The sequence below is a fragment of the Vidua macroura genome, assembly GCF_024509145.1.
Source record: "Vidua macroura isolate BioBank_ID:100142 chromosome W unlocalized genomic scaffold, ASM2450914v1 whyW_random_scaffold_30, whole genome shotgun sequence".
NCBI classification, from domain to species: Eukaryota; Metazoa; Chordata; class Aves; order Passeriformes; family Viduidae; genus Vidua; species Vidua macroura.
This window is the reverse complement of record NW_026530534.1, coordinates 2,495,135-2,567,223: the sequence shown is the minus strand read 5'-3', so window position 1 is coordinate 2,567,223 and position 72,089 is coordinate 2,495,135. Positions and strand designations below refer to the sequence as shown.

Genomic DNA, 72,089 nt, shown 5'->3' with positions numbered 1-72,089 from the left:
TCTAGAGGAACCCCTTTGGAGGTTTTCTCCTAAATTTGCCCTAAACCCAGACACCAGAGAAGCTGTGGCTACCCCATCCCTGGAAGTGTTCAAGGCCAGGTTGGATGGGGCCAGCTTGGAGCAACCTGGTCTAGTGGAAGGTGTCCCTGCCTGTGGCAGGGGGATTAGAACTAGATGATATTTAATGTGTTTTCCACTTCAAACCATTCTATGATTCTGTGATTCATGGGAGCAGAGTAGAGGGGAAGAATCCTCTCCCTCAACCTGCTGGCCACACCTCTTTTGATGAAGCCCAGGATGTGGTTGGCCTTCTGGGCTGTGGGCGCACACTGTTGGCTCATGTTCAGCTTTTCATCCACAAGAATCCCCAAGTCCTTTTCCACAAGGCTTTAGTTTCTGATTCCCAAACAGATCAACTGTCTAGAACTAAAATTTTAAAGTCCTTGCATCTATTTGTGGGATAAGATACTATTTAGAAAAGAAGCAACAGTTTAACTAAAGGCACTAGAAGATGGATGATAATACTTAAGTGGTCAGGAAAAATTAACTAAACAAAATTATTCCCTGTCATTTACACCAATGAGGTTGCTCAACCCCTGAAACTGCTTTAGATCTGAGAATATATTTTTTAAAAATTACTGCAAAAATAGTTTAAAAAATAATAAGAAGAAAAAAAGTAGGAAAAATGTTTCTCTGTGGTCATGTTAGTAAAAGAGATGAAATAGAGAATGAAGACATGGCTATATATATAGTTTAGGACTCTTTTTGATAGGACAATTCTTTTTAATTCTGGTTTGAAGCAAGGGACTTCATAAAATTGGGAAAGCTGGACAGGACCAATGCAGATCCAAACCAATGTGGTTAATCATACGTTCTCCCTTTATTGTTTATAAGATGGCAGTTTATATACACTTCAATATAGTTTACAATTGTGAGCACACTCTCATTGGCAAGCAAACATTTTTTGCCTTTGTCTTAAGGTGGTTAAAGTTTCACACTGCAGACCTATACTAATTCACACCCAGAAAGCTCATTACACTGTGGTTACACCTTAACACAATTTCTAACTGCGCCACAGACTAATTCTAACTGCGTCACAGGCTTCAAGGCCTCACTGAGGCTCGTATCTGAGGCCTAGGCTGGGGTAGCTCAACCTTCACTCTAAACGTACAAATCGTGTCCTCTCTCTCTCAGAAATTCTACTACACTGGTTGGTTTTACACACACATGCACAAACACCCTTCTCTCCCTGAAAATGAATACCTGTTGCGGTTTGGAAAAGGAGAGATGTGAAAAATGCATATTTTATGATTGGCTTTTTGCAATAGTTGCAATGAATATTATATGTGTAATGTTGGAAAGTTATGCTGTATTAATTCTCTCAAGTAGTGTGTTGAATGTATTTTTAGGTTATAACACAATGTTAAAATAGAAACTATACTATGTAAGATACTTTTTAACTAGCTCAAGAAAGAGATGAGATAATCAAGGAATTCTTCACACAAAGATAACAATTACAGAAACCCCTAAATTTTCCAGAGGAGAGGAATTTATGGCTTTCCTTATCAACAGAAACGAACTTCTTCAAGCCTGACTTAGACTCAAAGGCGCCTGGGAATTAACAGAAACTTTTTTACAAGTACCAGACAAAGTTCTTGTTTTAAATAAAATATATGCATAATCATGAAGTGTTTTGTATATGCAACAGGCCATTGCTTTTAAGGTGATTCCTTTGTTTACAAGGCATGCTTGTCGTGGCTTAAGTGCCCGAGAGCATCCGGACGTCCATAATTCTTTGCTTTTTATTGTCTTGTCATTGTCCTAACTCTAAATTTTTATTACTCTAATTGTATTACTATTTTTATAACCATTTTATTATTATTATTAAACTTTAAAACTTTTAAAAACCAAGTGATTGGCGTTTTTCACAAGAGACATTTAGGGAAGTTATGCAAAGTTTCCAGCCACTAGGAAGCTGGACACGGCTCTGTGAAAGACACATGTTAAAGGCGAAAGAAATCCGGGAACTTGCTTTTTTGCCTCCAGTCTGGGGACAGGTAACACGGCCCGCCGCCCCCCGGCTTGGCCAGGCTGGACTGGCCGGCCCTGTCAGGCTGGGCCCCCTTCCCTCGGGCCGCCTGCCGCCCCCCCCCCCCCATCCCCATTGGCTGCTGGGCAGGGAGAGGGGGTGCTCCGGGGCCGGATGGAGCCGGCCTTGCTAACATCTGGCTGCTTGTTACACCCCCTCCAGCCTGGGGCCCAGCCGAGACCGCCAGGCCCCGGGAGCTGCCCCGGGCCAGTGCTGGGATTTTACTCCCGTGGAAGTTGCCCGCAACAATCGGGCAGGGGGAAGGAGAAGCCACCCCCCACCTCCACCCCCGGCGTGCTGCTGCTGCTGAGTTCTGGCCTGGCTGACTCAGTCCGAGCTGTTTCCCCAGCCACAGCTCCCGACGCCGTCTGTAGCACCCAGTCCAACCAGGCTCCAGGCAGGATGTTAACCCTTTCAATGCTTCAATCCTCCCTCAAGTGAAAGGAACGAGATGCAAGCATGTAAAGGAACAACATGAAGACATCATTGTTATAAATAGAGCCTTTTGAGGGTCAGTAAGAAATTTATTGATTACAGCAAGCGATGGCCAGCAAACGGCGCTGGGTGCAGCCGGGGAGTCCCCGCTCCGCAAACGGCGCACCCCGTTTCCCCCTCCCCAGACTCTTTTTATACTCTCTTCCTTCCGTGTCCGCGGTATCTCTGGGTGTACTCTGCGCTTGCGCCCTCTGTTGCTAGGGGGTCATCTTCTGCTCTCTGGTGGTCGCTGGAAGAAGGCTCCTCTCTTCTTCCTCGATGAAAGTCCACGACCCTGTAATGGTCTTTTCCATATAAGGTTATATGTTATATGCATCTCAGCTCAAATCCTGTTACCTACACAAGGCTTCCCCTTTGGCTTCCTGTTATTTACACAAGGCTTTCCCCTTTTTGTCCTGATGAACAAAGAGTCTTTTCTAACTTATCACATCATGGTCAGTGAGGAAGTCCCAGATGGGAGGGATGAGAAGATGCCTTGATTTTGGAGCTGAAATCCTCTTGTAAGCTATGGAGAAAAGACTCTTTTTCCCTATAACACATGAAACTATGGGGAGATGAAGGGCTCAAAACTGATATCAAGCAAAGGTCTCCATGCTAAAGTAAGCAGATGTTAAAGTAGCTGTGATCCCATGAGAAGTTTGAACAAAGAAAGAGAGAAGAATTGTCCTGTGCCCCAGGAGAAGATCTCTGTTCCCAGGGATGGAGATGATTTTAGAAATAGATAATGAGAACTTTTGCCTTTGAACAGCTCATCTTTAAAACAATACCCAATAAGTTGACATGGCCCATCGACAAGCTGTGGGAAGGCTTGTGGAAAATGGGAGGGACTTCATGATGGCAGGGTTCCCCAGGCAGCTGTTATCAGTGAGGAAATTGAGAGCCACAAGAGAACTGTTTTTTTCCCTCTTGTGGAGAAGTCTCCATAGCATTAACAAGACGGACTTCTCTCCCTAGGTGAACTGAAGAAAGACTATTTTAGAGGTGATAAACTGACTGGAAATTTTAGGTTTGGTTTCTTTACATTGTCAGTGGAAAATAAAAGGTTGTGGGGTGAGGAGAAGTGTTCTGAAGGGTTTGTTTTGATTACTACTACTTTTTTTTTTCCTTTTAGCTACTGTTAATAAAATTTTCTTTATACCCTTTTAAGGTTTTGAGCCTGCTTTGCCTTTCTCCTAATCCTATCTCACAGCAGGAAGTGAGTGCACTGGTGATTGGCCGGCACCAAACCTGCCACACTCTTTAGTGCATTAGCCAGGAAATCTCAAAATTGGTGAAATCTCAGATTGGTGAACCAAAACCACTACACGAAATTGGTGTTTCTGCCCGGTTTCTAACTGAAACCACCACAGTACCAATTTTTAGTGTGGAAGGGGCTAACAGTGAGCCTGTTAGCTAAAGGAGTGAAAAGAAGCTGAGAAGCAAGAAGAAGCTGAAAAGGAGCTTTCTCCAAGGCTGTTACCAAGGAGACCAAGAGAAGAGAGGAATTGAAGAAAGATAAGGAGGGAACTTTGCAGCTGGACAAAGTATTTTTAGAAAGTTAGCTGAAGTCACTGTTACTTTTCACCAATGGTGTTATGTTGAATTATTGTGGCCAATAGTTAGGGTAGAAGAAGTAGAAACAATTAGAAAGTGTATAAAAGGTCAGCCATTTTCAATAATAAAGAGTTGCCATCGGAGACTGCTTGATGTCTCTGCTTTGTGTTGCGACTGCCTCAACAGCAACATCTGGTGATCAAGTGGAAAAAAAGCCTGAACAACATACTCAGTCTGGATCCACACGGGGTCCTAGCAACTGGCAACCGTGACCCACTGGGGAGTAGTGGGGGAGGCGGCGTTGGTGCAGCTGAGGAGTGGTGTGTGGAAGCCACAGGGAGGTCGAGACCTGAATTTCTCCTATCAAGACACCTGGAAGCAGGTGAGCCACCAACTAGTAACAATGGGAAATAACTTATCTAAAGAGGAAGAGACTGTTTTGGCTACATGGGAAGTTTTGTCAAGAAATAAAGGAATTAGTATTCAAGATTATGCCCTTCGTAGTATGTTGCTATGGGCTAAATCACAAGATTTTGGCACTGATCCTGACACGGCATTTAGCGTTAAAGCATGGAAAAAAGTCAGGGACAGACTGTGGGAAGTCATCCGAGTGGGAGATAAAACTGTTGTCGATTTAGCTGTTACTTGGGGATCGCTTTTTGAGGCATTAAAGGAATGGAAAACAGAGCGAGAACAAGCAGAGCGTGGCGCAGATGAAGAATCGGGCTTGATAACAGAGACTGACGGAGGGGATGAGTCAGATGGGGCCTCTGATGGGGAACTTGTTGAATCCATCTTTGAAGAAGGTGCAGGTGCCATGGAAGTTACCAGGCAGGCTACCAAAGCTTCTGGGAAGGCTGCCAGAGCTTCTGGGCTGTATGCCAAAGCTTCTGGGCAAGCTGCCAAGGCATCTGGGAAAGCTGCCAAGGCTTCCGGGCTGACTGCCAAAGTATCTCCTTGTCAGACTCCTAAACCTCTTTATCTCACACCTGCACAGCAGCTCGCTATGGTGCCTGTGTACACTACACCGCTGCGCCAGTTAGCTGAATTGTCTTTAGCAGAGAGAGAAACCCAGCTGTCTGCCCCCCCATTTCCATCTCCTCTAGCCCAGCCATCTGCCCCCCCCGCCTCTGAACTGCATGAACAACCTGCAAGGTCATATCCTCCGTTGCCTGACAGTGATAGTGAATCAAGTGAAGAGTCACCCGTGATAAAACCTGAGCTGGGGCAAAGAACTGTTGACAGTTCATCTTCTGATATATCTAGCTCTACTGCCCCATGGACTTTGCCTCTATGCCAAGTAACTGTGCTTCCTCGACAGCCTCAGCAGTTTTGGGAATTTGTTAGGAAAAAAGCGGCTGAAGAAAAGAATTGGGACATAATAGAAAGATTAGGTGCCCCGAAACTACCTCAGGAGCAGAGTGCTAATGCAAATGTTGCTTGTGATAACCCTATGGCTTCTTCAGTTTTTAAAGCAGTTCCTGGAACAGGGCAGAATGATAGTCATCACGTCTTTGCCTGGAAGGTTGTGCAAGATCTCCAGTCGAAAGTGGCTCAGTTTAGTATTAATTCCTCAGAGGTAATGCAATTGATACATGCAATTAATGCAGATATGCTTGTACCTTATGACATCATGCATCTTGCTACAATTTTATTCCAACCAGTACAGTATGGTGTGTTTCAAGAAACTTGGAGACGAGGGGCTGAACGTACAGGTTTAACAAATATGCAGCTGCCTCAACATGACCCTTGTCATGTTGTGGGTGTTGATGCCTTATTGGGCACTGGGCCTTTTGCCAACCCAGATTTACAGGCAAGGTGGGATCCTTCAATTTTGACACAAGCTCAGCAAATAGGCATGAGTGCTTTAATTAAAACAATGGAAATGGCAGCTCCAAAACAGAGATACGTTACTATACAACAAGGAATAAGAGAACCGTTCTTGCAATTTGTGGAAAAGCTTGCTGCAGCTATGGAAAAACAGGTAAATGATGAACCTTTGCGACATAGATTGTGTATACAATTGGCAAAAGAAAATGCAAACACAGACTGCAGAAAGATTATTGATACCTTACCTGGGGAACCCACATTGCCTGAGATGGTTACTGCTTGCTCAAAGCTTGGTTCAGTAGAGCATAAAATGGCAGCTCTTGCTGCAGTTCTAAGGCCTCCATCAAAATGTTATAATTGTGGACAGCAAGGGCACGTAAGGGCACAGTGCAATACCGAGAAAATAACATCTAAGTCAAATGCAAGCAGCAATGTTATGTGCAATCGTTGTGCTAAATTTGGGCACTATGCTAAACAATGCAAGAGTAAATATCATGCAAATGGTCAGCTGTTGCAGGGAAACGGGAAGAAGAATGCGAAGGGGCCCGTGGGGACACAAATACCCCGACAACCACAACAAAAATTACGGGCCTTCCTGGTACTGCAAAGCTACTCATTTGCGAACAATACTCAGGGGCAACAAGTGGGTCTGCAGGGATTGATATACCCACCGCCAACACAGTAACTATTTTGACCAAAGAAATATGCAAAGTGCCCCTTGATGCCTGTGGCCCAATAACACGGAGATTGAGTGCATTTGTGATAGGGAGATCAAGTACTACACTTAAAGGTATTCATGTCCATTTAGGACTTATTGCTGCTGATTATTTAGGACAGATTCATGCTATGGTATCAATTGATGACCCCCCTGTCACTATTCAGAAAGGAACTTGCATTGCTCAACTCGTACCTTTTGTGAGTTCTGTTCCCAATACAGTGGACTGAAGTCACGGCACAGGAAGTTTTTGGATCAACAGGAGTATCTCAAGTATTCTGAACTGAGAAAGTAACAGAAAACTGTCCAGAAAAGACATGCATCCTCACAGCCAGTGGATATCGTCCAGGAACCATATCGGTAACAGGTTTGATTGACACTGGAGCAGATGTTACTATACTTTCGCAACTTTGTTGGCCTCAGTCGTGGCCTCTCACTCATGCAAGATTTGGACTTATGGGGTTGGGTGGTGCTACAACAGGAGGCTTGTCAGCCATTGTAATTAATGTGAAACATCCTGATGGCCAACAAGCAAACATCAGACCCTATGTTGCCGAGGCTCCTCAAAGTTTGTGGGGACGAGACTGATTATCTCAATGGGGTGTCAAAATTACTATGGATTTTTAATAGGGGCCACTGTGATGCAGGGCAGTGAACGTCCAGTTGTAGCTTTGACATGGTTGATGGATAGACCTGTCTGGGTTGATCAGTGGTCCCTTACTACCGAAAAGCTTACTGCCCTGCAAGAATTAGTTACGGAACAATTGCAAGCGGGACATACTGAAGAAACATTCAGCCCCTGGAATACCCCTGTTTTTGTAATAAAAAAGAAATCGGGAAAATGGAGACTTGTACATGATTTACGGCAGATAAATGTTGTAATGGCAACAATGGGAGCTTTACAACCAGGCCTTCCTACACCCACAGTGATTCCACAGGAATGGCAAATAATTGTCATTGATTTGAAAGATTGTTTCTTTACTATTCCATTGGCTGAGCAGGACAAAGAAAAATTTGCTTTTACTGTGCCTTCCACAAATCATGTTGAACCCAATAAAAGATATCAGTGGAGAGTACTCCCCCAAGGTATGAAAAACTCGCCAACTATTTGTCAATGGTTTGTGGCACAGGCCTTGTCAAAAGTGTGGGAGCAATTTAATAACTGTTATTGTTATCATTACATGGATGATATCTTGTTGGCATCTGACAACAAACAACTGTTATCAGCTCTTAAAGAATGTGCTGTGACAAATTTGAAAGCCTTTGGTCGGATTATTGCCCCAGAGAAAGTGCAGGAACACATGCCTTGGAAATACCTAGGTATGTTGGTGACTAACACTCAAGTTATGCCTCAACCTGTAAAATTAGACATTGATCTTAAAACTGTTACTAATGTACAGAAATTGGTTGGTGCAATAGGTTGGATTTGATCATATTTAGGCATAACTAATTATCAGATGCAACCATTGTTTGATTTGCTATCGGGGATCACTTCCTCTACTGATAAGAGGCAATTGACTCCGGCAGCAAAGAGGACTTTAGAAGAAATTGAATTAGCCTTAGCACACAAATTTGTTAACAGAATAGATACCTCTGTTTGTGTCCAATTGTTTAGTTTGAAGGACCATGAAATACCATGTGGAATACTGTGTCAATGGAGTGATAATTGGGAAGACCAACTGCATATTTTGGAATGGATATTTTTATCTTTCAGATCTCGGAAAACAGCTCCAGGACTTTATGAGCTTTTTGCACATATTATCATCAAAGGTTGCAGGCGTTGTCATGAGATTCTAGGATACGACCCTGTGACCATTGTGATACCTGTACAACAGTGGTATTTTGAATGGTGCTTTCAAAATATTCATGAGTTGCAATCTGCCCTATCTGGTTTTACAGGCCAAATAAAATACCATTTGCCTTCTCATCCTGTTCTAAAACTGACCAAGGAGATCCCTTTTGAAGGGAAGCAAATTTGTTCTCCTGTTCCAGTGGAAGGTATAACAGTTTTTACAGATGGATCAGGGAAAACCAGAAAGGCAGCTGTGGCCTGGAAAAAGGATGATCACTGGGAGTATGAGACAATGATTCAGCAAGGATCTCCTCAATTGGTTGAACTTTGTGCTGTTCTTTTGGCCTTTATTTTCTGATTCTGTAAATATAGTTACTGAATCCATTTATGTTGCTAATCTAGTTAAACATTTAGATCAAGCAGTGTTGTATAATATTCAAAAGAAACTCTTATTTACCATGTTAGTGAAGTTATGGACTGTTATTTGTGCTCGAAAACTTCCTTATTTCATTATGCATATTTGTAGCCACACATAATTACCTGGATTTTTTATTGAAGGCAATGCTTATGTAGATTCCCCTAGTAGCTGCTGCTGCAATCAAAACTGTACCTAATGTGTTGCAGCAAGCAGTTTTGTCTCATCAATTTTTTCATCAGAGTGCTCAAGCTTTACAGCAGCAATTTAAATTGTCTCCTGGTGAAGCAAAATCAATTCTTTCTTCTTGTCCTGACTGTCACATGCCTCATGTTTCTCAATATTATGGTACCAACCCGAGGGGTCTATCCACCTTAGAGGAATGGCAAACTGATGTTACAAAAATGCCAGAATTTGGTCGCTTTAAGTATGTTCATGTTACAGTGGATACCTTTTCTCATGCAATGGTTGCTTCAGCATTCACAGGAGAAAAAACTCATGATGCTATTCGTCATTTTTATCATGCCTTTTCTATCCTAGGTGTTCCATGTCACATAGATAATGGCCCAGCATACGCTTTGCAGAAAATGCAAGCATTCTTTTGTGCTTGGGGCATTGAGCATTCAACAGGCATTCCACATGTTCCCATGGGCCAAGTGATCATCGAAAGGGCTCATGGACTTCTTAAACATCAGTTTCAAAAACAAAAAAGGGGAATGTAATGGGAGTCACCTCAAGTGAGATTAGATAAAGCTGTTTATGTGTTAAATTTTTTGCGTCCCCTACCTGACTCACAGTTATCTCCAATTTTTTATCATTTTTCCTCTTTGAATTCTAAGCAACCAGATTTTCGTAGAAATGTCAAGGTATGGGTCAAGGATTTAATGACTGGTATGTGGTCTGGTTCAGTGGAACTAATAACCTGGGGGAGAGGTTATGCTTGTGTTTTGACAGATAATGGTCCTCGATGGGTTCCTGCTTGCTGTATTAAACCTTACCTGGACTGTGCAGGAAGGAACAGAATGGATGGTTCTGCGGCGTGAGTTTTTGCTCTCCCCGGCCGCACGCGGCTCTTGGGAGCCCGGCTGTGGCGTAGCTTCCACGTGCTGCCGGGGTTTGCTGCCGCGGGTTCCCGGACACGGCTCCGTGTCTCGGGTGCGTGGGCTGGCCAACCCCTGTTACCGTGCGCTAGGGACCCGGCAAAGAGGAAGGAATTTGTCCATTTACTCCGTGCTTGGCAGGAACGGTTTATTGGTCACGTGGCGCGGTTCGATGGAAAGACGCGACCGCTCCCGGCACTCGCATGGGAGAAAATGGCGTCTGACTGCCGGCGGGATAGGGCTTTATAGAGGGGCGGGGCGAGAGGATCCACGGCCTGCCGCCCAATAGGGGCGGCTGCCGTGGCGATGATGTCAGCAACCGCGACCAACCAGAGAACCCCGCAGGGGCGGGCACCGAGCCAGAGCGGGCTGAGCGGGATCGTGTGGCCAGCACGGGGTTTCCCGGGGCCGGACGGCAGGGTGGTTACAGGAGCAGCACAGGGGTAAGATCCGGCAGCAGGCAACATGGGGCCAGAAACCGCGGGGGGGGAACAACGCGGGGGAAACACGGGATTACAGAACTTGACTTATTTTAACATAAATTAAAAACCCTAATCTAAACCCAAACTCCGGGATGCAACATGGTTCTGCAGCCGAAGCAGAACATGCGGATGACACTGGCTAAGGCCATATATCAGGACATGTATCTCATCAGTCTTAATGTGTTTTCATAGTAATTAAAGGATGTGGGTTTGGTTCGCACTTATCAGGATCTTCTTTTGAGCACTTTGGGTGGTTATAGTTTATTAGATATATAACTTGATAGGATAGAGTAGTTAAACTTAAAAGCACTTATAGATGGATGAAGGACGGGAATGATTGTGTTAAGAATGAGAATGTTAATTTTTGTTGATGGTTGTGATTGTTGTTTGTGTTTCCCCTGTCTGCTTGGATTTTTGCAAAGGGCCCTGCAAAAATCCATAGCAGCTGTGTTTACAGTTCAAAAACAAAAAGGGGGAATTGTAAAAGGGGCTAACAGTGGGCCTGTTAGCTAAAGGAGGGAGAAGAAGCTGAGAAGCAAGAAGAAGTTGATAAGGAGCTTTCTCCAAGGCTGTTACCAAGGAGACCAAGAGAAGAGAGGAATTGAAGAAAGATAAGGAGGGAACTTTGCAGCTGGACAAAGTATTTTTAGAAAGTTAGTTGAAGTCACTGTTACTTTTCACCAATGGTGTTATGTTGAATTATTGTGGCCAATAGTTAGGGTAGAAGAAGTAGAAACAATTAGAAAGTGTATAAAAGGTCAGCCATTTTCAATAATAAAGAGTTGCCATCTGAGACTGCTTGATGTCTCTGCTTTGTGTTGCGACCGCCTCAACAGCGACATTTTAGTTTACTGGATTTCCCTCCTTAACTGTGGAGGGGGGCAATCTAAACATGCTGTAACATATATGCATACCCATGACTTCAACAAATCTATTTGGTGTGAATCAGCTGAAACATCAGTCTATATCCTTAAAGGAGAAAGCCCTGAAACTACAAATTTCTCGTGACACATGCTATTCTGTTAATCAATAACTGTGCCAGCCACTCTAAAGCTATATGAACAGTACACAATATAAGGAATAATAACCCAATCCAGAAAACACAGAAGCATGATCTGCTTTCTTCCCTGGAATTATTCATATGCTTCTCATGTTAAATACAGTATGGGATTTTTAGACTAAAAATGTTTTGGTTTCAGGCTCCAATTAGCCCTAGCATAAGAAGAGGGTGTCAGAAAAAATACATGTCTTTCAAATAATCTGCATGTAAATAACAATTTTAAAACACATTGGCACTGTATCTTGTTTATTCAATTTTAACAGCAAAAACCCCTTTTCACCCCTCACCTCTGTGTAGTTCATTTGTGTGCCCCCTAGGCAAGTCTGCCCATGAAGCACCGTTCTTGCAGCACGGCCCCTGAAAGCCAGTGGGTTTCTGTGCTCCTTTTTCAGAGCAAAGCACCAGGATATGACAGCATTTTCATTAATCAGATTACAGCCCCAGCAAAGGATATGTAGAATTAGACCTCCAGCTGAAGGGAACAATTGGAAACACTTAATTTTGTTTAAAACATGTTAAAGAAAAGTCAGCATTAGAAAAATATGGGATCTTATACCAGTAACTTTATGAAGAAAAAAGTTCCCTTTAGCCAGTATACTTTCCCTAAGCAAATTAGCATACAAATTTAAACAGCAGCAACAAATACTACTGAAATTATTAAAACTTCTCCAGGGGCAATGCCTCTGGGATAACATATTTAAGAAGGGAAGAAAAATTGTGAAACAACAGCAGCTGGGAGAGCAGGGTGAGAATATGTGAGAGGAACAACTGCAGACACCCAGGTCAGTGCAGAAGGAGGGTCAGGAGGTCCTTCAGGTGCCGGAGTTGAGATTCCCCTGTAGCCTGTAGTGTAGCCCATGGTGAGGCAGCTGTGCCCCTGCAGTCCATGGGGGAGCAGAGATACACCTGCAGCCCCTGAAGGAGCCCATGCTGGAGCAGGCTGTGCCTGAAGGATTGACCTCGTGGAAAGGGACCCACATTGGAGTAGGGGAAGAGTCCTCCCCTGAGGAAGGAGCAGCAGAGAGAATATGTGAACTGACCACAGCCCCATTCCCTGTCCCCTTGCACTGATGATGGGGAGGAGGTGAAGAATTTGAGTGCAAAGTTAGGCCCGGAAAGAAAGGAAGGGTTGGGGAAGGCGCTTTAAGATATAGCTTTCATTTTCTCGCTATCCTAATTTGATTTGATTGATAATAAATTAAGCTAGTTGTCGCCTTGTTATTTTAAAAGTTTTAAAGTTCTTTTAAAAGTTTTCTATGCTTTCTGATGTTTATATATTTCTACTGGAGTTTCTCACGCACTGTTCATGTAAATAATGATTGTTTTGCATTCTTCTTTGTGGAAGGAGAGAATTGATGGACTGTTGGTTTGACCAGTGTGGTTGGAGAGGTGGCAATTTCATCCTCCAATCCACTGTCACCTTTGGAATTCTATATATTGCGAGGTCAGAAATAAAAATTGCCTCCTTTTGTTCTTTTGCATCTTAGAATGAGTGCATGAGTTATTTCGTGCCTTAGTGCAACAGCTAGTTTCCCCAAATTGAGTTGTTTCGCCCATGACGGTATTTGGTAAGTGATCTCCCCCTGACCTTATCTCCACCCATGAGTCTTTCATTATATTTTCTCTCCCATGTCCACTCGAAGAGTGGAGTGATAGAGTGGCTTGGTGGGCACCTGTTCAGCCAGGGTCAACCCATAACACCTTGGCAAAAGCTTTAAGACCCAGTTGTGCTGGAAGAGCACCAGAATTATAAAACTCAGAACATACGTGTGTGAGGAGTCCATGCATGTTCACAGCAAGCTGGTAACGTGCAGTGGCTCAGCCTTCATTTCCCACAACAATCCATTGGCAGAATCTGACAAGGAGCAGCCTGGGATGCTTGGCTGAGGCAGTGCCACCTCCAGGGGCCAGATCTCCACCCGAGCAGGGGACATAGCTGGCCACCACTGGTGCTGTGGTTCCACTGCTGTACCTGAAAACTGGCTCCCTCCCCATTGCCTCCAGCCTCAGCTTTGCAGTGCTTCACTGCCTCTTTCAGCCTTTCAGCAGGCTAACTCTGGGCAGAGGAGGCCTGCCTGGGATTGTGGGCCTCAGCACCGCTGCAGTCCCTGCCAACCACCTGCCATCACTCTTCTCCTCATGAGATGAAGACAGACCTCCCTTCCTCACCACATCCCCTGCTTGCCCAGCTCCCAACACCCCAGCTGAGAGGGCTTGCAGTCCAGGCTAGGCAGCCACTGCAGCCATCTTTGTTACAAAACCTTGGACAGCTCCGGTGGCAATGGGCTGCAATCCCACGACTGGCTATCACCTGCCAGGCACAGCCCCCTGCATACCACTTACACCCCCCGGGTCCTTGTACCCCCATGTTAGAGACCCTCACCCTAGGATTTACATGCTGCACCTCCCTTTCTAGTTTCAGATCTTTTAATGGTACAAATTATTTCCTCATCAGGCCACCAAGCTCTCAAAGGAATTGGAAAGACAAGTCCCAGCAGAGACGTTTATAGATGTCAAGGTTCCAGTTAGGGAAAGAAGTATGAAGGAGCTTGTGAGAGCATTACTCACACTGCACGCAAAGCTGTGGCCAAGATGCAAACACAGGCATGCTCCCACAGTTAGGTCTAGCCATGGCTGAAGCTTTACAAGATCTGAGCTAGTGAGCTCCAGCTTCTGGTGTACCTGCCTGAGCTGCCAAGTGTTTAAGAAGCTACAAATTATTTGTATCTTCATTGTAAACAGGTTGCTTTAATTTAAAAATTATTTTCTAGAAGCAAACACTACAGTTTAAGAAGGAAGTTGTTAGAAATAGCAAAAAAAATTCTAACTGCATGTTACATTTTCACAATAGTCCCTATAGAACACATACTTCAGTCCTTAAAAGTAAGCAACCAAATTAAACATTTATTTAAATGTTTCCTCATTTGAAATAATACTGAGTTACAGAATTTGTGTAAGAGATTACCATATTCTGCACCATTAGCTAATTAAAAATTCTACTACAAGCTTGAAACAGCAGAAGCTGCATGATCCTCCTCTAGTGACCATCTCACACAGGACTGACATCCAATTCCATCCTCATAAACCTGCAGATGAAACATGCTTTTGCAACTATTTTCAAAAAAAGCAGCTAATCCTTTCTTATATTGTGTGAATAACTTAGCAGATCTCAAACTATTGATCAGCACCCTTTCCTCTCCCTGCCCTTCTTTCAGAAGTAGTTTGTGGCCTCTCATGAATATTGTATATAAATCCACAAGTCTCAATTTAATGATCACTTTTTATTTTGTATCCAGACACACCTCACAGGTTTTTGTTCATTCCAGCTTTTCCATTTCTCACTGCCTAGACTCCAGTGCTTTAGCCAATTAGTTTCATTCAGCATAAATTCAAGCATTCACTTCATGTGACACGGCCCGCTGCAGGCACCAGGCAAAAAGTGCAGCTGCATGCTGCCTCATTGCAAGCTACAGACCAGTACCTGCATAACACAGGGCACTCTGGGGACCAGCAGTATATACTTATTTAAAGGAAAGAACTCCTTCAATGATGCATAGGTATATAGCTTGGAGAGGTCTGTAGGTCTATACAGACATTGGTGGCAGAAAGAGGATGGCAAGGTGGCTGTTACAGAGGGCAACCAGAACTTCTGACTCTCCAAGTCAATCATCCCTCCAGCAGTTGGAGTTGCTGTTGCAGTAAGGAAGCATGGGGGACTCCACTGGTAGAAGCAATTTGGGAAGGAAATTCTAGGGAAGAGGGGGTTGCAAAGGGAAACACTTTCCAGTGGAGTTATTACTTGAGGAGAGTCTTTCACCCTGTCCCTCGGGGTGAGGAGAGGATTGGTCATGCCCCCACTGCATTCCCACCCAGGCTTAACAGAAGTCTGTATAGAGGCAGCACTGGGCACAACAACAAAGCATCATTTCTCTCCTACCAAATTTGCAAGCTGTTCTTAAAAAGGAGAGATCAAACAGAACAAAAAAATAGCCCAACTGTGCTTACCAAATTATAGCCCTGCTATCAATATCACCTAACTGCTCAATTTACATTGGACTTAAATTGCCTAAGTTAGTTTCATTAATTAGACACAACCAGATTGTTCCTTTAATTCCACTGATACAGATCTGTTGTCTATATGCAGAAATGCCTAAAAATTTAGAGTTATGCAGCTAAGCATGTTACAGTCCCTCCATGTTATCAAAAGACAGGCTTCTTATCAGAAGCCAGGTATAAATCCAATAGCTATCTTTTACTTTCATGCTTAACTTCAGGCCACATTCTTTTCTCTGCACATAATCTCATCCCATATTATTTGCATCTCAGAACATACAAAACTATCATGGCATAAGATGGACTGTATGCCTCATAAGAAGAGGAGGGGTTTGGTTACAGAGAGCCAGTCTCTGATATGAACATAAGCAGGTAGCGATTGGTCAATAGCTGGGTGGTAACCAGAGTCGAACACAGAGTCTTTTGAATAGCCTATAAAAAGGTCTGTGTACACCAGTAAAGGCTCTCTGCTGCATGAAACCTCGATGTCATGTCATCTCTCTGTCTCCCAATGCACCATGACACAAAACATCACAAAAAAAGAATGCAAATTACATTAATTAAATTGTTTGAAATTTTAATTGAGATTCATGTTTGTTTTGCAACAGTTTCTCCAAGGCTAGCTACGATGAAACACAAGAATAATTTTGAATGATACTAAATAAAAGCACAAATCTCAAGAAATAATTTTGCATTTGGAGAAGACTGAATAGAAAAGCCTGATTTTAAGCAAGATCTACAGGAATACCAAGAGCATTAGGGAACATCCTTGCAAAAATTCCTCCCTTTACTTAGGGCTTTGAAAACAAAGTTTTTCAGAAGCAGGGAGGCACCTCTAATCTCAAGGCAATAACTGAGAATTGGAAGTTCTTAGCATCCTTAAACATAGAGCCAGACAAGTATTTTCTAAACAAACTTAAGATTAATAGGTCATTAATGTAAAGTTATTAAAATTATATTGATTCTTGCCACTGGGATCTGGCACTGTAATTGACAGTCACTCAGTTGTTCCTAATTTATTGGATTAAGAAAATAATGCAATATTTCATAGATGCTATTGTTTTCTTGTCTAATACTGATTAAAATATTTGCACTCCTACTTTTCAATTCACATTTTAGCATTCATACCTATGGCTTTTACTTTTAGTACAACGTCTTTGTGTCAAGTGTCAGAATTTCATTTTAAAAAGTTAGGAACCTGATATCATATAGACAAGCCTTCTGTATATGTTTAAATATATTCCTTTTAAAAAATGACAATTTATAAAAGAAGAGTCTGCTGGTAGCTTTCTTTCAGCTCATGTTTACCACAGATTCTACTGAGCTTTTCCTAATTTAAAGCATCCCTTTTAAAGTGTCCTGCTGCCTCCACATGGAATGTTTCCTCCCTCATCCCCTCCTAAATTTAATGAAAGAAATTCCCTAAATCAGTAGCTGACAATTTTAAGAAAAAAAAAATAAAGCACTATAACATTATCTGCATTGCCTTTTACTGAACTAGGTTGAACACTCTCTCTAGGAGCTTTGTGGAAATTTCACCCCTGTTGAAAAGGCACAGTATTTTTGTGCTCTGAGACCTCCAGCAACAATGTTTTTTTCCCCAGCCTGAATGTTAGGGACTGCTGTTAGGAAACAGCAAACAGTCTGCCCAGAAAATTCACAGGTGCCTGATTATCCATTTACATTAGAACCCACCAGATTTTACTGATTCTTCTGCCACAGACACCCTGAAAATCTATAACAAGAGTTTGCTTCTATAGCAAGAGGAAAAGAGGCAAAATTATTCTTACATATACCCAGGGATGATGTAAATGATACAAGCTATTCATTATTAAAATCCTAACAAAGCTGTGGTGGTTTCTGTTCCATGGCATTACATGAATAGTAAAAATATTTTTCACATATGAAAGGTTTAGTTCTACATGAAGAAAACTAACTTTGGTCCACTTGTCCAGATTCCTAAGGACAGCATATTGGAAAGGTGACCACGGACCATTGGTTCAAAAACCAATATAAAAGCTAGCAAAAATAATTGGGTACTTCATTCCTAAAGCTGCACAGTGTGGTCATTTGTCCTAGCTATCCACCTTTTCATTCTGTGTGTCCACTAATTGTTGAGTTTTTAAGTCTTCAGCTTGTTCATGATCTTCCATATCTGCATCATCTACTTGACTGGTTTCATTTTCTTCTGCTTCTCCTTGATCAACACTTTGATATTCTACTTGTTCAAGGTCTGTTCCATCTATAAGTTCTGCCTGTACTTCTTCCATCTGTATTTGATTTACACGCCCAACATGTAATTGCTCCACATGAACTTCAGCACCTTGTTCAGTCTGAATGTGTTCAACTTCTAAATAACTAATTTGCACCTGTTCTTGCAGTTCCTCCATCTGTGTGCCTTTCACTTGATTGTCCTGTATGAGATCCTGGTGCATCTGTTCCACAGTTACCTGTGCAGGATCCACTTGTACCTGAATTACTGGTAGGACGTGGACTTGCTCCACTTGTTCTATTATAGTCATTGATGTTACTGGTTCAGCTTCCATAGCTTCCACTGGAAGAATCTCTTCTGTCACTATTTGTTCTGAAATATTATGCATGTCTTTGAGATGCCTTCTCAGCTCACTGCCTTGCATAAACCACAAATCACATAAGGTACAGTGGTTGGGTTTGACACCTGTATGTATTACCAAATGATTTTTAAATTGATCCCAGCTGTTAAACACGCTGTTACAAACCTGAAACAAAAGATACAGCGCATTAAAAAATGCCAACAGAAATATAACAAAGTATAGCGCCTATTTCAGATCATGGCTTCACATAGTGTAGCTTCTGGCTACTTGGATTAAAAAATCCCACCATGTATGTTAGAGGTAGAAGCAGAGAAATCAGCTTCAAATGAACAGAAGACCTAGTATTTATTTATTTTTAAGATACAGTGTGCCATTTAAAGTTGTGCATACAGAGGATACCTACAAAATTAATGAGTCCGTACAGCATGTAAAAGCTTTCTTATTTTAACTTTATGTGAAATTCACATACAGATTCACACCCCAATAAATGTCTGATGCTAGAATTTCGAGTGGAAATCTATTTATGTAATAATATCATATGATCAAAGTGCAATTCAAACTGTCCTTTTACTAAAGTTCTAGATGCAGTACTAATAGCCTACTTTTACTTATCAGTTTTCATTTGTTCATGGCATTGTAAGATTTAGCTGGATAGACTAAACTCTCACATTTTGCCATTTCAAAAAAAATATTTGAGCGATTTTAGCAGATAAAAATCTCTTAAAACTCCATATTTTTAAGTCTCTTCCAGCTAAAAGTACTGCTTTGACTGCAGACATACTATTTTCATAAAGTACATGAGCACATTTCCCTTCAGCTGGCAGTGAGGTAAGTAGCTTGAAAACAATACACAAAGACTGCAGAAATGAATGAGGTGCCAGGGTAGAAGAGAGAGAAGAGTGGGGTAGAGTCAGGATTGGAGTAAAGAAACAGGGTCAGGGGTTTTTGTCCATACAAGTGCTCTTGGCTTCAGAAAGAAGCAAAGAACATGCATTTCACTGTTGGAACCCCTTCACTGTTGGCAAATTTTGAAACAGAATGCTCCATCTCCTCAATTTACAGCAACAGCACAAAAGGATGATGGAGTATCTGACTGGGATTAACTCAAGGAATGGGTCTGCGCAATGGAGCGGAATATCCCCATTTTGCTGTTGAAATCTTAAAACCACATTTGTGATGCTAGTAACATGCTTTTTGTATATGTGTGTCCCCTAGGCTCATGCTTTAGAAAGAAGCTGCACACACGGACTTCTTAAAATACTAACCTTATAGATAAGTACTCAAAATTAATTAGTCATACATAAAGGTAATGACTATCAGTAATGCCCAAGCACATAATTAACTGTTCTTGCCATGTGGAGCCTAATTCAGTACTCAAGGCATTCACTAAAGAGCATCCAAAGTGCTCATCAAGAAAGTGCAATTTTGTTTTTTCCTTCTTGTTCAGTGAACCAAGATTTTATTTATTGAACACTATTCAAATTCAGTTTTAAAGAGAAAAAAAAATTAAGAATTTATGCAAGAATTCTTGTAGTTGCTGCAGGCTGAAATAACACTAACCCACATTCAGAGTTATCTGTAACAGAAAGCTACAAGGTGAAGTAATTAAACCAAAGAATCACAAAGACAAAACAGTATCTTCAGTGAAGCTACTAGGTACAATTCTGTGTTATATAGTAGTTCTCATGTTCAAAACAAACTTATCTCTTAAGACAAAGGCATGCTCCCAAGAATTAACTTCAGTCTAGTATAACAACTAAGCAATGCCACAGCATTGGTGAAACGTGATTAAATGATGAATTTATTCACCTCCTGCAGTATTTGCTGCTTTCTGTGAATAAGATCACCCTTTTTTTCAAACAAATAAAGCCAATATCCAACAGTTTTCTTTACTACATGACCGAATTTAACCTCAAACCACAGCAATTTTGTGAACTGAATAAGGTGAGAGCCTTATTTGAGACTGTCACAGCAGTGGGACAGCAAAATGGCAAATAAAAATGCTACAACCAATCTCAGCTCTCATATTTTCTAGCTTTTCAGAATCAACTTTTAAAAGCTAAGTAATATTCTTCTGAACAGCTTTTCACATGTCAGTTGCATAGCAACCAAGTACCCTAGCTATCCATCTACAGCATTTATATTTGCTTAAAAGACATTGATTGTCATCATAAGTTGAAATGATTTTCCAGCCAGTCAGTATATTGCTATTAAACAGAAAAATAATAAATTAGGAAATTGTGACCGTTGAGTCAGAGATGACACATAGTTGGATCAGAAGGCAAAGTGGTAAAGGCCTTATTTAGTTCATCCTCTCTTCTTTTATAGCTTAGTTTGCTACAGGTGGACCTGATTGGTCATTTAATCAATACCTTTCACCTGATTGGCAAGACATCCATTTGTAAACAATCTTATGAGAATAACAGCAAAACAGATTATTAGAAAAACACCACCTGCAGGTTGTTTTAATATTTGGCTATCAATGTTTATCTCCACCTCCCTAAAGCTTCCCAGGCCGATTCTGGGAAAACTTAGCTATAGCTTTCTCTCTCTCTAACCAGAGAGCTACCACCACAGGAAATAAAATAGTACTTTGTATTTTGGACTTTAGTGAAGCATGCTCACAAGCAGGAAAGGCCTAGGTCTGTACATCAAGAAGCAAAAAGATTAGTAAGATGCAGATGAACACTTACCTACACATAAGAATCAAACTGATTAACTATTATGAAGCTCCATATCAGTAATTTCATATTTTAAATGGAACTAGATGTCACTGTTGATTAAGAAATGACACAGACTCACCAGAAGGCTGGTTTGCTTTACTTCGAATTCTCTCCTTTTATACATTGTTCCGATACAGATAGACCAGATTGGTCAATTAATCAATACATTTCACCTGATTGGCTAATTAACAAAACACCTTTCTTATAAACAATCTTTGAGAAAAACAGGTAAACAGAGAGTAGGAAAACAACACCTGCAGGTTGTTTATAATAATAAGCTATCACTGTTTATCTTCAGCTCCCTAAAGTCTCACAAGCCGATTCTGGGAAAACTTATCTAGTTTTCTTGTTCACTGACCAGGCTGTCACATCCACAACTACTTAGATATAAGAATTTACCTTCATGTCATGGTTGAATGCAGCCTTTATAATTTATTTTGCTAAAAATAGTTATTGGATACAAAATCCACTCTTTATGCCTTTCCTGCTCAGTACTCTCACACTCCCTCCCTCAGCACAGGAAGGTGTCTAGCCTCAGACTCTGCTACTTCTATTACCCACCTGACATTCGTACAGCTTCTTTCTTCCCTTTTTAGCTCCAGCTCCAGACTGACAGGCTGTCAGGTGACATTTGAGTGTACTATTCCTAGCAAAATGCTCATGGCAGTTTGGACATTCAAATGGTTTTTCACCTGTTAAGACAAACATGGGGATTTGTAAGTGTATAAAACCAGCCAGTTTTTGGTCAGCTGTTCCTTTTGTGTAGGTTGATAAATATGCTGTAAAGATGTGGCCAACTGGACTATTCTACAGAAGAAAAAGATATTCTATGTAAATTTTATGTAAATAAAATTGCAAAAACCGAATGTGGAGTCATAACTCTCATTTATAAAAACAAAACAAACTGAACAAAACAAACCAAAACCCACAAACATGATAAAGTAACATAATTCCCAGTGTCATTTAAGGTATATTCAGGTTTTTATGAAAGTTAGGCTATTATTCTGATGAAATATCTTAAAGAAATAGGAACTATTTCTCTCTTTTCACCTGATAATAACAGTTAAAAACTCAACATTAGTATATACAAAGTGACACATTAAAGAAGGAGGTATTTAAATAATACAAAGTTTTATTTTCAAGAACAATGACAGCTTATGCTTGAGAGCTGAAACTAAGCTCCAGAAAAAGAAGTTGGCACAGAATGAGCATGAAGTAACAATGCACTGGTATTAAAACAAACCAAGCCCAGAAACTTTAATTCAAAGTAGTATACTGTTATTACCATCATCAAATAGTAACAAAGAACAACTGCTGTCTCTGTTTACTAATTTCATCATGCACAAATACAATGAAATTCAAGGAAACTAAAGTACAAACAATTAGTAACAGTGTGTTTCTTCTAAGTCTGATAATTAATCTGTGGAGGTACTGATACCAACATCACTATTGAAACAAACTATTTAATGAACTCCAAAAGAGGCTGAGACATTTCATTGAGTAACATAAGAAGCTATTCTAGCTCAATTCAGTTTAAAAGCCTACATTTTCAGGGATGTAGTAATTATTGACAACTGAGATGGAAAGCAAAATAAACCTGTATTTTGAGAAATAAAGATATTCAGCAGCATCTAACTTTTCAAAAGAAATCCACAAGTAGCCTATAATTCTCACTTATACACCCAAAGGCCACAGAAAAACATTAAATAGAGGGAACATTCCCCTTAATGGTTAAAAAAAGGCTACATTTTTGGAAACTTTCGTACAGGTAATGCAGAGTATGCTGAACTACCATCTGTCTCGCAGATCAAAAATCACAGGCATTGCATGAGCAACCAAATACACTGGTGAGCCTAAAGAATACCCCAGGAGGTGATCCCCAGGAGTAAAAAAATTAACAAGGAAGGCAAGAAACTGGCATGGCTGAGTGGGGAACTGCTGGTCAAACTAAAGGGAAAGAAGGAAATGCACAGGCAGTAGGAACAAGGACAGCTATCCTGGGAAGAGTATAGAGATGGAGTTTGGTTGTGGTAGGGATGGGATGAGGAAGGCCAAGATGAAGCTTGAACTGAACCTGGCAAGGGATACAAAGAATAACAGGAAGGGCTTCTACAGGTCTGTCAGCCAGAAAAGGAAGGTCAAAGAAAGTGTTACCTCCTGATAAACAGTGCTGGAAAACTGGTAACAATGGACAAAGAGAAGGCTGAGGTACTCAACTATTTTGACTTCATCTTCAATGCCAACCTCTCTTCCCACACCTGTCAAATGGATGGACAGCAGGACGGGGACTGGGGGAGCAAAGTCCCTCCCACTCTAAGATCAGGCTCATGACCACCTGATGAACCTGAATGCACATAAGTCCACAGGACCTGATAAAATGCATCCCAGAGTCCTGAGGGAATTTTCTGATGTAGTTGCCAAGCAACTCTCCACAATATTTGAAAAGCCATGGCAGTCAGGTGAAGTCCCAGGTGACTGGAAAAAGAGAAACATTGTCCCCATCTTTAAAAAGGGTAGAATTCACAGAATTCACAGAATCACTAGGTTGGAAGAGACCTTCAAGATCATCGAGTCCAGCCCATGCCCTAATACCTCAACTAAACCATGGCACCGAGTGCCACATCCAGTCTTTTTTTAAACACATCTAGGGATGGTGACTCCACCACCTCCCCAGGCAGACCATTCCAGAACTTTACCACTCTTTCTGTAAAAAACTTTTTCCTAATATCCAACCTATATTTCCCTTGACACAGCTTAAGACTGTGTCCTCTGGTTCTGTCAGTTGCTGCCTGGTGAAAGAGACCAACCCCCACCTGAATACAACCACCTTTCAGAAAGTTGTAGAGAGTGATAAGGTCACCTCTGAGTCTCCTTTTCTCCAGGCTAAACAACCCCAGCTCAGTCGTTCCTCATAGGGCTTGTGTTCCAAGCCCCTCACCAGCCTCGTTGCCCTCCTCTGGACACACTCAAGCGTCTCAACGTCCTTCCTAAACTGAGGGGCCCAGAACTGGACACAGTACTCAAGGTGCGGCCTCACCAGTGCTGAATATAGGGGAAGGATGACCTCCGTGGTCCTGCTGGCCACACTATTCCTAATACAGGCCAGGATGCCATTGGCCTTGGCTGCCAGGGCACACTGCTGGCTCATGTTCAGTTGGCTATTGACCAGTACCCTACCCCCAGGTCCTTTTCCACCTGAGCACTGTCCAGCCACACCATCCCCAGCCTATAGCGCTGCAGGGAGTTATTGTGGCCAAAATGCAGGACTCGGCACTTGGACTTATTAAACTTCATCCTGTTAGACTCTGCCCATCCATTCAATCATTCCAAGTCTCTCTGCAGAGCCCTCCTACCCTCCAACAGATCGAGACACGATCCCAGCTTTGTGTCATCCGCAAACTTACTAATGAAAGACTCAATCCCCTCATCCATGTCATCAATAAAGATATTGAACAGAACTGGCCCCAGCAGAGATCCCTGAGGGACACCACTGGTGCTGCCAGCTGGATGCAGCACCGTTCACCACCACTCTCTGGGCCCAGCCATCCAGCCAGTTCTTAACCCAGCAAAGAGTTCTCCTGTCCAAGCCGAGGGCTGCCAGCTTTTCCAGGAGTATGCTGTGGGAGACAGTGTCAAAGGCCTTGCTGAAGTCCAAATAGACAACATCAACAGCATTTCCTGCATCCACCAGGCGGGTCACTTGGTCATAAAAGGAGATCAGGTTGGTCATACACGACCTACCCCTCCTAAACGCATGCTGACTGGGTCTGATACCCTGGCCATCCTGTAAGTTCTGTGTGATGACACTCAATATAAACTGTTCCATAGCCTTACCTGGTACAGAGGTCAGGCTAACCGGCCTATAATTGGCAGGATCCTCCTTCCCACCCTTTTTATGAATGGGTATCACATTGGCCAGCTTCCAGTCATCTGGAACCTCACCAGTGAGCCAGGACTGCTGGTAAATGATGAAGAGCGGCTTCGCAAGCTCATCTGCCAGCTCCCTCATCACCCTGGGATGGATCCCATCTGGTCCCATGGATTTATGAATATACAAGCGGCTCAGCAGTTCTCTGCCTCCTCTTGGATAATGGGGGGACCATTCTGCTCCCTGATATCATTGAACAACCCAAGAGGACAGTTATCCTGAAGGCAAGTCTTCTCACTAAAAACTGAGACAAGGAAGGCATTAAGCACCTCTGCCTTCTCATCTACAGTTACAAAGTTCCCTTCTGCATCTAATAAAGAACAAAGGTTAGTCCTACTCTTCCTTTTACCATTAATATATTTATAAAAACATTTTTTGTTATCCTTTACAAAAGTCACCATTTTAAGTTCAAACTGAGCTTTAGCCTCCCTAATTTTTTTTCTATATACTCTAGCAGCCCTCTTAAATACTACCTGAGAGACCTGATCATCCTTCCAAAGAGAATACATCCTTTTTTTATTCCTGAGTTCCTCCAAAACCTCCTTGCCTATCCAGGCTGGATGTTTGCCTCGTCTTTTGGCACACGGGGACAATCTGTTCCTGTGTTCTCAAGATCTCCATTTTGAAGCACGCCCACCCTTCCTGAACTCCTTTATTTTTAAGGACTACTTCCCAAGGAACTCTCTGAATAAGTCTCCTGAATAGGCCAAAGTCTGCCCTCCAAAAGTCCAATGTAAACGTCTTATTAATGTTCCTCTTGACTTCACCAAATATTGAGAATTTCATAATTTCATGATCACTATGCCCCAAGTGGCCTCCAACCACCACATTTCCCACCAACCCATCTCTATTTGCAAACAGCATATCTAACATAGTCCCTCCCCTGGTGGGCTCACCCACCAGCTGTGACAAAAAGTTGTCCTCTGCAAACTCCAAAAATTTCCTGGACTGCCTTTTTTTCAGCTGTACTGAGTTCTCAGCAAATGTCCAGCAGGTTGAAATCGCCAACAAGATCAAGGGCTGATGATCCAGAAACATTCTCTAGCTGCTTATAGAATGAATTGTCTACCACTTCTTCCTGGTTGGGTGGACGATAACAGACTCCTAGTAGGATGCCAGCCTTATTGGCCTTCCCCCTAATTCTTACCCGTAGGCATTCAACTTCGTCATTATTAGTTTCAATACCTATGGCGTCCAAAGCCTCCCTAATATAAAGGGCCACCCCTCCACCTCTTCTCCCTTTCCTATCTCTCCTGAAGAGCTTGTAGCCATCCAGTGCAGCACTCCAGCCATGCAAGTCACCCCACCACATTTCTGTGATGGCAGTTACATCATAGCTCTGCTGCTGCACCATGGCTTCCAGCTCTTCATGTTTGTTACCCATGCTGCATGTATTAGTATACATGCACCTCCGCTGGGCTGCTGATTTCATTCCTATCTCAGGCTTACCACCCTTGGGCCGGCTTCCAGACAGCCCAACAGCATCCCCTTCCCCCTTCAAACCTAGTTTAAAGGCCTCTCAACAAGTTCTGCCAGTTTACAAGCTAAAAACCTTCTACCCTTAACAGAGAGATGGAGCCCATCTGGAAAGGACCCTGGGAACCACCGCTCTGTCAGCTTTACCTCTGTGCCTGGGAAAATCATGGAACAGATCCTCTGGGAAGTTCTGTGAAGGCACATGGAGGGCAGGGAGGTGATTCAGGACAACCAGCATGGCTTCACCAAGGGCAAGTCCTGCCTGACCAACCCAGTGGCCTCCTCTGATGGAGTGACTCCATCAGTGGACAAGGGAAGGGCTACAGATGTCCTTTCTGTGGGACTTCTGTAAAGCCTTTGACATGGAGCCCCGCAACATCTTTCTCTCTAAATTGGAGAGAGGGATTCAATGGGTGGACTCAGATGGGTAAGAAAGTGGTTGGACGGTTGTTGTGGTTTGACACTGGCCAAACACCAGGTACCCATGAAAGTCATTCACTTACCTTTGCTTGCTACAGTTGGGCAGAGGAGAGGGAAAAAATTAACAAAGGGTTCATGAGTTGAGATAAGGACTGAGAGAGAAACACTCTAAGGGCAACACAGGTTCAAATTTAAAGTTATAAAGTAAATTTGTTATTAACAGTCAGAGGAGGATAATGAGATGTAAAATAACCTTTAAAACACTTTTTCCCCCTAGTCCTTCTCTCTTTTCCACCAATAGCATAGGGAGACAGGGCATGGGGGTCTTGGTCATTTGAGATCTTTTTTTTGTTCACTCAGGGAGAGGAGTCTTTTCTCTGCTATGCCATGGGGGCCCTCCCATGGGCAAACTGTCTTCCCAAAACTGTTGTGGTGTGGGTCACTTGTCCACAGGGTGCAGTCTTTTAAGGCTAGGTTGCTCTAGTTTGGAAACAAGGGTCTTTTCGCTCTATCTCTGGAAGCAGGGGCCCTCTCTCTTTATTCGGGTTTCTTACTAAATAACAGCTTTCTCTGGTATCCACCCACTCCAGCGTGAGCACTTTTCTCATGAGTTGTGAGTGGATTCTGCATCTCCTTTGGACTTCATGCATTACAGGGGGACAGTTTGTTTCACCATAGTCCTCACTACGGCTTGTAGAGGAATTTTGGCTCTGATGCTTGGAGCACCTCCTCCCCCTCTTTCTTTTCCACTGACCTTGGTGCCGCCATGTTTCTTCCTCACATGTCCTCACTTCCTCCTCTTCTCTGACAATTACTGCTTGTGGGTACCATTGACAACAAGTTTCACTAATTCAAAGATTCCTGCAGGATCCTACAGCACCAAGAAGTTGATTTCATCCAAGTTCCCCATCAGGGAGTTGCCCACAATGTTTTTGCAGTCAGCCATGTGACCCCGCTGCCACCACATGGGCAGTGGTGGCCATTGCAGCGCTGGCACTAATGCCTTTCTTCAGGTGGGGTGCCAGGAAGAAGCTGCCACTGCTGCCCCTGTCCTTTTGCCCGCAGGAAATTGAAAGAGGAATTGGAAAGGAAGGAGACATTTTCAGCCTTTGGAAATGGCTTCTCTCAAGTGTGAGGGCAAGATATCCATGTAAGGAAGATCTTGTGAAATCCCCAGGGAAGTGGACCACTGCAGATGAAGGTAGCCAGTACTTGAGAGAACTAGCAGTGCTGGAAATCATCTATAGTGATCTAAAGAATGACAGTGTTTCTAAAGATCCAGAGGATGTCCCTTGTACACATGCCCTGTGGAGGAAGGTGGTTCAAGGTGCCCCTGCATCATATTCCAGCATATTGGTAGCACTGTATTATCTGCAAATGGATACACCAACTGTAGAGGTGGCATCCTCCTGGCTCTGAAATGTAGAAGAAACTCTGGCTACTCCCTCATCCCTACGAACCAGTACCCCAACTTTTAGGGGCAGCCCAAGAGATTGCTCCTCTCCAACCCTAGTCAGAAGGAAGGGAAGCCCCAAGAACAGCCCACGTAATGAACTCTGGTTATTTCTGTGTGACTGGAGGGAGGACATGAGGAAGTGGGATGGTGAACCCACCTTTAAGCTGAAAGCCTATGTCCATGAACTGAGAGGGAAGAGACCTGTTAAGAAGGGGCCGCCCAAGATGACTGTCAGTGTAGTTGCCACAGAGAGACCAGAAGACAATCAGCCATCTCCCAGATATAAGAGAACTAAAACCATTTCCTACAGCCCTGATGAGGGAACTTCTGATCTAGCATTGCAAAGGTCAGATAGTGAATACTCTGACCAGGAACAGGAATAGAGGGTCCCTACCTTCGGCCAGGAGGAGGAAAGAGATGACTGGGTATACTGGACTTTGTGGATTTGATGGCCTGGCACATCCGATCCACAGAAGTATAAAGCTTTAGTAGATACCAGTGCACTGATGCCATCAAGGCACAAGAGTGCAGAACCTATCTGGATCTCTGGAGTGACAGGGGGATGCCAAGAGTTGCCTGTAATAGAGGCTGAGGTGAGCTTAACAGGGGACAGATGGCAAAAGCACACCATTGTGACTGGCCCAGAGGCCCCTTGTATCCTTGGCATCGACTACTTCAGAGGAGGGTACTTGTCATGGTTTGACACTGGCGCAATGCCAGCGCCCCCATGAAAATACACCTTCCCAAATAAATGCTGTGAGATGTTATCAGGAACAGAGCAGAGCAGGTCCAAGCTTAATAACAAAGGAAAAAAAAACTTTATTAAACTACTACTACAAAAGACACACACACTAAATCCAGGATGAAGACCCTCTAAAACACCCACCATGAAACATCACCCGGGATTCCTGATCAAATTACCACCCTTCAGATAATCAATACTCAATCTATCAAGGGAGAGAGAAGTCTCTCTTGCACCACAGACATCCCAGGAAACACAGTTGCCACCTCCTGTGTTTCCATGTCACACATGGCAACCGCCCGGAGAAAATCTGCCAGTGTGACACTCTCCTTTCCATGTCACAGTGCTCTTACCACCGTGCATGGACAGACTGCTCATAGGGCTCCTTTAAGGATGCTTTGCCACGGACCCAAAGATACAACAGTTCAGCTTCTCATCTTGGGACTACAGTCCCCCCCATTTTCCCCTGGGGCCAAGGGTCCAGGAACAGAGATCATCTTCTTCCTGAAGACAGAGGGCATCACCATTCCCTCCTCAGCTTTCCTCTGTTCTTGCCATTCCTTCGCTGGTGGTTGCTGAAGCAGGTCTCCTTGGGTCACCACTGCATCCCCCTAAAATGCAGTCTCTATTGCAGGAGAATTTGGTTCAGTCTATAGCTAACAAGAAAAGTCCAGCCAAAAGCTACTCCATCATCTCCTCCCACCTAAAAATTTCTTCTTCTAACATCTCATGTCTCTCTTCCACTACAAATTGAGGAGGAGTAATATTTTACAAAGCCCTCATTTCCCGGAAAGGGTTAAAAGTTCAGACTCCCTGGACAGCTGAAATCTCTGCCCAGCATTCTCAACTCCCACGCTGGGCATCATCCCCCCCCTTTCTCCTTCTCCTCTGCCGGCAAATCTCCAAGTGCCGTCAGGCTCTCTGTCTCTTTCCCTCTGGGGGGGGGACACAAAGGCATCTCCGCTTCTCTCCACCCTTCCGTCCGCAGGAGCTGGCTCGGTTCCAGACCATCAGCCCCCTTGGCCTACCTGGACAAGGCCGCGTGGCTTCCCCTCCCCCACCCAGCCTGAGGCTGGGCAGGGGAGAGTCTGCACTCTCCGACAACCGGAACCAAAGAGACAGTTCTCCTGGGAGTTCTTACTTTTAACCCCCTGTGTTCTCAGAGGCGTGTCCATACTTTCAGTGGTCACTCCAGGTGCCAATATCCAAACCTGACCACTGATTGGTTTGACCCAACTTCCTGAAAAAAAAATTCACTTCCATGTCAAACCACGACAGTACTTCAAGGATCCAAAAGGGTATTGATGGGCTTTTGGTATAGTTACAGTGAATACAGAGAAGATGAAACAGTTATCTACCCTGCCTGGCCTCTCAGAAGATCCCTTCACTGTAGGATTGCTGCAGGTGGAAGACCAACAAGTACCAATTGCTACCAGGACAGTGCATCAGTGGCAATATCGCACAAACTGAGACTCTGTAACTCCTATCCATGAACTTATTTGTCAACTGGAGTGCCAAGGAGTAATCAGCAGAACCTGCTCACCCTTCAACAGCTCCATATGGCCTGTGCAGAAGTCAAATGGAGAATGGAGGCTGACAGTAGACTATTGGGGCCTGAATGAAGTCACGCCACCTATAAGTGCTGCTGTACCAGACATGTTGGAACTCCAATATGAGCTGGAGTCAAAACCAGCCAAATGGTATGCCACAACTGACATCACTAATGCATTTTTCTCAGTCCCTCTGGTGGCAGAGTGCAGACCACAATTTGCTTTTACCTGGAGGGGTGTCCAATACACCTGAAACCAACTGCCCCAGGGGTGGAAAGACAGTCCCATCATCTGCCATGGCCTGATCCAGACTGCCCTGGAACAGGCTGGAGCTCCAGAAGACCTACGGTATATTGATGATATCATTGTGTGGGGTGATATAGCAGAAGTTTTTGAGAAAGGAAAGAAAATAATCCAAATTCTTTTGAAAGCAGGTCTTGCCATAAAACAAAGTAAAGTAAAGGGACCTGCACAGGAGATGCAGTTCTTGGGAATAAAATGGCAGGATGGATGCCGCCATGTGCCTACAGAGGTGTTTGACAAAATTGCAACTATGTCTCCACCAGCTAATAAGAAGGAAACACAAGTTTTCCCTGGGCCTTGTGGGGTTCTGGAGAATGCACATTGCAGGTTATAGTCAGCTTGTGGCCCCCCTCTATCGAGTGACCCAGAAGAAGAACCACTTTGAGTGGGGCCTTGACCAACAACAGGCTTTTGAGCAGATCAGACAGGAAATAGCTTGTGCGGTAGCTCTTGGGCCTGTTCAGACAGGACCGGATGTGCAAAATATACTCTCCACTGTAGCTGGGGAGCAGGGCCTCACCTGGAGCCTCTGGCAAAGAATTTCAGGAGAAACCTGAGGTCAACCACTAGGGCTTTGGAGCCGGAGTTATCGAGGATCAGAAGCCCACTATACTCCAACTGAAAAGGAGATACTAGCAGCTTACAAGGGGGTTCGAGCCACCTCAGAAGTTGTTTGGACAGAAGCGGGAATCCCTCTTGGCACTGTGATTGCCCATACTACACTGGATGTTCAAAGGAAACATTCCCTCAACACATCATGCAACCAGCGCTACATGGAGTAAGTGGGTAGCATTAATTACACAACGAGCCCAAATGGGAAAACCCAATTTCCCAGGAATCCTAGAAGAGATTTTGGATTGGCCAGAAGCCAGAGATTTTGGAGCATTGCCTGAGAAGGTGACTTGTGCCCAAGAAGCACCACCATATAATGAGTTACCAGAAAACAAAAGAAGCTATGCTTTATTTACTGATGGATCCTGCCGAGTGATAGAAAACCATCAGAAGTGGAAAGCTGCTGTGTGGAGTCGCACATGACAAGTCATTGAGGCTGCTGAAGGGAAAGGTAAATCAAGCCAATTTGCAGAGGTGAAAGCCATTCAACTAGCCCTAGAGATTGCTGAGAGAGAAAAGTGGCCCATACTTTATACCGACTCCTGGATGGTGGCTAATGCCCTATGGAGATGGCTGCATCAGTGGAAGAAAAGCAATTGGCAATGCAAGGGTAAACCCATCTGGGCTGCTGCATTATGGTAGGACATTGCTGCATGAATAGAAAACATGACTCTGAAAGTACATCATGTAGATGCCCAGAAGTTGTGCCACTGAGGAGCATCAAAACAATGCATGGGTAGATAAGGCCACCAAAATTGGAATAGCTCAGGTGGACCTAGATTTTGAAAGAAAGGGTGAGTTATTTATAGCCCTACGGGCCTATGAAACATCAGGGCATCTTGGAAGGGATGCAACATAGATGGGCTCATGATCGAGGGGTGGACCTGACCATGGAGGCTATTTCACAGATTATCCATCAGTGTGAAACATGCTGCCATCAAGTGAGCCACACGAGTGAAGCCGCCTTGGAGTGGAGTGCAGTGGCTGGGCTTCCAGTATGGTGAAGCCTGGCAAATTGATTACATTGGGCCACTGCCACGAACATGCCAAGGCAAGAGTTATATCCTAACCATGGTAGAGGCCAAAACTGGCTGGCTGGAAACACACCCAGTAAACCATGCCACCGCCCAGAACATGATTTCAGGTCTTGAAAGACACATTTTCTGGCAACATGGAACCCCAGATAGAATTTGGTCAGACAATGGAACTCATTTTCAAAATAATCTTATAAACACCTAGGCAAAGAGACATGGAATTAAGTGGATATATCACATTCCCTATCATCCACAGGCCTCTGGGAAGATTGAAAACTATAACAGACTGCTAAAAACTATGTTAAGAGCATTAGGTAATGGGACATGGAAGCACTGGGATGCAAACTTGGGAGAAGCCACTTTATTAGTCAACACTAGGGGATCTGCTAACTGCCCTCATCCCACCCAAATGAAGCCCTTAGACACTGTGAGAGGAGACAAGGTCCCTGCACTACACACAGGGAAGTGGCTGGGGAAGTCAGTGTGGATTTCTTCCCCCATGGGAAAAGGCAAACCTATTCATGGGATTGTCTTTGCCCAAGGACCTGGGTGTACTTGGTGGGTGATGCAGGAGGATGGGGAGACCTGGTGCGTACCTCAAGGAGATTCAATCTTGGGGTAAGAATAACCTATAGTGTAAGTTGTATGTTACAGAAGGTAAAGCAGCAGGAGGGACATGAACTGACAAAGAATGAATTTTGCGAGGAGCAAGAAAAATGCAATGATGAACAGGGATGGTGGCGGTGCCCAACCATGAACCATCAAGTGTACTATTTTTCCTGTCCTAACCCCACATTCTGATGGAATGGAGACCACCTGGAGGCATGTGAAAGGACAGGCAATAGTAGTTAATAAATATATGTTTGGTATAGAGATGGTTTAAGCATTCTAGTAATGAGAGCATATATATTTTATGGAATCCGAGCATGATGCAAATGCTATGGAATAAGGGGTGGAGATTGTATTGGGTCTGACCAAGGTAAAGTTCATAGCCCTCACAGTGCTGTGCTTTGCATTGGTAGCTGGAAGGGTGTTGATAACAGACCAGTGTTTTGTCTACTGCCAAGCAGTGCTGTCCCTCTGATATTCTTTCCCCCATCAAAGGGGATGGGAGTAGGTAAGATCCTGGGAGGGGACACAACCAGGCCAGCTAATCCAAATTGGCCAAAGGGATATTCCATACCATATGACATCAGCTCAGATATATAAGCTAAGGGAGAGGGGGGGAGGGGGGGGGGCAATTAATGAGTTTTTAATGTTTGCCTTCCGGAGGAACCATTACACGTGCTGAAGCCCTGCTTCCCAGGAAGCGTCTGAACATCGCTGCTGATGGGAAGTAGAGACTGACCTTTTTTCTCTTTAGCCCATGCGTGCACAGATCTCTGCTTATTTCTTTCTTTTACTATAATAAAACTGCCTTATCTCACCCTGCTAGTTGCTCTCCATCTTATTCTCTTCCCTGTCCCAGTGGGAAAGGGCAACTGAGTGGGCACCTGGCATCCAGCCAGGGTCAACCCACTAAACAGTGTTATTTAATAACTTCATTAATGACACACACAAAGGGGTCGAGGGCACCCCTCAGCAGGTTTGCAGATGACACCAAGCTCAGTGGTGCAGGTGACACACCTGAAGGACAAGGCCATCCAGAGGGATCTGGACAAGCTCAAGAAGTAGCCCATGGAAATCTCAAGAGGATTAACAAGACCAAGTGCTGGTGCTTGTAAGAGTCCGTCTGAAGCCCCTCATTTTCCATTCTGCCTTCCGATTGCCACGAGAAAGAATCCCTTCCCCCACTGCAGTTCCGGCTTAGAACAGGACACAGCACAGGTGGAACCACTGAACCGTCATGCTGGCTGTTCCGAACAAGGCCTGGCAAGAACTTGGCAAGGAGTTGGCAAGGACTTGGCAAAGACCTGACATGGACCCAGCACGGGACAGCCTGATGCGTGGCCTGCTTCTAATCTCCGTTCTTAAGCCAAATGAACTTTTGGGGTGACTCCTGTGGTCCTTCATTGAAGACCCCTCATCTGCCTCGTTACCACTGTGACAAACAAAGAATGAGAACCCTCCTCCCAAGGACTGAGACTGAGACCCCTGCTATAGGGAGGAGGGGAAATTGGTGGTCTGACCACAAATGACATGACCTGTTTCCCTTCAGTGATTCAAATGGACTTATTCTTCATTGTATTCGTCTTGCTTTGGTGGTTTCTGTGGACTCACCTGTTCCCTCGGGGCGATTACAATGGACTTTCATTGTTACCCTTGTTCCCCCCTCTTTCCTCTGTGGACTATAATTGGACCCCCGAGTCGACCAGAACTTCGGAGACTTCCCCGACACGACAGACGGATCCCCATCGTCCGGACCACTGAGGATCTCGCCTGTGTTGGTAGCTATTCCCATACCCCTCTTCTCTCTCTCTCTCTATCCTTCTATCTCCTTTCTGATCCCCACTATCGCATTTACTGTTTTGGCCCCTAATAAACGTGCATTTGTTGTGATTAACTGATAGTCCCTTGTTGTTTGCCTTGGTTGCACTTTTGGGATCAGTGAAAAGAACCATCACAACACCCCGCAATAAGCGGATCGTGACAGTGCTGCACCTGGGTCGGGACAATCCCCAGGATCGATCCAGGCTGAGGGATGAACAGATCAAGAGCAGCCCTGGGGAGAAGGACCTGGGGATAATGGTGGGTGAGAGGCTGGACATGCCCTGGCCGTGTGCACTGGCACCCAGAAACCCCCTGTGTGCTGGGCTGATCCCACAGTGTGGGCAGCAGGGGAGGAGGGGATTCTGCCCCTCTGTTCTGGTGAGACCTCACTTGCAGTTCTGCCACCAACTCTGGGGTCCCCAGCACAGAAAGGACATAGACTGGTTAGAGTGAGTTCAGAGGAGGCACCAAGATGATCAGAGGGATGGAGCATCTTTCTGTCTTGGTGTGAGTTATTACCATAGTATATCTCCTGATCCTCTGCTTTGTGCCCAAAAAATGGTTGCTCTATCTTTAAGGCAAGGGACTGGATGTGTGTGGGGCTGGGGGTGGGGAGAGCCCCTGTTTTGGTGCAGGCTTTTTTAAAAGCCTTGCTGTCCAGGTTTTCCATGGCTCAGGGGATATCATGAGAGGTGTAAGCTCGGCCTGGGACCTAGAGGGGGGGGTGGGGCTTAGGGCTCTCTCGCTCTCTTCTGGTTCAGGATCAGCTCTCTTCTGGTTCAGGATCGAGGTGGCAGTGAGTCAAGGGGTCAGCTGGAAATATATTTAGGATAATTGAAAACTGTAGATGAGTCGAGGGGCCAGCTGGGAATATAATTGGGATAGTAGAAGATTGAATATTTTAGTTAAGATTTTTAAATTAGTTAAGAAGCTAAGTTAGTAATATAGGTGGCAAGAATCAAGTACCTTAGTTAAAGAGTAACAAATACATTAGGAAAGAGAAGCTAGGAGTGACAGGGATAGATGTAGTAATTGTGAAGGAGCAGAGACCATAGAAATACCTTGCCTTAAGAACAATCAAACAGTTAGGAGAGGCTTGGACCGTGACCAGCAGATCAAAAAGTCCTGCCAACTGGCCATGGGTGAAGAGTTCACCATGAGGAAGACGGCTTTCTTCCTCCCATACACCCACTCCCTTATTTCAAAATCCCACTGACCCAATTAAGGGAGTACAATTGCGCAGCTGTAATGGATATTCAGCTGATTATAATACAAAGCGGGCAGATAATGATTATGTATTATGTGTCCTTAGAAACCACTTGGATATGTAAAACCTTTTCTGTATAGAGAGCAGGAGTCTGTGACTCCTTGCACATGTATTTGGAAATGATTCCACATATGTCCAGCGCGCTGCAATAAATACCCTTCTTTTCAACATTAATTAGTTGAAGAGTCGTCTGTCCATGCATCAGTGGCCACAAGGGGACACAGTGAGTGCATCTGGCTTGAAATATTGTTGCCCTCTCTTTTTTTCCTAGCACCACTTCCCTGTCGTTCGGGAGCCCAGAGCCAGCGCATGTGGTGCCACCTGGGACTGGGACCATGTCCCACCAGACCCTGGCCTGCAGTGTGGTGGCTGTGGCTATTCCTGTGTGTTAGGCTCCAGGACTTCAGTCCGCTGCAGTTTCTACACTGCAAGCCTGCTTGTTTTTTCCCTGTTTCTCAGCCATTTGAGGGTCCAGAGCCAATGTGTGGGGTGCTGCCAGGACTGGGGCTGCTCCCGCTGGGCCACTTCTCTGCACAGTAGCCTGACATTGCAACCAAGCCCTGCCCACCTCCCCAGAGTGTGCCAGCTGACAGTGGGGGTACCAGAACCAACTGCTGCCTGTGAGCTTTGCAAAAGGAGCAATCTCCTGTCCTCCTCTTTGCTTGAGCTCCCACCACCACTACCTGAAAGAGGTTGCCAAGCTTGTGTCAGAGCACCCTCTGAAGCCGCAGGGGGCAGCCTCTCTGCCCTGCTAGGAGCCAACAGTGCCCCCTGCCGGTTGTGGTTGTAACTACACCCAAGCGAAAAATTAACACGTGGGAAAACTTGCTATTGTTTTTGTTGTTTGTTCTGATTTATATTTATATTTATATTTATATTTATATTTATATTTATATTTATATTTATATTTATAGTTATAGTTATAGTTATAATTTATAGTTATAGTTAACTTGCCAGTAAAGAACTGTTATTACTTTTCCCATAATTTTGCCTGGAAACCCTGTAATTTCAAAGCGATAATTTGGAGGGAGGGGGGGGGGGGTCATCTTTTCCATTCCGGGAAGATTCCCACCTTCCTTGGCAGACATCTGTCTTTTAAACTGAGACACTTGGCTATGAAAGGCTGAGAGAATTGGGATTGTTCAGCCTGGAGAAGAGAGGCTCCAGCATGACCTAATTGTGACCTTCCAGGTCCTAAAGGGAGCTGACAAGAAAGATGGAGAGAGACTATTTTCAAGGGCCTGGAGTGAGAGGACAAGGGGGAATAGTTTAAAACTGAAAATAAGTAGGTTTAGATTAGATATTAGGAAAAACTCTTTGCTGTAAGGAGGGTGAGGCCCTGGCACAGGGTGCCCAGAGAAGCTGTGGTTGTTATATCCCTGGAAGTGTTCAAGGCCAGGTTCGACAGGGCTTGGAACAACCTGGTCTAGTGGAAGTCACTCATAGCAGGAGGGGCTGGAATGAGATGAGCTTTAAGGTCCCTTCCAATCCAGGCCATTCTATGATTCTATGAATATTACAGAACAAAACTCACACCACAAACCTTCACCTGCTCTGCAATCTCGTCACATTTAAAGAGTTACTTGAAGTGAGGCACTGCCCAGTTAAGGACAGATTTATTCTATTTTTACCCAAATTCTTCAACAATCTTCATATTCTGCCTAAAGTATCTGAAACTGACAATTCAAAGACAACAGTGGCAATATCCAAAGGCCAAAAAGACATTGTGTGACTTCTTGCACAGTGCAAATCAATGCAGTGACTTCAGCAGCAGCAATGGAAGACACAGAGTGTATCAACCTTCCTCTAGCTTTAGAAGTACACTGGCGAGCTGGTAACTGAACTCCTCTGCTAAAGGTGACAACTTGCTTCTCTTCCCCTGGGTGTCATTAAACTATGAGTTTATAAAATCTCACTTAGATAAGATTAAAGAGGGAGGGTTCTTGGCCTGATCTAACAAATATTTTTTTTCCATTTATGAGAACAGGCCAGATTTCACTTGCCAGTCATAAGTAACTCACAGGACAGAAATTCTGATCTGAAATAGTCCAATATTTTGTTGGACCTTTATAATCCTGCAGCTACAGGAAGGGGATTGCCCAAAATAAATATTTTTTAACCCAAAGACATTCATAATAACACAGTGACTTCTATTTGCCCAATATGTAAGAAATACCAGGGAATTCACACATAACCATAAAGCTGCCATATCATTGTTTAGATTGGGTTTAGAGAGATATAGTAAGGTTGTTGGGATTTTTTGTTTGGGTTTCTTTTTTTTTTTTCTCCCCCAGAAACACAAAGGTAGGCATTTATCAAATGAACTTCTTGGGATCATTTATTCATGGTATGTAAATATAGTCCATTTATTCACTCCTATGGAAGATATTATTTGCAGTTCAACGTACAATACCTGTGAAACATATTTTGCATTCATGAAGAATGGCAAAGACCTTGATGAATTTTTCTCAAGAAGTTTGTATAATCCGCATACAAATTACTTCAATTACAGAGTTTTCAGACATGGGCTGATTAATTTGGCTGCTTCAAGCACATCACTGGAACTGGAAGTAATTAGATTCCATGTGTGATACTTGCATCAATAAATATTTTGAATGTATTCTGCACCTCCTGTGATATGCTAAGTTGCTTCATCCCCAAAATCCTTCTATCACAACAGTAATGAATATACTGTTATATTTGGCTTATTCTGTTAATCCAACCCTCCACAAACTTTTCTCTGAAAAGACTTTTGTTAGGTAGCTTGCATTTGGCTTGGTCATAATGGAGAAACACTCCCTGCTTCATAGGGAAGAAGGATTTGCCAAAGATTTTTCATAAATGCAACTTTTAAGGGGCTATTTGGAGTAGATCTGATGCAGTGTCATATACAGATACAAAGAAGTTCCAATTAAAAGGCTTTTGCAACAGCAAGCTGCAAAAGAAATAAGACTGCTACCCTCTATTAAATTCTTAGTGATGATTCATGACTGATATATCAAACAAAAATGTCTGAAAGATCAGGACAACATATATTTTACAGAGAGCTATCTATATAATACTCAGTACCTATTCAGATAGTACAGACTTTTCAGTGACATGAAGAAATAGCATCTTAACCTCCCATATTATATAGAAGAAACACAAGTAATTTTCTACTCAAAAGATACTGTTCAAAGAGGCAGATTTTACAGTAACAAAAGTCTACTATAGTCACTAGAAATGTTTTGCTGAGTTAATTAACAAAGAAAATTAAATCAGATGAGATGTCAAGAGCAAGGGGGTACTTTATGCCTAATGCATTAATAGGCATTTGCTCATATGTTCTGCTAGTAAAATAAACTCTTTAAAATATATATTCCACTGAGAAGCTCATGGTTTAGATGATATTTCAACAGAAACATTTACTAGTAGAATTGTGAAAATAAGAGCATGTCATGGCAGCTCCTCAGTTTGGTACTTTTCAAGAAAAAAAACATGCTTTAAGAAATTATTTTGAAAGAAATATTTTAAGATTTAATAGACTGAAAAGAGACACTTCATTAGTGCTTTCTGGTTTTAGGCATCTATTTTTAACCACCTCAATCCCTCAAAGTTTATATCCATGTAAAACAAACAAAAAAAAATTTAAAACCAAACCAGCGTTTTAGTTGCAACTACAAGTCAATTATTTCTAGCACTCAGGACTCATGCATTTTCTTCAGCATATTTTCTATTTCCCCAAAACATGCAACACATGCTAGACCCAAAGCCACAAGAACAGGACCATATCAGTGTTCTTACCTGTGTGCTTTCGGAGGTGCTCTTTAAAATGTCCAAAGTGATCAAACTGCTTATCACAGTATTGGCATATATGTATTTTCTTGCCAGGTCTTTGCTTCTTGCTAGCACCACCTTCATCAAGGTGGTGACAGGTGAGGTGTTGTTTCAAAGCACTCTCTCGTAGGTAGCTTTTATTGCATATGTCACACTTGTAACTCTCAGCAGAGTGTGTTTTCGTGTGTTCCTTAAAATGGTAAAACAATTTAAATGAACGGTTACATTTTTCACAGTGGAATAAATTCTTCACATGCGACAGCTGAAGTTCCACAAGTTCAATATCTTCTACCTGTTTGCATGAGGGATCAGTTGCACCACCTTCTTGAATCTGACATTTTGTCTCTCCTTGACGATACTTACTGGTGATATCTGCCAAAAGAGCCAAAGCAGATTCATCTGATGTACCTGTTGTATGTATGTACTTTATAGATTGCTCTGCAGAAGTTACTTCAAGTGTTTCAGTGCTGTCATCTTCCACTTCAATCGTCCCTTCAGCAATCTCAACCTCAATTTCAACAGGCTCTGATTCTGCAGATGGCAGTGTTTCTGTGATAACATTAGACGTTTCAGCAATCTTCCTCTTTTTTGCTTTATTTTTACTTTGTCTTTGATTTGATTCTAAGGGTGATGAATTTTCTTTGTTCCTGTAAAACATTTACATAAACATAGTTAAGATCCATAAGCACTTACATAACAATTCCTGCCTGATGCTGAGCTTCTGCATTAAACACTAGCTAGATGTTTCTCAAAGAAGCTGAATGATGAGTGGCCACATAACCTGCACCCATTTCAGATGTTAAATTGTCTTTAATCTATACTACTTAGAGCTGTAGAACAGCACCCTTAAAGCTGGAGCCTTTAACATAAGGTTATTAAAGTGTTTTAAATGGCTCCATTTGAATGATACAAAACACCTATCAAGAAGAAAGGTCAGTTAGCCTAATGACATAGGTTTATACAAGAAGTGCAAAATGCTGTATTTTGGCCTGCCTACTCAGAAATAGGATTCAAGTTCTTCCTACACTATTCACCTCTCAAGCTCTGGAGTGCATGAAATGGCCTGCAGCATTTAGAGCTTCTTACAAAACACTACAGCTGTGACTTCACACAATGATTATTATAACACCTCGTACTTTAGGAAAACACACAGCTATCAGTTATAGTAAAAACGAAAAACGCCACTGGGATGTGAAAAGAGCATTTTAATTTAATTTATCTGGGCTTAAACACAGCTTCCAGCTCTGTTCTTCTTTTCCTTGCACCATAAATACAAAACCCCCTTCCTCCAAGATGTCAGAGATAGGATCCCATCTCAAACACAGACAGAACTGACTGGGTGTCTCAGTTTGGAGAAAAATTCTAGGAGAAAAATGCTGTAAAATGAGCCTTTCTCTCTAAAAAGAAGGCTTCAATAACTCCCTTTTCTTCTGCCAATGAGAGAAATGGATACCAGGGGATGAAAGTGGAAAAAAAAGTAAAACTCTTTATTAACAAAGCAAGATACCCACAAAGCACAGGAAAAAAAAAAAAGAAAATTGAACTTCACACCCCACCCCCACCTTGCCACGTGGCTGAGAGGCAAAGATGGTGACTGCCCTTTGTCTCTGTCAGGGGAAGAGAAAAGAGTTCATAAAGCAGGTGAGAATCTGCTGGATTTCTGGTGTGGGTCTTCTCCTCTCAGCCAGCGAAGTTGGTGGGGTTTAATGTCCCTTCTTTCGCTGGCTCGGTCTTTCCGGGGTTCGGACCAGCTGGGGCCACCCCGCAGGCTCCTCAGGCAGGAGAAAAAAAAAACAAACCACAAATCCAAAAAAAACCTGCCGAAAGGATTTGCCAGTAAAAAGCCTCCAGGCCAGGGGAAGGGAAAAAACCAGAAAAAATCCAAGAAGCTTCTTGCCTAAGTTGGCGAAAATTAATCCAGCAAACAAGTCAATGAAGTAACAATCCATGTAGGTGCCAACCACTTTGGAGAGAGCTTGAATAGAGCACCAAGCTCCCTGCCCCATCCCCCGGGTCCATCTTTAAAGCTACAGCAGTTGTTTTCTGGGCATAAAGCAGACAGGGAATAAAGCCTCATCATAAAATCACCCCAAGACATTCCACCCCTTATTCCATATCATCGGCTTAATGTCCAAATTAATACATTCCAATTCTGAATACACACATCTATAAATATGTACATCTGACTATAGACAAATAGTGGCAGTGACATTCAGCAAACAGTGGTATATAGGCATTCCAACATTACAAGCGGTTCTCACTCAAAATCAAATCTCCCTGAGGAACGCAATGTGTTTTGCCATCCTTCTGCATTACCCACCATGTGCAACCAGGTCCCTGAGCAAAGACAACCCCACTAATGGGTTTGTCTTTAGTTGAGGCAGAATTATTCCAGTTTTCCCCAAAAGTCCCCTGACATGCATTAAGGGAACCTTGTCTCCATCTGCTGTTCACAAGGGATCAGATTGGGCAGGGCCTGCTCAGTTGGTGGAGCCTTGGGTGTTAACTAACCAGGCGGGCTTCGCTAAGTGCATTTCCCAGTTTTTGAGAGTCCCTCCTGCCCAGTGCCTTCAAGGTGGTTTTAAGCAGGCTCAACTTTCCCAGCTGCTGGTGCATGGTAAAGAATATGGTACACCCATTCAATGTCATGTTCTCTAGCCCAGGTGTTTATAAGGCTATTCTTGAAATGAGTCCTGTTGTCTGACTCAATCCTCTTGGGGGTAACATGCCTCCAAAAGACCTGCTTTTCAAGGCACAGGATGGTGTTCTGGGCAGTAGTATGAGGAACAGGGTAGGTCTCCAGCCATCCAGTAGTGGCTTCTACCATTGTGAGCACGTAGTGCTTGCCTTGGCAGGTTTGAGGCAGTGTGATGTAGTCAGTCTGCAAGGCCATCCCATACTCATATTTGGATCACTGCCCACCATACAACAGGAGCTTCACACGCTTGGCCTGCTTGATCGCAGCACACGTCTCACAGTCACGGATAACCTGGGAGAGCGTCCATAGTTACATCCAGCCCTCGGTCTCACGCCCACTTACAGGTGGCATCTGTGCCCTGATGGCCTGAGGCATCATGGGCCCATTGAGATAGGAACAACTCTCCCTTGTGTTGCCAATCCAAGTCTGTGTGTCCTGGGTTGACTATATGATGCTTTTATCCCCAGTCGTCTGTTCTGTTTATGCTGAATAATAAGTTTTGCATCTTTAAGACTTGCTCCGAGAGTGAAGGGGGGAGAGAAGAAGCACGCAGCTTGTTTTCAGAAAACTGCACTCACTCCTCCACATTCCTGCTCCTGGACTATGTTGTCTGCGGATGGACAGACAGCAGGACTTTGCTTTTAGTTAGTTTTAGCTAGGCGAGGCAAAGAAGTTCCCTGGACTGTGGTGTTTTTTCCTTTTCTTTGGACCTATTTAAAACTGCTCCGGACTGAACACCCAGAAGAGCACCAGCAGCACACACCTGTGGCCCAGTGGGCCAGGCCTGGACCGTGGCATTTCCAGCGCCAGAGGGACTGATAAGAGACTGAGTCAGCTGAGCTGCAACCCATGGAGGGGACTTTCTGAGTTTGTCTCTCTTTTGGAACGGCAAGAAGTTTTATTGTTTAATGTTGTTTAGGTTTTCTTGTTTAATAGTTTTTTCCACTTTTCACCAAAGAGGTATTTTTCCGGAACCGGTTGGGGGAGGGGCTGATTGAATCTGCTTCCTAGAGGAACCCCTTTGGGGGTTCTCTCCCAAATTTGCCCTGAACCAGGACACTGTGACACCTCTATTTTTGCAGCCTGATCTACCTGCTTGTTGTTTCAGTGCTCCTCATTAGCCCGACTCTTGGGGACATGGGCATCTACATGGCGGACTTCCACAGGTAGCTTCTCTGCCCAGGCAGCAATGTCTTTCCACTCTTCAGCAGCCCAGATTGGTTTTCCCTTACGCTGCCAATTGTCCTTTTTCCACCCTTCCAGCCAACCCCACAGAGCATTGGCTACCATCCATGAATCAGTGTAAAGGTATAGCTTTGGCCACTTCTCTTTCAGCAATGTCCAGGGCCAACTGGATGGCTTTGAGTTGAACAAATTGACTTGCTCCATCTTCTCCTTCAGTAGCTTCTGCAACCTGTTGTGTGGGGCTCCATACGGCTGCTTTCCACTTCTGGTTCATCCCTACAATGCGACAGGAACCATCAGTGAAAAGAGCGTAGCGTGTTTCTTCTGCTGGCAGTTGGTTGTATGGTGGAGGTTCTTCAGCATGTGTCACTTGTTCTTGTTTCTCTTCATCAGTGAGACCAGTTTTCACCTTCAGGCCAATTCATGATTATATCCAAGATCCCAGGGCAATTCAGTTTTCCAGTACAGGCACGCTGTGTGATGAGGGCAATCCACTTGCTCCATGTGGCGTCAGTGGTGTGGTGGGTAGAGGGGACCTTTCCTTTAAACATCCACCCCAGCACCGGTAGTTGGGGTGCTAGGAGGAGTTGTGCTTCTGTGCCAATTACTTCTGAGGTGGCTTGGACTCCTTCATAGGCGGCCAGGATTTCCTTCTCTGTTGGGGTATAGTTGACTTCAGACCCTCTGTAACTTTGGTTCCAGAATCCCAGTGGTCAACCTCGAGTCTCTCCAGGCACCTTCTGTCAAAGGCTCCAGGACAAGTCATTGTTCCTAGATGCAGAGTAAAACACATTCTTGACTTCTGGTCCCATCATGACTGGGCCAAGGGCTACCACATGAGCCATTTCCTGCTTGATCTGGGCAAAGGCTTGTTGCTGTTCAGAACCCCAGTGGAAATTGTTCTTCTTGCGGGTAACCAGATAGAGAGGGCTCATGATTTGGCTATACTCAGGAATGTGCATTCTCCAGAAACCTAAGGCACCTAGGAAAGTTTGTGTTTCCTTTTTTGTTGGTCAGTGGAGACATTGCTGTGATCTTATTGATGACCTTAGTGGGAATCTGACACCATCTGTCTTGCCACTTGATCCCCAGGAACTGGATCTTTCGGGCAGGTCCCTTGACTTTGCTCTTTTTGATGGCGAAACCAGCTTCCAGGACAATCTGGATGATCTTCTCTCCTTTCTCAAATATCTCCATTGCCATATTCCCCCACACAATGATATTATCGATGTACTGGAGATGTTCTGGAGCCTTACCCTTTTCCAGTGTAGTCTGGATCAGTCTGTAGCAGATGGTGGGACTGTGCTTCCACCCCGGGGCAGTCGGTTCTAGGTGTACTGCACAGCCCTCCAGATGAAGGTGAACTGAGGCCTGCATTCTGCTGCCAGAGGAATGGAGAAAAATGCATTAGCAATGTAAGTAGTGGCATACCACTTTGCTGCCTTGGACTCCAGTTCATACTGGAGTTCCAGCATGTCCAGCACGTCAGAGCTCAGCGGTGCAGTCATTTAATTCAAGCCACAATAATCCACAGTCAGTCTCCATTCCCCATCAGATTTCTGCACAGGCCAAATGGGGCTGTTAAAGGGTGAGTGAGCCTTGCTGATCACCCCTTGGCTTTCCAGCTCACTAATAATCTTGTGGCTAGGGATCACAGCATCTTGATTTCTCTGGTACTGCCAGTGGTGCACTGTCGAGGTGGCAATTGGTACTCACTGCTCTTCTTCCTTCAGAAGTCCAACTGCAGAAGGATTCTCGGACAGCCTAGGCAAGTTGTTCAATTGCTTAATGCCCTCTGTTTCCACAGCAGCTATTCCAAAAGCCCACCTGAGTCCCTTTGGGTCTTTGAAATACCTGCTCCGGAGGAAGTCTATGCCCAGAATACATGAGGCCTCTGGGCCGGTCACAATAGGATGGTTCTTCCACTCTTTTCCAGTCAGGCTCACCTCGGCTTCCAACAGGGTCAACTGCTGCGATCCCCCAGTCACTCCACAAATAGAAACAGGTTCTGCCTTTACATGTCCCGATGGGATTAGTGTACACTGCGCACCCGTCAACCAAGGCTTCATATTTTTGTGGTTCTGATGTGCCAGGCAATCAGATCCACACTGTTCAAAAGGCCTAATTTTCCCATACCTCTTCCTGGCTAGAGGCAGGGCCCCTCTAGCCCTGGATATCATTCTAAACTGAAGCTACTTCCCTTTTGGTGGAACTCCCTCTCTGAGTATTCCTCTCCTTCAATTCATGCATCCGTGCAGCCAGGGAAGAAGTGGGTTTTCCATCCCACCTTTTCATATTTTCCTCATGGTCACACAGGAAAAAGCACAGCTCAGCTTGTGGGGTGTATCCTCTCTCCCTAGCTGGGGGATGTCTGCTTCTGATAGCAGGGCCTCTGGTCTGTACTGACAAGATTTGGAGAAGGCCCTCTTTAATCTCATCCCTGAGCTTCTGATGGGTTTCCTCAATCTTGTTTTCCATTTTTTGTATGCGCTCCGACAGCTGAGATTCTTCCTTGAGTTGGGCTGTGCACAGTGTCTGCATACGCCCGGAGCCTCCTTGCCATAGTATTCACTGTCTCATCCCTGTCATTCCACATCATCATTGCTAAAGCAGGGGTGTATTCTGGTGGCGCATGTCGTGCAAGTTTCAGCCACATCACTGGTTTATATTTTACCATGTCTGGGCTCCTAATTGTTTGGTCGTCTGAGAAAATTATCTCTACCACCACCGGTTCTTCTTGTACCATGATCTTCCAGGGTTTTTGCTGCAACTGGAAATCTTCTTGGCACAGGTATCCTTCCCTCATGCTTCTTAAGAGCTGTATCCAGAGACTGAGAGCTTCAGGCCTCTGTCATCCCCTGGTCAATACCCACATCACGTGACAGAGATCCCAAGTGCCTTGCTTCAGTACTGTCTAGAATTGTACCATCACCTGCAGCATCCCAGATTCAGACCAACCAACTTAATATAGATTCATCATGCTGTCGGGTGTAATCTTTTCTTAGGGTACAAAGGCTTTCTATGGACAGAGACTCAGTAATGATTTCTGGTTCAGATTCCTCTGCTGGCTGTGAAGGTCCTGGCTCCCCATCATCATTCACTGAGAGAATAGATCTGGCTTTGTGTTTCCTTCTCTGGACAGGGGCAATTGCTGTTGGCTTAGGCTCCCCATCTAGTTTATCTGCAGCCAGAGTGACTGGGGTGTCTGCTGATTCATCCTCCTGTCCCTCTGGCTGTATCTGCTGCCCTACAGTGTGCAGTAAGCATTAGTCAGGACCCAGCACATTGCAATGAGCTTTTTCTTCTCATTAGAGTTGTTACTGCAATTTTCTTTCAGATATTTCCCTACCTCAGCTGGATTCTGAATTTGTTCAGGGGGAAGTTCCAAGTTATTGGGTAAGAGAATTCCTTCAGGGTTTGGCCTACGTCCTCCCACACCCCACACCACTCAGACTTTTCCACAACTGGGGCAGGTGTCTGGAAAACCCCTCTGGAAATCTCAGCCTGGATTTTAGACAAGCTGCAGACCATATAGAGGAAACCTACTAGATAACAGAACAGGAAGGTGGTATCTTTAACATCCAGGGGAAACTGAACATTCTCAAGAAGTGACATACCAAATTTAAAGGGGAAGAATGAGATAAAGAGCTGGGAAATATCATCCCCTACTTTTCCCCTAACAGACAGAGTGTAATTACTAATAAACCCCAAAAAAAGGCAACCAAGGCCAGGATGGACAAAAAACTAAGCATACACATTCTCATTGGTTCCCATTATTTCTGTTAAACTTCCATAAATCCCTAGCACCAGGCACATTAACATGGCAGTCCTGATTTGTATTCCTGATTTGTAAAAGGTATATGCCAGGGACCCGATTTCCCATATCTGTGAAGAGGTACTGTTATATGTAACAGGTATAATTCGCGCCATTTTTTTGCATGATATATATATAATATTAAATAGTTGTTAGAATGTTCCCTTTGGCATTAGAAGCCTCCCTTCTCAGGCAAAACCAGGTGTGTGTTGAAACCCGATTCACAAGCAAAAGGATGTGGCTCGCCAGGAGATGGGCCTTATCTGAGGCGATGTGAAGACACCCAGGCACTGATCGTTGCATGAATGACCCAAGATGGACATCAGGAACATCCCCGGGCCGATACATGTGAATACCTCGTTCCTGTAAATTTCATCAAGGGTTTCAACAACTCTGGACTTCGAATTGTTCTGCCTTGTCGCCGAGAAGGAAATCTCATCAACTTATGGGACTCTGAATGAAACAAAGGACTGAATGCCAAAATCCTGGCTTCAGGCAAAATTTTCCCTATAAAAATCGCTTGTACCAGGATGGTGGTGTGAGAGCATAGAGTGAAACCTCTGCTGAGGCTGATCTCTGTGTCTTGCACCCAGCGCCGATCCCAGGCTCGGCACTGTTCTTTTCCTTGTGGCTGGCTAAGTTAGATCTCTATTGCTAAAATAAATTCTTTTTATTTTTTTAATTTGGCTGGATCATTTTTCATTTATAACAGGTACTCATGCTTAGGTTCATGAGAAACATTATTAAATCAAGCAGCATGGTGACCACTTACTGCTGTACCCCAATACAAAGTGTTTCAAACCAGAATGCATTTTTTTTCATTTTCTCTTGCCCCTGAAGTTGGGAACCAAATTTTGTCTCAGTTTGGAGAAAAATTCTAGGAGAAAAACACTGTAAAATGAGCCTTTCTCTCTAAAAAGAGAGGGCTTCAATAACTCCCTTTTCTTCTGCCAATGAGAGAAATGGATACCAGGGGATGAAAGTGGAAAAAAAAAAAAGTAAAATTCTTTATTAACAAAGCAAGATACCCACAAAGCACAGGAAAAAAAAGGAAAACTGAACTTTACACCCCACCTTGTTGCGTGGCTGAGAGGCAAAGATGGCGATTGCCCTATGTCAGGGGAAGAGAAAAGAGTTCACAAAGCAGCTGGGAACCTGCTGGATTTCTGGTGTGGGTCTTCTCCTCTCAGCCAGCAAAGCTGGTGGAGTTTAATGTCCCTTCTTTCACTGGCTCGGTCTTTCCGGAGATTGGACCCGCCAGGGCCACCCCGCAAGCTCCTCAGGCAGGAGAAAAAAAAACAAACCACAAACCCAAAAAAAAATTGCTGAAAGGATTTGCCAGTGAAAGGCCTCCAGGCCAGGGGAAGGGAAAAAAACAGAAAAAATCCAAGAAGCTTCTTGCCTTATTTGGAGAAAATTAATCCAGCAAACAAGTCAATGAAGTAACAATCCACGTAGGCGCCAACCACTTCGGAGAGAGATAGCTTGAACAGGGCGCTGCGCAGGACCCCGAGGCTCCCTGCCCCACCCTCCGGGTCCATCTTAAAGCTACAGAAGTTGTTTTCTGGGCATAAAGCAGACAGGGAATAAAGCATCATCATAAAATCACCCCAAGACACTGGGGCAATGCTTTCAAGTCACATACTCATGATTATCCACAGCACTTATATACTGGAGGTTTAACTACTGATTATCAGTTTTGAAAATGAGTGGCTATCTTCCCCTCAAATCAGACTGTAATCAGAGTACTTTGTACCTTTACCTTATTTTGCAGCCTTATAAATCCTTTTATGTAACCTACTCCCTATTACTTTCAGGTTTTCTAGTAATAGGGGTGATAAGGTTTTTCTCCAGTATCGGTATGTCATACAGTAGTGTGGCTAATGACCTAATGCAGAACACAGCTTATTAAACTGCACTTTACTATATTCAGACACAGCAGCTAAAGTTCCATCTAGGACATATTTCGGATGCCTAGAATGTGACAGTTACTTTGCACACTACTGCAAGGAGCTCCAGGAACACATACCAAAATAATAATCTACTCAGCAAAGAGAAGACTACTGGCCTTGAGTACATTGTGTGGCTCGGGTGTGGAACTGAATGAGGATACACACATACAATACACTGTACCTCAAGGAATAACAGCTAGTTGTTTTCTTTCAAGTCTAGATTATGTGCTGTGCAACTCTTTGATGCATTACACAAATGGTTAGTTCTATAATAACCTCTACTTTAGCTGAAGTTTCTGATGCTTGCCCCTTTTAATCAAAGCTCAGCTAGAGGCACTGTATTGTAATTTGTCCCCTTCCTACTGTGAAGGAGAAAACTGAGACTGAGTGGTACTCAAGTTTGTTTTTCTAACGAAAAACACCCACACAAAAATCTATGAACAATGGAAATAATTCTAAGAATAGACTAGCTTGCACCGTTTGTGTTAAGCAAATCATTTATTTCCTTGTAACATAAGAATTACAGCATTTACTAGTGCTGCATAACCAACAAACATTATACATTAGTGAGAATTAATTGCAGACTAGACAGTTTAGCTCGACATACTGATCTGAATCCTGGTTAAACAGCTCTACCAGTGTACAGAGACTCAAAGTGATACCAATTAGAACACAGTTTTTCAATTTCAAGTGTCTTAAATTTCTCAAACAGACAGCAAAGGTCTGCTTTTCCCTAAATGAAAAAAAAAAAAAGTTCTTTTGGTGATACCATGTTTAATCTCAATAATGTCAAAAAAGGGTATTGTTGGGGTTGGAGAGTAGAACTAGAAATGCACAATCCTATATTTTCTATCAAAAAACTCCAACACAGTTATTCAGCTCTGCTACCAATCAACAGAAAAACTTGATTCCAAAAAAAAAAAAACAACAAAAAAACAAAAAAACCACTGATGTTGAAACCAAGTTTCCAGGGTACCATGTCATGGAGGTTTTGTTTGTTTGGCTATTAGAGGAACTCAGTGTCAGAGCCATTTTCCTTAGCTTAGTGTGTCTATGGGGAGATAAAGAAGAAACAACAGTCTTTCCTTAGCCTGAACACAAAGACCTTTCAGCATTCTAGAAGAGAAAGCAAGGATAACTGTAATGCTGGGAGTCATTTATTGCCACTCCCCCTGCTTCATGACTGTCCTAGATTGCAAGGCAAGATGTATTCTATTTGCCATCCATTAGAGGTGTGGCAAGTTATCTTCTGTTAATTGGGCAGTTTTCCTTATCTCTTCCATAAAGCAATCCTCCCTCCAGGGAGATATCTTCTGTTAATGGGCCATTGGTTGTCACTGCATTACTGATAGAATTACAGCATCACATTGTGAGATGCTTCGCCCAGAGGGAAGAGCCAAGCATTCCTACCTGGATATAATCTGAGATTTTGGAACAGCAGAACAGCTTTTCCACTGGATTCCCAGAGGAACAGCTGCCTCTTCCACTAGATCTTCAGAGGAAGACTATACCCTTCTACAGGATCACTGCTCCAACAGAACCACACCTGACACTCCAGGAGGACTGCAGCCACAATTCCAATTGGACTGCTACCAACACCCTGATTAACAGGGTGTCAGGTTGTATTCTGACTCTGTCAGTGTTGTTTTGATTTACTGCATTGTTTATTTTTTTTTTTTATTTTCTTCCCTAATAAAGAACTGTTATTCCTGCTCCCATATTTTTTGCCTGAGACCCCCTTAATTTCAAATTTATAACAACTCAGAGGGAGGGGGGTTTACATTTTCCATTTCAGGGGAGGCTTCTGCCTTCCTTAGCAGACACCTGTCTTTCCAAACCTAGACAATGACAGAAGAACAGTATAGCATACAGAAGAAATGAGAACATGACAGCACTTTGTGAAAGAGAAGGAAGGGGAAGAAAAATAGCATGATGGGAATGGCACCTGCTTTTCTCAGGTTGGAGTTTGGTAATGGATTACAGTTCCTTATACTGGATAAAAGGTACTACAGCAAGATTTGATTAAGTACTGATCCCATATAAAACCAAATATAACAACTACATTTGTTCAAGAAGTTTGAGAGACTAAATTTGCAACAAGAAGCTTTAAAATCACTGCCTATTCTCTTGAAAGCAGAAAGCTGCATGAAATCAAAAGAGTAGTTCAAACTTGTTAATGTGGTCTAATTACCTGAGAGATATCATCGCTGTACAGCCAGCTGTCAATCAGGTGCGGGCAGTCAGTATAGAGGCCTGGTATTAGTTATCACAAAGTCACAGCCCTACAATGTCTGCAACATTTACCAGCCATGTCACTTGTCATCGAGTTCCAGCCCAAAGAATGTGACATTCATTTGTTTAGCTTGTATAATTCTGACCCATATCTTATAGTATATAGTAGAAGAGTATACAATACCACATGAGTTAGGAGGTTTCAGGATAAAGAAGAGCACTGGAAAATACTGGCAGCTCTCATACAAGGATTCTTAAGACTCTACATTTCAGTGTTGGGAAGAAAAAGGCTTATGTGTTTACCTGATTTCAAGTGCTTTGATAGCTTCTAACATCTGTAGATACTCAGCTGCTTTCCAAACATCATTTGCTTCTTCCTCACCTTGGACCATTAGTTTTGCTGTATAGGTGAACTCAATTAGGTGACGAAATGCCATGTTACTTACACCTGTTTACAAGCAAGAAAAAGTCTCTTTTAACAATTCCTCAGTCTTTCACACTTGCCTGCTCACAGTACTCCAATAGCCAGTTTCAAGAAGATGTCACCCTTGAAAGGCTCACATTGGAATAAAAAGTCTACTATAGAAACAGGTAAATGTGGAACAACTACAGTCATTCCATGAAAAAGATAAAAAGGATAAGATGGACAAAAAGCTACTTGTATAAAATAAAAAGGTTAAAATTTAAACATAAAAATATGATCTCTCTCTTTCAAGAGATCTCTGAGCAGCAAGTTATTAGAAGCTGCATTGCTCCAGGAAATTTCTTCTTACCTACTAGGAAGGTATTGCTCCATATCTATCCTGTTCTTGCATCCCAGCAAAGGTATCTTTTTCTTTTTTTTTTTTTTTTTTTTTTCCTTCAGGGGAAGTTTTTTCCAGTGGCAATAGCTACCTGTACTAGTTTTGGTTGGGACAGATTTAAATTTCTTTATAGTAGCTAGCATGAAGCTATGTTTTGCATCTGTGCTCAATCATAGAATGGTTTGGGTTGGAAGGGACCTTAAAGATCATCTTGTTTCAACCCTCTGCCATGGGCAGAGACACCTTCCACTAGACCAGGTTGTTCCAAACTCCATCCACCCTGGGCTTGAACACTTCCAGGGATGAAAAATCCACAACTTCTCTGGGCAACCTGTGCAGGGTCTCGTTACCCTCACAGTAAAGAAAGTTTTCCTAATATCTAATCTAAACCTACTGTCTGTCACTGTGAAGCCATTCCTCCTTGTCTTGTCACTCCAGACCTTTGTAAATAGTCTCTCTCCATCTTTCCTGTAGACTCCCTTCAGATACTGGAAGGCCCCAATTAGGTCACCCTGAAGCTTTTCTTCTCCAGGCTGAACAATCCCAATTCTCCTAGCCTTTCCTTATAGTAGAGGTGCTCCAGCCCTCTGATCATCTTGGTGGCCTCCTCTGTACTTGCTCCAAGAGGTCAATGTCCTCCCTGTGCTGAAACAATGTTGATAACACACTGCTGTTTCAGTTACTGCTGAGCATTGCTTACAGAGAGCCAAGGCCTTTTCTGCTTCTCACACTGGCCTGACAGCAAGCGGACTGGGGGTGTGTGGGCAGTTGGTAGGAGACACAGCCAGGACAGGTGACTTCAACTGACCAAAGAAATATTCCAGACCATATGACATCATGCTCAGTATATAAAGTGTGTGTGGGAGGCAGGTGGAGGGGCCACTGCTAGGGGATTGGCTGGGCACTGGTCAGTTGGTGGCAAGCAACTGTTTTAATTTGCATCACTTGTCTTCCTTGAGGTTTTTTTTTCCCTCTTTCTTTTCTCTTTTACTTATAATTTTCACAAAATTACTATTTCTTTTTAATTATTAAACTGGTTTTATCTCAATCCACGAGTTCCTTTCTCACTTTTACACTTCTGATTCTCCCTCCCATCCCACTGGTGGAAAATGAGCCAGCTTGGCTCTGTGGTGCTTAATTGCCAGTCAGGGTTAAACCACAACATTACCTCACAACTCAAGAGCTGATATCTAGAAAACTAATCAATATGATCAAGCATGCATTTAAGCCCATACCAGGGATACTACATTCATTTTGAGCATGAGCACACAATTCTGAAGGTTTTAATTTGCATGAATCAGACTACCTTCAATCTCCACCAAGGGCTCCTGAGTGAAATCTTGGAAGAATTTGTAGAAGAACTGGCTACAGGCAGCAAGAACAGCCTTATGAGCTTTGAAATGGTGACCTATAAAGAGAGAGAAAAAATTTGGTTTAGGATAACACCTTCTTCACTCATGGTGCAGAATAAGTGCAGATGCAGAGAAGAGAACAGCTGCAGAATCACCCAGTCTACAAATCTATTCCAGCAGCTCATACTTAGCGTGTTTCCTTGTAACATGGGATACCACTGCAGCTAGCCTGTCCCATCTTATGCAGATCCTTGCTGATATCAGTGACCTTGTTGAAACTCTTCAATTCAGTCAGCTGAAGGACGCACTCAAGAGTGTTTGTCTTTTCAAATATTTAGGTTGTGGGAAATTCCTGTTCAAACTTTTTCCTGTGTGTCTTGGGCTCAGCTCTCAGATTTTATCCAAGCTTGTTGTTGTTTGACACTGGCCAAATGCCAGGCACCCACGAAAGCTGTTTGCTCATCTTCTCTTGCTCTCAGTTGGGCAGAGGAGACAGAAAAAAATTAACAAAGGGCTAGTGAGTTGAGATGATGTATTGGTTTTGCATGGCCTGGTTTTTGGTAGCAGGGGGGCCACAGAGGTGGCTCCTGTGGGAAGCTGCTGGAAGCTCCCACCATGTCCAGCAGAGCCAATCCCTGATAGCTCTGAAGATGGACATGCTGCTGGCCAAAACTGGGCCAATGTGAGAGGTTGGTAATGCCTCTGTGATGACATATTTAAGAAGAAAATCAAAGCAAAGTCACACAGTTTTTCTTCTAGTCAGAGAAGAGGAGGAGGTGAGAACATGTGAAGGAAAACAACATGGTGACACCAAGGTCAGTGGAGAAGGAGGGGGAGGAGGTGCTGCAGGCGCCGGAGCTGAGATTCCTCTGCAGGCTGTGGCGAAGACCATGGTGAAGCAGGCTGTCCCCCTGCAGCCCATGGGTCCATGGGGGATGCAGAGATCCACCTGCAGCCCATGGGGAAGGTGCTCACACCAGAGTGGGTGGATGCCTGGAGGAGGCTGTGATCCAGTGAAAGATCCGGTGGAGAAAGAGAGCCCTTGCTTCCAGGCTGGAGCAGCCTGTCCTTGGAGGACTGCACCCTGCAAAGAGTGACCCACATTGCAGCAGTTTTGGGAGGATTGATTGCCCGTGGGGGAAATTCACATTGCAGTAGGTGCAGTAAGACTGCTGCCCGTGAGAGTGGACCCATGCTGGAGAAGTTAATGGAGAACTGTCTCCCGTGGGAGGGATCCCATGGTCTCACAGGGGAAGGACTCCTCTCCCGGAGCAGCAGGAGAAAGTCTCTGTAATGAACTGACCCAAAAACCCCCATGCCCTGTCTCTCTGCATTGTTGGTAGGAAGGGGCTGGGGGGGGAAAAAGGTGTTTTAAGGGCTTATCTTACTTCTCATTATCCTCCTCTGATTCTGTTAGTAATAAATTCACTTTGTACCTCTAAGCTGAGCCTGTTTTGCCCTTGAAGTGATTTTTTCCTGGTCCTTATCTCAACTCATGAACCCTTCATAAATTTTTTTTCTCTCCTCTGCTCAGCTGTGGCAGGGAAGGGTGAGTGACTCTCATGGGTGCCTGGCATTGGGCCAGTGTCAAACCACGACAGATGAGGATTGGGAGAAAACATTTCAAGGGCAAAACAGGTTCAAATTTAAAGGTATAAGGTAAATTTATTATTAACAGAGTCAGAGGAGGATAATGAGAAGTAAAATAAGACTTTGAATCACCTTTTTTCCCTCACAACCCTTCCCTCTTTCCCACCAACAGTGCAGGGAGACAGGGTGTGGGGGTTTTGGTCAGTTCATCACCCAAGACCTTTTTCTGTTCACTCAGGGAGAGGAGTCTTTCCTCTACTATGCCGTGGCATCTGTCCCATGGGAGACAGTTCTCCGTGAACTTCTCCAGCATGGCTCCAATCTCATGAGCAGCAGTCCTGCCAAGATTGCTGCAATGTGAGTCCCTGTCACAGGCAAACAGTCTTTCTAAAACTGCTGCGGCATGGGTCACTCATCCACAGGGTTCAGTCCTCTAAGGATAGGCTGCTCCAGCCTGGAAGCAAGAGCCCTCTCTCTCTCTATCTGTGGAAGCACGGGCCCACTCTCTCTATTCAGGTCTCCCACTAGATCACAGCTTTCTCTAGCATCCACCTGTTCCAGCATGAATACTTCTTTCACGGGCTGTGAGTGGATCTCTGCATCTCCCGTGGACTTCATGAGCTGCAGAGGGACAGCTTACTTTACCAGTCCTCACCACGGCCTGCAGAGGAATCTCAGCTCTGGTGGTTAGAGCACCTCCTCCCCCTCTTTTTTTCCACTGACCTTGGTGCTGCCATATTGTTTTCCCTCACATGTCCTCACTTCCTCCTCTTCTCTGACTAGAAGAAAAACTGCTGTCCCTAAGTACCATTGCCAACAAGTTCCACCAATTCAAAGATTCCTGCAGGATCCCGCAGCGCCAAAAGGTCAATCTTGTTTAGGTTCTGCACCGAGGAGTTGCTCGCCATGTTTGCGGACAGGCGGCCCCACTGCCACTGTGTGGACAGTGGCGGCTGGAGCTATTTAACGCCTCTCTTCATGCGGGGCACCGGGAAGGAGAAGCCACTGCCACCACCCCTGCCCTTCTGCCTGTGCTATGGGGTGGCCAGCTAGGGGCGGCCAGGCAGGCAAGTCTCACCATGAGCTGCACCAAGATGGTGGCGGCCACAGCACCTTGCCACCCCTGGAAAAACTGTGCACGCACTGTTTTGATTTTCTTTGCAAATATGTAATCACAGAGGCATTACCAACCTCTCTAACTGAGCCAGCAGCATGTCCATCTTCAGAGCCATCAGAGATTGGCTCTGTTGGACATGGTGGAAGCTTCTAGGAGCTTCTCACAGAAGCTACTTCAGTGGCCCTCCTCTGCTACCAAAATCTAGGCTGTGCAAAATCAACACAAAGCTCTCCTTAGATTTTGCTGCTCTTACATATGGATGTATTCAGTCATCATTTCTGCCATCATAAAGATCCCTGCAGAACAAAATTGGTTTAGCTCTATTCTTCCTGTTTTCCAGACTGTGTATTCTCATCACAGTGCTGCCTTCTCCCTGCTCCAGGCATGAACATCCAGAAGGCTCCATGGGACAGAGGAAAGAGAACCAACATGTATTAGAACTACACAGCTGCACAAGAAAACAGTTTTGAGCTCAACATGTGGATTTCGTAATACTAGAGCAGGAACAAACGTTCAGGATAAGTTTTGTGCAAGCGTTGTCAGTGAAACTACGGTGATTCCAAAGAATGATTTTTTCTTCATTTGCTTACTTTTTTCTAATCCAAGCTCTGTAGGTCCCTTTTCTTTCAAGTGAATTCTTGCTATCCTTTTAAGGATCAGGTGGTACTCCTTTAGCTAGGTCTGTCCTAGTGGACACTGCCTATCTTCACTGAAGTGCTCATCCATTCTAAGACATGTTTGGAATAAGAAGCAATCTTAGGTGACCTATCAGACACCACCTTTTCTAATGAGATAATAAGCATTTGCATCTCTATCTTCCTTTTAAACTAATACTTACTTCTTTAGAACACGTAGAAAAAGATAAGTGAGTTGTTCTACCCTATTTTAACTACAGATTAAAATAGTAGGCAGAAACCCAAGAAGCAAGAAGGAAACCTTATTCCAAGCTGGTTTTTCTTTTTTTTTTTTTTTTTTCTTTTTAAATAATCAACCAATATTTGTACAAGTTCAGCCCCTTGTTTGGAAGGGGCTCCCTACTTTCCCCCTCTACTCTGCTCTCATGAAACCCCACGTGGAGCACTGCATCCAGGTCTGGAGTCCTCAGCACAAGAATAATGTGGACTTGTTATAGCAGGTCCAGAGGAGGCCACAAAGATGTTCACAGGGCTGAAAAACCTCTCCTATGAAGACAGGCAGAGAGAGTTGGAGCTGTTCAGCCTGGAGAAGAAAATGCTCTGAGGAGACCTTAGAGCACCTTCCAGTGCCTAAAGGGGGCTTAAAAAAAGAGTGACTTTTTACATGGGCAGATAGTGATAGGACAAGTGGGAATGGTTTTAAACTAAAAGAGGGGAGATTTAGATTAGATGTCAGGAAGAAATTCTTCTCTGTAAGGGTGGTGAAGCCCTGGCACAGGTTGACCAGAGAAGTTGTGACTGCCCCATCCCTGAAGTGTTCAGGGCCAGGTTAGACGGGGCTGGAAGCAACCTGGTCTAATGGAAGGTGTCCCTGCCCATGGCAGGGGGTTAGAACCAGATGAGCTTTAAGGTCCCTTTCAGCCCAGGCCATTCTGGGATTCTATTAAAAGCAGAAACAAAATTATTAATCTCTGCTGGAGACTCTGTTCAGTCCAAGATTAATAACTGAAACTCTGCAAGCAACTCACACACCAATACAGAGCTAAGAATGTTAGCAGCCCAGTTTGACAGTTGACCCATGACAAACCCAACAGCTTCCCAGCACAGCTTTCAGAATTCTGTGGGTACCAACTGGTTCTCAAGTGTATACATACCATCAACAATCAGCGTGATATCTGTAAACTGGTCCTGCTCACGTTGTTCATTGAGTCTATCCAAAATAACTTTATAGTGTTCAGGGAATTCCTGGATACATTCCATAATTTCTTCGGCTTCCATGGCAAAAGGATTAGTCTGCAAAAGATGTGATAGGACAGTAAGAATACTGTGCCACTTAGAAAGTACTATGCACAGTCAGCTTATTATACAGACGTGAACTAACTAGCACTTTTCAGAGACTACAAAACCAATGGAAACATCAAACTCTCTTGGTAACAGGTTTACCTGATTTTAGCTGTCAGGTAGGAAACATGAGGGTTAATGAAGTATGGCTTTATTTATACGTAGTTTATAAACAGTTTTTTTCATTTTCCTCTAAGAAATTCCTTTCGGTGGGGGGAGGGAGTGCCAAGACCTGCCTTCTTCAGAGGAGACAATTTCAGAATGTTTCCTCCTAACTTGTCTCAAACGCTAACAGCATGAAGAAACAGTCAAAGTTCATAAATGCATTTCTTTATTCTACAAATTCAGCAAGGATCCACCTCCCTCAAAGCAAATACTGCAGGGGTGTAACATCTCCACAGCTAACTATTCTCCATCTTGGCAACATAATGTCATAATCTTTATAGTTACTTCTTGCAATTCTATCAATCCTCTTTGTGAAAGAATGGTTCTAAAATGTTTCATACTTAAGTCCCATTTCGTATCTAGTAAACGCAAGATGTTTACTTCCTTTAAATAAGGATGTAATAAAACAGCACTTTTCAGCTTCTGGGTACACTGGAGTTGCCAGGGATTTAATGTGTTGTCACACCCAGGAGCAAAGAGCTTCTTATTCACCCAGGCTTCTTACACTTCTTCCCCTACAAGGTGAAATATTCTTTGCCAACTTTTAAAAGAGACATATAGGCTTGTAATCACATGTCTATTCCTCCCTTACTTATACAACAAACATAGCTGGAGGTGGGAGTTGCAGAGATCCTCAAACTTCAAAAACTTTAGCAGAAGTCTGTGCCTGTGGATGAGACACAGAGGGTGTGCTGCTGATGCAAAAGAATCTCTGGAGAGAGTTCAAATGCTTCAATGAAAGCATTTTACAAATTAACTCTGGGAAAAATTACTTCAGATCTGTGCAGCAGCACTCATCTTCAACTTCCACATTCACATGTCTCACACTGAGAATGCCACAGAAAATGCAAAGACATTTCAAAGTCACATTAATGCAGAAACTTTGTTTCTTGTCATAGTCTAACTCACTTTGAAGAACATATGGTTTCTGAAAGAAGATGGTCATTAGGCTTGAATGACTTTTATAGTGAAGGGTATGTCTCAAATTCCTTTATTTTTGTACTTAGGATGGACAAAAGGAAGAAAGTTAGGAGAGCTGCTAGTATCAAACCAAACATTGAATACAGAGATGGAAAATTAAGGTGTGGCTAAGAAGCAGTTTTCTTTAGACTGCTAGAAGAAACTAGATAGCAAGTGTTCCCTAATTTGTACAGATTTTTTGCATGTGACTGGAATTGAAAAGTCCTGAGCTGATGCCACCATGCTTGCTAACACCCCTGAGCAGATGTGCAAATTCTACCTTGCTTCCAACAAACACATACTGAAGAAGAATTACCTGGTTATGATAAAAGCAAAGTTATTGTCTTCTAACTAACAGACATAAGGTAAAAGAAATTGTGGAATTTCTATTTTTACCACAAAACACACTTTCTTGCATCTTAGAAAAACTGTCCCACAGAGAAATTATTTTGCCAAGAGATGGAAAAGAGCAGAAGCAACTGCCTATGGAAGTCTAGTTCTATCTGCTATCACTGCTTTGCCAAGCAGATGCTGAAATACATATCAGGATCTTGTGAGGGCAAGAGAGAAAGTAAGGTTGAAGGAAAAGAATGCTGCTGCCTTCACCTCATCTGTCATGATGGATCTAAGAGATGATCAGCATCTTTCTTCCATCCATCATTCCATAAAGTTTCATGTAGAAAGTTGTCAGCCATTTACTCCACTGTTTAATTTTTTCTTGCCCACTTTTGACATATTGTACATTGATAGATTACTTGCAGTCAAAAGTGTAATTCCCTAGAAGTTAAACCAAACTAAGTTTCAAGCTCAAATCTCATTATTTCCACCTATCCAGAATTTACTTCCAAATTGTGTTTATAGGGAGATCTTGCACCCCCAAAACAACAGAGCAAGCCCCCAATCCAAGAAATTTTAAAAAGTTACAGTCTCTCAGAACACTAAAAATCACAAATAAAAAAAAAAAATCTTATGATAGATAATTTATTGTCCTGAATTAACACAAGACTATTAAAAAAAAAAAGTGAATTTATTGCCCATCTAAATACAGTTGCAGCATTCATTGAATCTTCTCATTTCAAACTCAGTGGTATTGCAGAAGAAAGCCCAACAGAACAGCATATGTTCAATGAGAGCATGACTACTTTGGAGCAAGAAGTGAAATGCAGTCCTCAGAGAAAAACCAAGATACCAAGGAAGGCAGACAGAAGTGATCCAAGTTGACACTAACATGTAGACTCATTTATGAGTGATGAAAACTGGATTAATTCAGTTATTTACCTGGATTTTTCAGTAGACCCAATTGACTACTGACTTAACCTTATTACCTTCTGACACTAGATGCATCTCACAATATGCACACAATTAGCAAATTTTTTCTTATAAATCTACCTCAATAAAGGCATCTTATTACTTCCACACTCCTGGATTTCAACAGGAGCTCCTCTTATTTCAGGCACAAGATATTTGTTTTCTTTGTCTATGTGTATTGTATGCAAATGCAGGCAGGCAAAGCAGACAACGCAGAACAGCAGACTGAACACTGGCCAAACCCCTGCCATTTCATTGTAGCCACATCAGGAAAGGAGAATGAGGGGTGTTTGGTGGGTAACAGCAGTAGTTGCTGGAAAATAACACAGACATGAGAATTTCTTGTACACTTTTCTATTTATTTTTCTTCAAAGATAGCAACCACAGAGCAAGGACACAAGCCAGCCCCTAAGTTCTCTCTCAATCACATACAAGGCCTCGCTATCGCTAAGACAGAGAGGACCAAGGCACCCACGCCCCGACAAGCAGGGCAGGGCATACATTGGGGTGTCGCACTTCCAAGGGGCAGGAGAAGCCTAACGTTGTCCATAGCAGCTGAGAGGCAGAACTGCGACCCGCCGCCAAAACCCCTTGCAGTTCCCGTCAGCGCGAGTCTGCGCGAAGCTCTCGAAAGCGAGGCCGAGGCCCAGCCCTGTCAAAGCCCCTCACAGCCCCGCGGACAGCCGCAGCCCCACTGGCGGGCACTGACAGTAGTCTGCGCGAACCCCGCCAATCGTAAGGCGGCAGCAGAGCCCGCCTCAGGCGGAGAAGCAAATGTGCGTCCGCCGAGTCTCAGAAGTGGCAAAAGGCCTAATCAGCGCTAAGTGCCTGCCGGACACGGACACGGGCATTCCGACAGAGGTGTGCGCAACCACCGGCAGGCGCAAGTATTCCACAAGGGCTCCCCTGAGGAAGGGACCCAACCAGTGCCGGCCCGAACCATGCGTTTAGGACACCGCCACCTCATTAGTCGTTATTACGTCATCAAAGGGCGCATTAAATCGATTCCTTTTCAATTCCCGGCTGGGTCACACTCTGGAGGCAGTTCTGCTGGGTAACTCACCGTAAGGAGCCCCTCACCCTGCCGCGCTTGCTCTGCCGATACCGCTTCCTGCTCCCCTGCACGTTGAAAAGCAGGATAGGCGCCGGCCAAATCGTTACTCGCATTCCCGGCCTGCACAGCGTGCGGAAGTGACGGTAGGGTCACCTTTCACACGATAGGGTGCGCAGGTAGTGAGGGGCGTGGTTCGACTACTCATAGCATCCTGAGAGTTGTAGTATGGGATGTGTGCTTGTGTCAGCACTGTATGGTTGCGGGTGGGGAGCGGCCGTTGGGGGTCGGTGACGTTGCCGTGAGGCGCCGCAGCCGGCCGGGTTGGGCCTTGGAACGGCGGGGGGGAGGGGGCAGGGGGGCTACTTCCCCTAGGATTGGCCCGCTTCCGTGTCGCTAGCTCTCTGCGCAGGGGAGGAGGTAGTGCCCACGCGGGGTGGGGTAGCCGCGGGAGCTAGCGGCTCCGACGGTTATTTCGCGCAGTCCCGGTCCTGAGCTGTGGTGGGAGTCCTAGCGCCGGCGGGTGGCCATGGCGCCTGGCAGGGCGGTTGGCTGTGGGAGGGGTTTTGAATGTTCCGCCCCTGGGAGGAACACGGATGCTTTCCGAACATGAAAGAAAAATGCAATTTAAATCATCATTAGGACTTAAAGTCTCTACGTTTGCCAGTTTCATAAATGAACCAACAAGTACGTGCAAATTACTTGTAACCAAGTGTTGGCAATAATCGACTGCCTTTACTGTGTTACAGAAATTATACATGCTAACCACCATAATAGGGTTTGTGAAAAATGCATATTTTATGATTGGCTTTACGCAATAGTTACAATGAATATTATATGTGTAATGTTGGAAAGTTATGCTGTATTAATTCTCTCAAGTAGTGTGTTGAATGTATTTTTAGGTTATAACACAATGTTAAAATAGAAACTATACTATGTAAGATACTTTTTAACTATCTCAAGAAAGAGATGAGATAATCAAGGAATTCTTCACACAAGGATAACAATTACAGAAACCCCTAAATTTTCCAGAGGAGAGGAATTTATGGCTTTCCTTATCAACAGAAATGAACTTCTTCAAGCCTGACTTAGACTCAAAGGCGCCTGGGAATTAACAGAAACTTTTTGACAAGTACCAGACAAAGTTCTTGTTTTAAATAAAATATATGCATAATCATGAAGTGGTTTGTATATGCAACAGGCTATTGCTTTTAAGGTGATTCCTTTGTTCACAAGGCATGCTTGTCGTGGCTTAAGTGCCCGAGAGCATCCGGACGTCCGTAATTCTTTGCTTTTTATTGTCTTGTAATTGTCCTAACTCTAAATTTTTATTACTCTAAGTGTATTACTATTTTTATAACCATTTTATTATTATTAAACTTTAAAACTTTTAAAAACCAAGAGATTGGCATTTTTCACAGGGTTCAATTCTAGGTTTCTGATGAATCAATAAGTCTAAAGGAGCTTCTTCTATGTAGTCGTTCTTATTAATAACACTATAGCTTAAGCTGGATGTTTCTGAAGAGGGACCTCAAAAAAAAAAAAAAACCCTGAGCAATTATACCCTTATAATCTCAGTTCCTCACCCCTCATGTGTTATAGATAGATAATGAGATGATTGGCTCTCGCAGTTAAGGGATGACTATTGTGTGAATATTCAGAAAAGCTTTACTGATGTATAATTATGTTATTGTAGTTTAGTTGTCCTCTGTTCTATCCATAGTTCCCTTTTCTCCCCCTCTGTATTGTTGCCATCAGACAGCCTGGAGTGTCTAGGACAGGTAGAAAGAAGGCGTGCAAATGTGCCCCTTCCATGGGGCAGTTGGGAATGGAAAAGCTTGTTGCTTAGGGGGTGCAGCATGGCAACACCTGACCTCCAATCAAGTTACAAGAAAGCAATCTCCACCAATAAACAGCAAAGAAGAGCTGACTGACAGACTTTAGGAGGGGCCAGGTTTGGTTGATGCAACCCCAGGGGTATAAAAGACTGAGCATCCATCTTGAAGATGAACCCGCCACGTGGTACCCACGAGGGCAGTTCCCAGAGCTGCAAATTTTTCCTTATGTAGTCCTTTCTTTGTATTTTTGTTAAGGTTTAATAAACCTTTTAAATTTTCAAAGTGATCAGTTGTTTTTCACAATGGGGGCTCGTACCCGGATATAAAGTCTCTTCTCCCATGGCCCAAGAGATTTCGGACGAATGGCGCCCTGTTGGAGTCCAGAACATCCCTTTGGCTGCTCTGGATGTCTCGAGACCCTGGCAGGGGGCTCAGGGACCTTGGCAACAAGTCAAAAACACCTGTGGCTTTGATTTTAGCCCATGGGAGAGGCTGCCAACCTTATTTGAGGAATTACAAGCCAAAAGGGTTCAAGTAGTGTAATAAGGGAATTGACACAGGGTGAAAAAGTAGAATTTTGGGGTTTTTTAGAATGTAATTCAGGGATACAATATGGAGGAATCTGGGCGTGCCCTAGCCTTTTCTTCCTTCTTCTTGTCCTCCATGTCTCGGTGTGATAGTGGCACTTTTCTATTGGTCTAGGATAGGGACACACTGTCCAACATAGATTTTAGGTATTGGTACAGGAACTGTAAACATGGTAGACGTAATTTTGAGTATATAATGTGGGAGACGCCTGGGGCTCGCGGCAGACTGCCATGGTTTCTGTACTAGGTGGACCTCGGCAGGTCAGAGAGAAAATATTTTAGATAAGAAGAAATAAACAACCTTGAAAACTCAGCTTCACGCCTTCCAGACCTTTTCTTTGGCTGCCGGGCTAGGGAAAAAGGACTTTCACACTGTTGGGGTCTTGCCAACCCAACCCAGACAGCGCCCCTGCTGCTTTTAGCAGATCAAACGACTTCTCTTGGGACCATCAGTGATTGCAGGTGTGAAAAATGCCAATCACTTGTTTTAAAATTTTTAAAGTTTAATACTAATAAAATAGCTATAAAAATAGTAATAAAAATTAGAGCAATAAGAATTTGGACAATCAGAGTTAGGACAATAAAGAGCAAAGAATTATGGACGTCCAGATGCTCTTGGGCACTAAGCCACAAAAGCATACCTTGCTAACAAAGGATTAACCCTTAAAAGCAATAGCCTGTTGCATATTCATATATCTCATACATGATGCAAACATTCTTTCCAAACAAAGGATGTCCTCTGCTTAATTTCTGTCGTCCCCCCCCCCCCCCCCCCCGCTTCATCTTGTAAATCAATTTCTTGGCTCCTAGAAGTCTAGAAGAAGTCTGAACAGTCCTGATAAGGAGGTCGTAATTCTTCTCTTGGAATTTTTGGTGTCAGTATGAGAAGAATTTCTTGGTTATCTTGTCCATTTCTTGAGCTAGTTACAAAAAGTATCTTACATCACATAGTTTCTATTTTAATATTATGCTATAGCCTAAAAACTATATTTACCACGCTACTTAAAAGAGATTGATACAGCATAACTTTCCAACATAACACATATAGTATTCATTTTAATATTTGCAAAAAGCCAATCATATAATATGCATCTATAACAATCTCCCCTCTTATTCTTTATAATTCATTTGGCTTGAGCAATATTTCTTGTTCACTTGCATTCTTTGGACTATGCTGGTAATCAAATAAAACAGGAGATTAAACATAAAAGAAATAACAAAAGAGTTGTAACACATAAAAGGAAGAATCCTAATTTCTTCCACCATCCTATCTCCAATACATTACCCTACCAGCTAGTTTTTAACATTGTTTTCAAATTTTGGACTGGTACCTGGGTTATTTTTCTGATTTCCTTTTCCAGGATGACATCCCCGTTGTCATCTATTTTCAACAATCTGATGTATTAAACTTTCCCCAAACACCCCCTTCTTTAGCCAATAAATAGCCTAAAGCCAACCTATTCTGATACACTACAGTTTTTGTTTGGCTTTTCTGACTTGATATTAATTCCAGTGCCTGAGCAGCTTTATTTGTTATCATCTCTATAACTGCTTAGAGTTTTATAATACGATTCAGCATATAATTTGGGGTCAACATAGAGTTAGATTCCTCTGCTGGTTTTACCTTTTGTTTACTAATTGTCTTTTTACCGAATCTTGGACTATATCTCTAAGATCAAATGTAAAACAAATCCATCTCTCTCCTTTTGGACATTCAATTCCCATCCTGTTACCACTTGTTCCTTAGTTCTCCGCAATCCAGTATTTTTCCCCATTTTGCCTGCAGGTACTTAATTTGGATGGGTTATAACAGTGACTGTTGACATGGGTGTGTGTAATAAAAGAGGAAATTTGGTTTCTTTCCATGTAATGCTTTCTGTAGCATTTGTGACACGATCTTGCCGGTATCCCAAGAGGGAAAAGACAACAAATGAGTGAAACAAAAAGGAATAATAGAGGTCTGGTATGGCTTATACCCCCACCTTCCCTGCCTATGGGGTTGCAACCCATAGCAGATGCATATGATCTTCTCGGTGGCGAGTACAGTGGTCAACCCAGGCTTGCCCTCTTTTTCCCTTGTCACTTCTTTTTTACTAATTTCTAAGCAAATCATTTCTTGACACTCTTTAACTGTGGTTTCCCACCATTCCTCAGGTATCTCTCATTCAACAGACACTAATAATTCACATTCACAAAACAAAGTTATTATTTCAATTGTTTTGAGTTCTATCTGGATAGGGGATAGGTTTAGTACTCAACACTTCCTGCAATGCGAGCATAGATTTTGTGAACTACAGTACCAATTATTCCCACAATTTAAACATTTACTTTTAACCCAGCTAGTGTGTCCAGTATTGGGATGAATCAAACAGAATATACAGTATGGTACTGATGGAAATTGTAATTCCCCCTCTTTCCTGTACAAGTTACAGGCTAAGGCCAGAATATGAAAAGTCTTTTACCAAAACAGTCCTTATCCTCCTGTTTGAAGTGGCAGTATTCCTCCCCAAGGAGGGTATCAGAGGCGTCTCAGAACTTGTCCAGGCAGTATTTGAAACCACTGATATAAACTCGGTACATTTCTTAGATCATTTGAGTCTTCCTAGTTCATTACCACTCATTCCCCATTTAAGAGTTAATTTGGTATCACCCGGTTTAGATGTGATAGTCCATTCCTCAGGTTTCGTCAAAAGTTCTTTGATTCTGCTGGCATGAATTCACCGCTGGTTCAGATTGTTATTTCAGTAGTACCTGAAAAGGACTTCTTAATAGAACAGGGACAGTGACAAGAGGAATACAGTACTACATCAGCATTTGCCATCAGTGTAATGAACAGTTTCCACGTGTTCCCCAGAGACACAGGCAGGGCCTTCTTAGTTCCCATGGCAACACAAAAAAACCTACTAACTCTAGCTGAGTACCGATATTGAAATGTTAATTAGCTAATTGCTCTGTTTGTTTTCTCTAAATTACCTGGAGATAACTGGCCTCCCACCCCCCCCATGCTGCCATTCTGGGACTAACATGCAAATAAAAACCCCTTAGGATCATGGGAGTATTTTTAGGAGATAAAGACAACCCTAAATCAAAAACTGAACACAGTAGAGGGGTCTAGACAAATGCCCTAGCTGAGGAAGAGGGAAACACATCCCCTGATATTGACTTTTAACCGTCACCATCACCTAAAAAAAGAATAGACTAGGTTAGGCTGTGAGAAGCAGGGAGACAGAAAGGCAGAGAGAGCCCTGGTGCTGCCACCAGGGAAGGAGCGAGGACAGGTGTTGTTCTGGACTTCAGCAACAGGCTCTGCACGCCATGCCTCCTCATCCTCTGGCCACCGGTGTGCCACAAGGAAAGAAGGGACAGCTGCTGCTCTGGACTTCAGCGACAGACTCTGCATGTCTCCTTCCTTTCGGCCACCTGGGAAAGCTACAACCACGGGGGCGAGCAATTTTTAGGTAGGAGGAGATGATAGAGCAGCTTTTGGCTGTGTGATAAACTGTGGTAACTTGTTTGTTCATCAAAAGAATTAGAATATTAAAGGGGGAAATATAAAATTAAAGTATAAGGGACCAGCTTGCTTGTTAAGAGATAGGGGAAGCATCTGTGAAGTTGGGGAACAGGAAGCAACTGCTACAAACCGCAAGGCTATAGGCATATTGCAAGGCTATAGACATATGCAAAACGCAAGACCACAAGTATGATTAATCACCATTTAGGGAGCTTTTTTTAGCTTCTTTTGCAGACACAGGCTAAGGATGTTGGGGGATGGCTGGAGCTGATTGTGAAATCAGCGACCACCGGGCAGCGGCCACCAGAGTGGGCGGCGTGGAAGTGCTCCGGGTACGCCCATCACTGTCCGGAACCGATTGTGAAACCAACAATCACCTGCCTCGACACAACGCAGACACGATGCAGAGGGATGCTCAAGCTACGCCCACCGCTATCGCAAGAGACGCGAATGAAGAAACCTCCAAGAAACTATAAAAGAGACTGAATAAGGGGAGTGGGGTGTGGGGCACTGCAGTGTGGGACACTGCAGGAGGGGCGGTTAGGAGACCCCTACCCACCCAGTGCTGTTTTGCTTGCTACTGCTTGCTGTAATTAATAAAATTCTAATTGACTTTAAAAAGGCTGAATCAAATTATTCGCCTCAATTTATCACAATTTGGTGCCGTGACTCGGATAAAGGAAACCCGGGACGGAGGCCCCACTAGGGTGAGGCGCCCCACCGCCTTTTTGCGGTGGACCTAAGGGGGGGCTTCCTCCTTGGGCCTTTACCGACGAACCTAAAACTCAGTAGCAAGCAAAGGTACCCCCGTTAATCTTTGTGCACAAAGAACCGCGGAAGAGTGAACACGCAGCAAGCGTAAGTAGCCCCCGGTGGGCGGTGGGCCTCTTTTCCCGGTGGGTGGTGGGCCTCCTTTTTCCAGGGTTGATTAAAACCTGCTGGATTGAGGGATTAATATTCCAAGAGCATCCAGGGTTGATTCAAACCTGCTGGATTGAGGGACTAATGTTCCAAGAGCATCCAGGGTTGGGGGACGTAGGAGGAGGGGAGCTGCACCCCCCTCGGCGTCGAGTTACCCTCGGTGGGGAGGCTCCTGGGTTAGGAGGAGAGCAAGCGGGCCTAACCCAGACGCGGAGGTGGACTGCGTCAAAGTTCCTGGGGCGGGGGATCCCCGGAGAAACTTCCCCAAGTTTCGGCTTACTAACTTATTATAAGTGTATGTGCTCGGTGGGCCCCGTACAAGCGGGCTCCGGAATGCGTGTGCGTGTGAAAAAGACGGTGGGCCCCGTACAAGCGGGCTCTGGAGTGCATGTGAAAGGGACAAAGCCTCGACCCCGGAAACAGGGTCTTTAAGAGTCGTTTAGGGGTGTGTAGTCCCGGGGTGATTGAGGTGAATAAGAAGACACACAGGGCGAAGCCCCAGTCGAGAAACGGAGGCGCCGGAAAGACGTGAGTAGTCCGGTCTGCTCGGTCGCTCGGTCAGGGGTGGGAGTCCTGAAGTGTAGCAAATGCGAACGTGTGTGTGAGAGGGGAACTGGCAGCTCAGATTCCCCCAAGTGAGTGTGGACCCCATAGTAGTGCGTTTCCCATATCCGGCGACGGAGTGGGCCACGAATTGGGGGAAGCGACTGTCGTATTGTTTGTGTTGAGTGTGAGAAGGCACTCTAGAAGATGGGTCAGAGAAAAAAATAAATCTGCTGAACCCATGGGTGGGAGAATTTCGGTAAAACTTCCACTAGGCTTAACGGTAAAGTATTGGGATGCCTTTCCTTCTAGAAAAGGAAAAGATAGGGTTAAAATGATCCATTATTGTATGAAAATTTGGGGGGAGACCAGCTGTATTGGCCCGTGTTTGGGTCGTCTGAGGATTGGATCTGTCAAGCTCTAAATATATATATATATTAACTCCAAAGAGCCCTTTAACCAAGAGGAGAGCGAATATGCAGCTCTTTGGATAGTGGGAGAGATTGAAGAAAGCTTTCCAGTTGTATTCAGGGGTGGACCCCAATACCCCAGAGGGTGAGACACTTTTGAAGGTACATTTTGTGGTCGATTCTTGGGTGGACATTCGGAAGAAGTTGGAGAGGTTGGAGGGATGGCAGGAGAGAGGATTGGATGAGTTGTTGTGAGAGGCTCAAAAGGTGTGTGTTGGGAGAGAGGATGAGAGTTTTAAAAAGCAGTCTGGAATCGTGTTAGCAGCAGTGGGGGGGGACAGCGGAGTCCCCGGTGGGGGGAACTGGAGGTCAGTCCAGAGGTCGGACTGACGTCCAGCGAAGTTGGTTTGAAGGGAAGTCGAGAGTTGGTTTGAAGGGAAGTCGAGAGGTGGAGAGAGCATTGTCTGTTTCTATTGTGGGAAGAAGAGACACATGAGGAGAGAGTGTTGGCAGAAGATTGCTGATGAGGAACAGTTCAAAGAAGATTAAGGGGGTCGGGGGCTCTATCTGCTGGGGACAAGGGAAAGAACAGAGCCCCTGGTAAAATTAAAGATAGGTCCCCAGCAACAAGAATATGAGTTCCTTGTGGACTCAGGGGCGGAGAGATCAACCGTCCAGACCCTTCCCCAAGGGTGTAAGGTTTCACCTGAAATAATACAGGTGATTGGGGCCAAAGGGGAACCCTTTGGAGTACCTGTAATTAAGGATGTACTCTTAGAAAGTGATTCTAAATTAGGAATTGGGTCATTTTTACTAGTTCCAGAAGCAGATTATAATCTATTAGGGAGAGATTTGATGGTCGAGTTGGGGATAGGGATAGAGGCAAAAAAGGGAGAACTAACAGTAAAACTATATCCTCTCCGGGCTGAAGACGAAAAAAAGATTAACCCAGAAGTTTGGTTTACCCTCAACAGTGTGGGGAAATTAAATATTGAACCCTTTGAGGTAACTATCAGAAACCCAGAAATCCCTGTCAGGATTCGGCAATATCCCATACCCAAAGAGGGGAGGGAAGGACTAAAAACAGAAATAAAGAGACTTTTGGAAAAGGGACTTTTAGAACCCTGCATGTCCCCTTTCAATACCCCCATCCTGCCGGTAAAGAAACCGAATGGCAGTTACAGATTGGTGCATGACTTGCGGGAAATCAATAAAAGAACAGTTGAAAGATTCCCGGTCGTAGCCAATCCACATACTATTTTAAGCCAACTTGGCCCAGAAAACCAGTGGTATAGTGTGATAGATCTTAAAGATGCTTTTTGGGCCTGTCCCCTTAAGGAAACCTCTAGAGATTATTTTGCTTTTGAATGGGAAGACCCGGATACACATAGAAAACAACAATTGAGGTGGACTGTCCTTCCCCAGGGGTTTACCGAATCCCCAAATTTGTTTGGGCAAGCTCTGGAACAAATATTGGCAGAATATTCACAGGGGGAGGGGACTGTGCTTCTACAATATGTAGATGATTTATTAATTGCAGGGAAAGAAGAAGAAAGAGTAAGGGAAGAAACTATAAAACTCCTAAATTATTTAAGCCTTAAGGGACTCAAAGTTTCAAAGTCGAAATTACAATTTGTGGAAGAGGAAGTTAAATACCTCGGACACTGGCTGACTCAGGGGACTAAGAAATTGGATACTGATAGAGTCCAAGGAATACTTTCCCTGGAAGCCCCAAAAACTAAAAGGCAGGTTCGGCAGTTACTGGGACTTTTTGGGTATTGCAGACAATGGATTGAAAATTTTAGTGGGAAAGTTAAATTTCTGTATGAAAAAGTAACAACAGACGGGCTATTAAAGTGGAGCCCTGAGGATGAGACCCGGTTAAAATCATTGAAAACTGAATTGGTCAATGCCCCGGTTCTCAGCCTCCCGGATCTAAAAAGACCATTCTTTTTATTCATTAATGTCAATGAAGGGGTGGCGTACGGGGTGTTAGCCCAGGAATGGGCTGGAGGAAAAAAAACAGTGGCATATCTTTCAAAGCTTCTCGACCCTGTTAGCCGAGGGTGGCCTGCCTGTCTGCAATCAATAGTGGCTGCTGCCCTTTTGGTAGAAGAAGCAGGAAAGATAACTTTTGGGAGTGAACTGAAGGTTTTATCTCCTCATAACATTCGTGGAGTAC

The 72,089-nt window shown here is 43.8% G+C and overlaps 1 protein-coding gene across 1 annotated transcript; it reads right to left on the bottom strand.

Annotated features, from left to right (window-relative positions):
- Positions 1-17,555: 17,555 nt before the first annotated feature.
- LOC128822707 (zinc finger protein 131-like) lies at positions 17,556-62,204 on the bottom strand. The gene is made up of 7 exons (XM_054004514.1): positions 62,110-62,204; positions 58,427-58,565; positions 53,885-53,986; positions 52,079-52,223; positions 39,862-40,541; positions 21,422-21,552; positions 17,556-18,302 (listed from the first exon to the last, which is right to left on the bottom strand). The coding sequence occupies exons 2-7, from the start codon at positions 58,548-58,550 to the stop codon at positions 17,640-17,642; spliced, it is 1,845 nt and encodes a 614-aa protein (XP_053860489.1). The 5' UTR covers positions 58,551-58,565; positions 62,110-62,204; the 3' UTR covers positions 17,556-17,639.
- Positions 62,205-72,089: the final 9,885 nt, after the last annotated feature.

Excerpts from the sequence above, each read along its gene's own strand:
- LOC128822707 (XM_054004514.1), bottom strand. The coding sequence starts at position 58,550 with ATGGAAGCCGAAGAAATTATGGAATGTATCCAGGAATTCCCTGAACAC. Across the intron at positions 53,987-58,426 it reads TATCACGCTGATTGTTGATG|GTCACCATTTCAAAGCTCAT; the intron begins GTATGTATACAC and ends CTCTCTTTATAG. Across the intron at positions 18,303-21,421 it reads AGAAGCTGTACGAATGTCAG|GTTTGTAACAGCGTGTTTAA; the intron begins GTGGGTAATAGA and ends CTTTTGTTTCAG.